The sequence below is a fragment of the Erigeron canadensis genome, chromosome 1 (assembly GCF_010389155.1).
Source record: "Erigeron canadensis isolate Cc75 chromosome 1, C_canadensis_v1, whole genome shotgun sequence".
Classification (NCBI taxonomy): domain Eukaryota; kingdom Viridiplantae; phylum Streptophyta; class Magnoliopsida; order Asterales; family Asteraceae; genus Erigeron; species Erigeron canadensis.
Window position 1 is genome coordinate 35743355 of NC_057761.1, and position 72089 is coordinate 35815443.

General features: G+C 33.3%; 5 protein-coding genes and 1 pseudogene across 5 annotated transcripts; 4 read left to right on the plus strand and 2 right to left on the minus strand.

The window, feature by feature from the left end:
- Window positions 1–6144: 6144 nt before the first annotated feature.
- LOC122591120 (receptor protein kinase CLAVATA1) lies at window positions 6145–12110 on the plus strand (the record flags this gene model as incomplete). Its single annotated transcript, XM_043763339.1, has 3 exons — window positions 6145–7309; window positions 10071–11486; window positions 11587–12110. Coding segments are annotated over 3 exons (2946 nt in total), but the record flags the coding sequence as incomplete, so codon positions are not given.
- A 743-nt stretch (window positions 12111–12853) lies between these two features.
- On the minus strand, window positions 12854–15637 carry LOC122591131 (annotated as a pseudogene).
- Window positions 15638–18763: 3126 nt separating this feature from the next.
- On the plus strand, window positions 18764–21520 carry LOC122584777. Its single transcript, XM_043756835.1, has 2 exons — window positions 18764–18935; window positions 19345–21520. Exon 2 carries the CDS (start codon window positions 19378–19380, stop codon window positions 21226–21228), a length of 1851 nt encoding a protein of 616 aa, XP_043612770.1. The 5' UTR covers window positions 18764–18935; window positions 19345–19377; the 3' UTR covers window positions 21229–21520.
- Window positions 21521–30903: 9383 nt separating this feature from the next.
- LOC122603006 (E3 ubiquitin-protein ligase CIP8) lies at window positions 30904–32361 on the plus strand. Its single transcript, XM_043775621.1, has one exon. It carries the CDS (start codon window positions 30999–31001, stop codon window positions 32208–32210), a length of 1212 nt encoding a protein of 403 aa, XP_043631556.1. The 5' UTR covers window positions 30904–30998; the 3' UTR covers window positions 32211–32361.
- A 10606-nt stretch (window positions 32362–42967) lies between these two features.
- On the plus strand, window positions 42968–43618 carry LOC122591140. Its single transcript, XM_043763358.1, has one exon. The coding sequence runs from the start codon at window positions 42968–42970 to the stop codon at window positions 43616–43618; it is 651 nt and encodes a 216-aa protein (XP_043619293.1).
- An 18541-nt stretch (window positions 43619–62159) lies between these two features.
- Window positions 62160–62770, minus strand: LOC122585382. The gene has a single exon (XM_043757518.1). The coding sequence runs from the start codon at window positions 62641–62643 to the stop codon at window positions 62299–62301; it is 345 nt and encodes a 114-aa protein (XP_043613453.1). The 5' UTR covers window positions 62644–62770; the 3' UTR covers window positions 62160–62298.
- Between the last annotated feature and the right edge of the window lie 9319 nt (window positions 62771–72089).

Sequence of the window (72089 nt, forward strand, 5' to 3'; positions counted from 1 at the left end):
TATAGAACTTACGTTTTTACCTTCATATTTTTTTTGTTTTCATAAGATACTATCTCCAATTGAACTCTTTGGCTAAAGGAATAATAGATTGGCAAAAATATACTAATGCTCATACATTCCGTGGTTAGTAATTAAAATTTAAAGAGGAAAAAATAATGACTTTATGCGATATCTATTTTTAAATCTTTGCAATTGATCAAACTACATAAATATAAGCACGTTTTTAGGCCATATCGTATGCTTCTCGTTTTGTAAGATTTTATGGAATTTTTTTTATAATTTTTTACAACTAAAGATATTTTTTAAAGAGCCTCATTGTGAATGAGCCAATGAGGCATGACCTGGGCTTTCATCAATGTCCAAATTAGAAGTGGCTAATTAGGTGATTTAGGGTGATTTCGGTTTTAGAAGCCATTAGGTATGGGTAAAAAAGTTTGTGTAAAATCATATCAAATTAATAAATAAAATAAAAACTATTAGAGGGCAAAAATGTAATATATATTAAATTGTTTGTAGTGGGTGAAGTAAAAACATTAGTAGAAAAATCACCTCCTATACCATTAAATCGTTGTCTATGTTCGTGTAGTTATTTGTGCGTCGAATTTCGATTTATATTTATATAAACAATCGACATTGACTTTGGATGGATCCACACGAATAAAAGTATAAGAAAAAGTCGGCACATATACCCTTTAAAGTTGGTAGAATAACTTTGGGTAAGCTTTTGTACTTATTTATGTTATTTAAACCCGTTGTTATCCATATATACGATGGTTAAAAAAAATTAACTATGTCAAACAAAGATTTGTATCCATCCATGTTTCTTTTTAGTAAAAAATTATAACCATACTTCACTATCTACCAATAAACTAAAACAAAATTAAAATATTCGTTAGTCGATTTTCTAACCAAATACACATATTTCACCATGAAAATCATGTACATCAATATATATATATATATATATTTGCTTTGTGAATTTTCATGCTTATTTATCATGATCTAAATGTCAAGATCATGTATTATTTGTTTTACTTTAATACTTATTTTACAATAATCAACCTCTAATTATCTATCCATTGATATGTTTAGCGAATTGGTTATTCATCTAAAATTTAATATACTTTCACTATATAGTCGACCTTATATATCCATCGAATGTTTATTTATCTATATTTACAATTGAAAAGTATTCACTATAGGTATACTATATGTATAATGCATTAAAAGGTTGTACAGTATATGTATAATTCATTAAAGGGTTGTACTTTTGTTAATGTTGAAACTCATGTACATATAAGTTGGTTCACAAAACGTTTTTGAAAAGAATTCTTGCAAAGAATTATAATTAAAGTAATAAAATTTGACGAAATGTTTTTTACTTTGTAACTTATAGAGATTCAATCAAATTATGAAGTGTTTGTTCCTTTATTTTTAAACAACTAAAAACACTAAAAAATGAAATTTAATTATAATTTTATTAGATTCTATCAAATTATGTGAATGAAACGTCACCCTAAGCTTTTGATTATGGTATATTTCTCTATGCTAAACAATTTGTTACATAATATTATTAGTATTAGTATTTTACATTATAAAACTGTATCCACTATTCTTATATTGTAAATTTGTAATTTGTAATTGTAATTGTATCTTGGTCTTGTTAATCTGATTAGGCCCGCATAGCCAATATGGTGGTTCCCATTGGTTAACATGATCAAGTGGACAGGAGAGTTGACTTTCTAAAAATAAAATCAAAGCAAGGGGTGAGGGTAAAATCCTGTGTTTGGAAATAGACACCACCTCACCCTTGTTTGACTCATCGCTTATCCTAATACTTAGACTTTACTTTATTTCTTTTCTTTTTTCCTCTATAAAAAAAATCGGTATGTATACTCTAAATCAATCATTTCCTAAATAGATCCGTATACATTCAGAACATAAAATACAACTAAAGACTTATAAGCCCTTTCCTTATAACACTTCTACTCAGTGTCCGACGCAACCGACACAAAAGACGTTATAAGCACCGACGCGTCTGAAGGTTGCGTCCGGTGCTTGCGTCTAACATTGAACGCAGTAGAAGTGGTGGTTGTGGGTCCATCATGCAAGTGAGCCGTTGCAAACAAAAAAAATGATTTTTTAAAATATTTTCAAAACTAACGGCTAGTTTAGTTTTTTTTTTTTTTTTAATTTTCTCCTCCTATATATACCACTATCATACTACCCTTTTATTTCACACTATCAAACATACACACTTCTATCTATCTTAAACCATCTCTAGCACTTATCACCTTAGAAAAATGTCTGATTCATCAGCATCCTCTTCCTCTAGCTCTGATTTTGAAGCAACGGAATATGAATCCATCAATCGGGCTGTTTCCCAGATGAATGCAGTTTTCAATCCCGAGGCCATAAGCACTTGTCTTAACGTTATCTTCGACGAAGAAGAAAACCATAGGCAAGCAGCTTCAAGTTCTTTAGCACCCAAGCTGACTAGAAGGGTGATCCATCGAGATCACCTTGGTGCTGCAAAACTTTTATTCGATCATTACTTTGCACCTAACAACACCTACCCACCCGACATGTTTCGTAGAAGGTTTAGAATGTGAAAGGAAATGTTTCTCCGCATAGTGCGGGATATACACTCCTTTAGCAGCGTTCAACTGCTACCGAAACACTTTCAGTTTTTCCATAAAGCACCCACGGATTGTGCTGGTCGACCCGATTTTAACATTTTCCCAGAAATGCACTTCTGCAATTCGCCAGTTAGCTTATAGCTATAAGGTTGATGCTTTGTACGAGTACTTGCAAATAGCGCAAGATACGGGGTACCAATGTTTAGACGTTTTCTGCAAATGTGTGATACAGCTGTATCAACACGAGTACTTGAGAAGGCCAACATAAGCAGATATCCAGCGTATAACTGCTAAACATGAGGAGGTCCATGGTTTTCCGGGTATGCTTGGTAGCATAGATTGCATGCATTGGGGGTGGAGGAACTGTCCGGTGGCATGGCAAGGGCAGTACATGCGAGGCGACAAGGGTCATCCCACAATCATACTTGAAGCGGTTATTTCCTATGATTTGTGGATCTGGCATGCTTACTTTGGCCCTGCTGGTTCGAACAACGACATCAATGTCCTCAACGAATCAGATTTGTTCGACGATTTGCTTCAGGACAGGGCTCCTAAAGTAGAGTTTGAAGTGAATGGGCAACGGTTTGTAAAGGGATATTACCTAGCAGATGGTATTTATCCTGAATGGGTCACTCTTGTCAAGTCTTTCAAGTGCCCGATGGAGCCGAAATCCACCAAGTTCAAGAGATACCAAGAAGCTGCAAGGAAGGATGTCGAGTGAGCATTCGGGGTTCTTCAAGGTCGTTGGCAGATTGTTGAGCAACAAATCTGGGCCTACAGTGTGAACAAGATAAAACGTATCATGTTATGTTGTGTGATTCTGCACAACATGATCGTTGAAGATAACGGGCGCGCAATTACAGAGTTTGAAGAAGAGTTGATAGCTAACACTGTCCTCCCAACTCGTACATGGTCTGAAAGGTGTTCAACGCAGCTTCGTATGTACGGGGAGTTGCGCGATAGAAAGACTCACCATGAACTCCGCAATGCTCTGATTGAACATGTTTGGAACCTCCCGGAACACGGCCGTCAACGTTGATGTCAAGGTTTTTTTTCCTTATAATAATGTGATTTTTTCACAATTTATGTTTAAGTTTTTAAATAAATGTAATGTTTTTATGTTTTTTATAAGTGTTGTAATTTGTTTTTCTAATAATAAAATGTGTTTTATTTATAATAGATTGTGTTTGTTTAATTTTGTGAAAAATAAAAAATGAAATAATATAATAATGTATGAATAGTGTTAGAAGTGGATTAAAAGTAGGGGTTATAAGGAAGGGGTGTTCTTGGTGTGTCTAGAAGTGATGAATAGTGTTAGAAGTGGGTTAGAAGCGGTACCTTATAAGTATAGGCCTAAGTCATCTGCCAACCTTGTAGCTCTTTTTTTCTTTTACTCAGAGCCGGCTTCACAATTTATATAGGTTAGGCATAAGCCTAAGGCCCCCAAAATACAAAGGTCTTCAGTTTTTTTATTTTGGGTATAATGTTTTCCGACTTTTTCGTTATATGTTAATAAGAGGTGGCTCAACAGTACTATGGAATTAGGCGGTCGCTTTAGGCCCCCAAATTTTCGAGGCCTCAATATTTTGTATATTCAACTTAATGTTTGGATTTTGGACTAACTACGATATATAATTTGCATTATAGTAACGCCTTTATTGGTTTTGGTATCAACATCCATATCTTTTTTAATACTAGTAGTTTATAATAAAAATCGAGTTACTTTTTTTTGGTTTTCTCTTTTACTCTAATTTATATGGTAATGAACTAGGCCTCAAAATTTGATACCGTTTGAGGCCTCAAAAAACCTTAAGCCGCCAATGTTATTACTATACAAGGGTAAGAAGAATGACTAAGAAAACAAATAGACAAGTAAAGTTCTTGGCTTCATGACTGACCTTTAGGAAAAAAGATACCACACAAATGAAGTTACAACCTACAAGGAAAAAAAATAGAAAAAAAGAACTAACTATTAAAAAATCAAAAAATCCCGATAATCGATTCTCACTCTGACTCCCAACCACGAGTTAGTGATTAAATCTTGACTATATGAAAGACTTTCCTAAAAATGGTACAAAATTTTGTTTCTTTGCGTTCTTTTCACATAGCAGCCTAGTATATATATAAGATGAACTACCTTTTAATATGTTTTTTGTGTTTACTTTAATTTGTATGTTAATCACTTAGGCCCCTAAAATTAATCTCGCTTAAGGCCCCAAAAAAGCTTAAGTCGGCACTGGACTTCCTCACTGCCACATCAGTTTTTCTCTCTCCTTAAATCACTTCTTTCTACTCACTACTAACCCCACATCTTCCTCACTTCTTTCTCATCTCAGTCTTAACTTTTATATAAAATAAAACATTACACATTTAATAAAAACTACATAAAATTTTAAACTAAAAAAACTACATAATATAAAAACTAACATTAAAACTGAAATTATAAAAAAAAAAAAAAAAAGTAAAACACAAGAGTCAAATACACGGCCCAAAAACAAATATTTTTTTACACACTTTATCTCCTTTTTCTCCACCACTTTTAGAACTAATTTATAGCTTGAGATTTTCTTGAATGATTGTAGCTATTGTTTATGGCAAATCTAAGATAGCTAGTCGTCTATGGTATCTCATTGAACTAGAAGGCAATTATTACCATGCCTTAAATGGCTAGAAGATCGATTCTCTTAATAAAACTCTAGGGATAGATACCTGTAACACCCCAACTAAAGCGGAACAATGAGATGTACAGAAAGTCGAGTATTCAAAACAAAGGATTATAAATAACATTCACCATAGCTTTATTTGATAAAAATGATTTACAAATGTTTAAGTATGCTGGACACACACATAAACATACTCTCTCTCTCTATATATATATATGTGTAAATATTTTTTTTTGTTTTGGACTCAAACCGGCGGAACCACAACCACCTCTTCCTCACCCGGTGATGGGGAAAAGGCAAACTAGGAAGAGTCAAGATGAGCATGGTGCTAACGCAAGAAGAGAAGAGGCGGTGGCACACCGAGCTCCAAGACGAGCGTTGGCACCGGCCGACCTAAGCATAAGGAGGCACTACCTACCAGCGGGAAATATATTGTCATTAAGTCTTCATAACCCTAATCTCATCTCCAGACGAAGTATCCGACGCGAATACTAATTGCGGTTAAATGTACAAACAAGTTTAAACAAAATAATTCGAATCAAGTAGAAGAGTAAAAGATAAGAAATAAGAAGATATAATGTTAGTCACAGTAGTAGGGTAACTTAAAATTTAAAAAGTGAGATTTATGTTTGTCACTCAACAAAATATAAAAAAGGGAAATGGCAGAAGCAAAAAATAGAATGTTACTTTCCATTACTATTGGCTCAAATATTATTCTCCCCACCTATCCCACAAAAATCGGCCATAAAGTGTATAACATATATTGCAAGACGTACAATTAACCTTTTTAGTAGGCTATATAAACCGTACCACCACCCCTCGTTCTTCTCTGGCATTCAATCTCCCACCAAATAAAAAGAAAACATATCGAAATGATAATATTCATTTTCCTACATATCTTCTTATCAACTTATTGCTTCAAATTCTCTAATGCATTTTCAGATTTAGACGTTTTAATGAAGATCAAATCGTCGTTAGTTGCCTCAAACACGTCTGAACTCTTAAACGACTGGAAAGTCACAAACTCACATTGCACCTTTTCGGGCATCTCATGTGACCAAAACTCTCGTGTGACATCTCTAACAATATCATACGTTCCATTATTTGGAACCATTCCACCCGAAATCGGTCTTTTAAACAAACTAGTCAATCTCACACTTGTATCCGATAACCTCACGGGTGAACTCCCAATCGAGATGTCAAGTTTAACATCTATTAAATTCATTAACATCTCCTCCAATTCTTTCTTTGGTGACTTTCCAGGAAATTTAGTCGTTACGATGAAAGATATCGAAGCGTTTGATGTGTACAACAATAACTTCACTGGCAAATTGCCTATAGAGTTTGTCACGTTACCGAAATTAAAAATTTTGTACCTAGGAGGTAATTATTTTAGTGGTGAAATACCCGAATCTTACTCCTTGTTTCAAAAGCTAGAAATTTTGGGAATTCAAGCGAACGATTTATCTGGAATGATTCCGGGTAGCTTATCAAAAATACCGACTCTTACACATCTTTACTTAGGATATTTCAATAGTTACCAAGGAGGAATTCCGTCACAATTTGGTCTTTTTAAGTCTCTAAAGTTGTTAGATATCGCGGGATGTAATCTAACGGGTGAAATTCCATCTAGTTTATCAAACTTAAAAATGTTACATACTTTGTTTCTTCAATGGAATAATCTAAGTGGTGAAATACCTCACGAGATGTCGAAAATGGTTAGCCTGATGTCGTTAGATTTGTCGAATAATAATTTAAGTGGTGGGATACCGGAGAGTTTTGGGGAGTTGAGGAATTTGACGTTGATAAGTTTGTTTCATAACCGGCTCGCGGGACCTCTTCCGAAGTTTATTGGGGATTTGCCGAATCTTGAAGTGTTGCAGATTTGGGAGAATAATTTCACGTTTGAGTTGCCGGAGAATCTTGGTCGTAATGGAAGGTTGAAAAACCTTGATGTTACCGGGAATCACCTTACTGGACCTATTCCAAAAGATTTGTGCAAAGGAGGTACGTATATATTCATGCCAAACCATATCTATATATTTATATCTCCCTTTATAAGGTTTTATGTAAAATAAAACAAGTATTAAAGTAAAACAAATATAACAATAGACTTCTATTCACTGAAAATCACTGTGCATCATGAAAATTATCGTGCATCGATCAATTGCTTCGTGAATCTTCGTGCATCAATTTAACAACGATCTAAAGGTCAAAATCTTGTCTTATTTGTTTTACTTTAATACTTGTTTTACAATACTCAACCCTTATTTTATAATATATTATTATATGATTATGATGATATACGGATATTTATGTTTTGTTAACTTTGTGTTTATATTACTTTTATATATGCAAATTATGGATAGCATGTAACAACGTACTTTTTACTCGTGTATCACACCTTTACAATTTAGAATGTTAATTAAAAAAGATATTAGAAAAGTTATATTATGGATTTATTACTAAATAAAATTAGAATTAGCGTTTTTTTCTTCATACATGGTTAATTAAGTACAAATCAGGGTGATTGTGCAAATGATTCAAGCGAGCATAGCCTCCATCATCATAGTAGTTGGCCTCTAAAATAAAACTACTTTTAAACCACTTACTTTTAGATCAAGTACCTATTTGGGACTCTTATTTTTGGGGTTATGAGGAGGAGATATTTTACACTTGGATATTATGGATTGAATCTCAATTTTTTATGGTTTCGTTCATTTATCTATTTAGATGTGTGTGGGGCATGTTATCGTGCCCTTAGTCTCCAGAAGTGTCTTTGCATTCCAACCTCTAGTATACAGCTCGCTTGGATATCACTGTTAGGGTTCGAACCACTAATCAACTTTAAAAAGAATATAGATAAAACTACTTTTTCATTGTTACCACAGTGGTCTCGTATTAAACACTTTTACAATTCAAAATTATGGAAATAAAACTAAATTTAAATGCGTATATCTTCTAGTCGTATTGTATGTATCGAATTTTCAGTTACTACTCCGTATTTTTTTCATATTACTAACTAGGAATTTCTAGTTCCGTGTTGCGGGGCATTAATTGTCCTGTTGAAATGATTGTGTTATTTAGTATTACTTGCATTTAACGAACAAACATTCTGTCATGGATAGGTTTGTTTAAAAGTTTATCATATCAAATATATATTTAATATATTTAAGGCAAAACCACAATAGTTTTCGTCTGCGTGTTGCGTGTTTTCAACTAGTTCGATTGGTTTTGTTATACATGATCTAAAAACTTTGACATATAAAATATATACTTATTCAAAAACAATACCACAAAAAAATTAATAAAAGTTTTTAATACATTGTTTGGAAACCTGAAAACGGTTATTTTTTGTTATTGATGATGTGTCGCTATATATGTTTGTTAAAATATTTGACATATAAAATGATATTTATTCAAAGGCAATAAGACAAAAAAGTAGTTTTGATATATTATTTGAAATCCAAAAGAAAAAAAAATGTAAGAAACTAAGAAGTAACCCGTAATTTTAAACCTCAAAGGGATCTAATGTGGTAAAATCTGAATATTGTTACAAAGAAAGAATAAACGTGTTCAATATAATTATAAAAAAGTAGTTTTGATATATTATTTGAAAATCCAAAAGAAAAAAAAATGCATGAAACCAAGAAGTAACCCGTAAATTTAAACCTGAAAGAGATCTAATGTTGTAAAATCTAAATATTGTTACAAAAAAAGAATAAACGTTTTCAATATAATTATTTGAAAACCTGAAAGGAAAAGCATATGGAAAAAACCAAGAAGTAACTCATTAGAAAACCCAAACCGGATGCTATTTGGCAAAATCCAAATAATGACAAGTTACTATTTACATGCTATTCAATTATTAGAGTATATAATTACTTGTACATCACCAATTCCATATATCGTTTTACTTTTTCGTGCCATCCGAGACTTTGCGTGATCAGATTGAGATTAATCGGCTCGCAAAGTGGGTTGGATATACAGGTTATAATAAACAATCAAAGTTTTGAAATAAACCATTGCTTTTGGTTTTCTAGGAAAAAAAATCAATAACAAAACTGAACAAAAATATGGGTGTAAGACACGAGTATTTTGCGAGATAATCGGAATTGACTCGCAAACACTATGTGCTATGTTACAATTTTACGCTCGAATATTATATATTATTACAAAAATATTATCCTACTGAGTCGGGCTTAATTGAGTCGCGTTCAAAGGTATCAAGTCAAGATTGAAATATATTATAAGACTAATTTAATTTAAAGTTTAGTATAATATTTAATCGAACTGAGCCGAGCTTAAAAGTATCAATTAGTAAAGAAAACTCGAGCTTGAAAACAAAGGCTCCGTCGAGCTCGAAATAAGTTTCGAGTTTTAAGGTTCCAATTTGAACTGATTTTCAAAATTTCCATTTGTCTTTTATAAATAAAAACGCTTTTTATTATTCAAGAAAGTTAAACATGAAAATATAGATTTCTCACAACCAAACACAACCTTAACTTTTTTATTATGTTTTTAAGTTTTAGTCAAAAGACAAATCAAATTCTGGGCTACACCCCTAGATTGTAATATGAGTTTAATCATTTGGTAATTATTTGCCCATCTTAAGATTACCATAAAGTATTTAATTATTTATTATCCGCAATTTTTCAGGAAACTAGACGTTAGTTCAAGAATTACACTATTAAACTTTAAATTCTTTAAAAATGTTACTCGAATAACGGAATCTTGAACTAATAACTACTGTTGGCGTTTATCTCAGGCAAGTTAGAACTTCTAATCTTAATGGAGAACTACTTCTTTGGGGCCCTGCCAGAAGAACTTGGCAGCTGCAAGTCCTTGACCAAAATTCGAATCACAAGCAACTTCATCAATGGCACCATCCCTGCTGGCATCTTCACCTTGCCCCAGCTCACCATGCTCGAGCTCGACGACAACTATCTAACGGGCCAACTTCCAACCAAAATGTACAGTGAGTCTCTTCAGAGCATTTCAATGTCTAACAACCGAATCACGGGTAACATACCTCGTGCATTTGGTGACTTAGTGAACTTATCCACTCTATCTTTAGAATCAAATAAGTTCGTTGGCGAAATCCCAGAAGAGATATTCAAGTTAAAAAAGCTGTACAAGATTAATATGAGTGACAATAATCTCACTGGTGAGATTCCGGGTTCTATTAGTACTTGTGTTCAGCTTACTGCGATTGATATAAGCCGTAACAATTTGTTTGGAGAGTTTCCAAAAGGGATTTTAAGTTTGTTTAATTTGAACATACTTAATGTGTCTAGGAATCAGTTTAGTGGTGAGATTCCAGATAAGTTGGGTCATATGATAAGCTTAACGGTTTTGGATCTATCGTATAATGAGTTCTCTGGGAGAGTCCCACTCGACGGGCAACTAAAAGATTTTGATGACACCATCTTTGCTGGTAACCCGGATCTTTGTTTACCCCAAGTGGTTCATTGTCCTATCATTTCTAGACCGCGAAACAAGCACCATTATTCGCTGACAACATCAAAGGTTATGATAATTGTCATTTCCATAATCACGACTATATTGTTGTTCATGCTGACATTCATCTTGGTGAACAAGAAACGTCTCGAGAGGTCTAAAGTGTGGAAGCTAACTACTTTCCAACGGTTGAACTTGAAAGTTGAAGATGTTTTAGAATGTTTGAAAGATGAAAACATAATAGGCAAAGGAGGTGCTGGGATTGTGTATCGTGGGTCGATGGCTAATGGTGTTGACATTGCAATCAAAAGGTTAATGGGAAGGAACCACGGGTTTGATGCTGAGATTCAAACATTGGGAAAGATTAGGCATAGGAACATAGTGAGATTGCTTGGATACGTATCAAATCGTGAAAACAAGTTGTTGATTTATGAGTATATGTCTCATGGGAGTTTAGGAGAGATTTTGCATGGGTTGAAAGGGGGGTATTTGCAATGGGAAACAAGGTACAAGATCGCGGTGGAGGCTGCTAAGGGATTGTGTTACCTTCATCATGATTGCTCGCCGATGATACTACATCGTGATGTGAAATCAAACAATATATTGTTGGATTCTGATTATGAAGCTCATGTTGCTGATTTCGGGCTTGCTAAGTTCTTGATAGATACTGGTGCTTCCGAATGTATGTCTGCAATTGCTGGATCTTATGGCTACATTGCACCAGGTACAAGCTTTAATCCATATAACTATACATGTTTTGTAGAATTGTAGAACTAATGCTTATGATATTTGTCTAATTTATGTATTATTGTGTTGTACAATAGAGTATGCATACACGTTAAAAGTGGATGAAAAGAGTGATGTGTATAGTTTTGGGGTTGTGCTTCTTGAATTGATAGCTGGTAAGAAGCCGGTTGGGGAATTTGGTGATGGAGTAGACATTGTGAGGTGGGTACGGGAGACCATATCAGAGCATTCTGACCCATCAGATGAGGCTGCAGTGCTAGCGGTGTTGGATTATAGGCTCAAAGACTATCCACTAGAAAGTGTGATAAACCTCTTCAAAATTGCGATGATTTGTGTTGAGGAGGAGAGCACGGCTCGACCTACAATGAGGGAAGTTGTTCACATGCTCACGAATCCTCCTCAGTCTCAACCACCTCAGCAGCAATGCCTGCTCACTCCTTAAATTATACGGTAGTTTGTTTAGTTGCTGATGTTTTGATATAAATTATACTTGTAATAATCTTGACGCTTTATGGGTCAAAAATACAAAATTCTTGTATGCAAATCCTTGTGCTGTGTAATATTATCAGTCTATAATGAAGGTTGATTGTTTTTGTGTGAAGACAATGTGGTAGTTGATTTCTTAACATTTTAATTGAAAGTGACTTAAAAATATAAAGTGAACTGATGTTACTATCTTAAAGGTCTATTGTTTACTTTGCATCCCAAAATAAAAGTTAACTTCTTGTGTTTCTTAAGGAAATTTGGCTGTTACAGAAACTAAAAGAAAAAGAGTAGAGGATATCTAGGCTTTGTATTTCTCGTGAACATGGGACCATAGTGTTACTCGATTTACCCATTTCATGTTGACCATGAGACCGGTTAGTCGGGGTAGAGGGTCAGTTACCTTTGATTTGTATTTCTCATGACCCATTGAGATCAAGACTATACTACACTACACTATACTATACTTAATTTATAGCTTACTATGTGTACGCCTTGTTCTTGACTTTGGACCTTTCAGCTCCTCTTAGATTTCTTGTGTTTCTTAGTACCCTTGACATTTTCGTTCTCATCCTCATTGTCATTCAGCAAATGCTCATAGGCTTCAAGACTTGCAAAAGGTAACGAACAAGCCTTCCCACGTACGGGCCTTCCTTTTTCTTGGATTAATCTCAAACATGTCCTCCTCCTCATCACTTCCATCTCCTGAGGCCCCAATGCTGGGCTCTTATGCTGTCACCCACCAAGTCATTATCGTCCTCATCAGCGACTTGGTCCAAGTCATCATAATTATAGTCACCCTTGGAATCTAGAGCAGGGGTGGTGGAATCTAATATGGCCTCAATCTCTTCGTTGTCACTTTCATCCTCTTCTTCCTCCTCTCCTATTAAATCCTCGGCCCATTTTGGTATCTCTATTATATAGTGAAATATACCAGTAAATAGGTTCTCTATGCTGGAGGTTGTAACCTCCAGGCAATGAGGATTCTGCATTTTGTACTCGTAGTTGACTTTCTGTTTGACCAGATGTTCTTTCAGATTCCTGCAGATTGGTCAAACCACCAACTCCAAGCAAGTCATCGTCGCTTTTTTCTGAATACTCATCATCAGAACTGGGAGCTGCCTCATCCTCTGAAGAATTACCATTATCATTTTCACTATCATCGCCTCCATCACTATCAGGTCTATCGAATGTGTTGCTTTCTTGTATATCTGGTTCGTCAACCGTGTCTTCAAAATGTTCAAGTTCTTCATCAGGAAGTTCATTTTGAAGAACCATGTTCCTGTGCAACAAGGGATAAGTCAGTACCAGTATAATTAACATTTGGGAAAATCGGCGTCCATATATTACCTTGAATAAAGCAAGGTATATATCTAGCAATCGTTTAGCCACTTTTGCTCCTTCTCCACAATGACTTAAATCAATCTGGTTTAAAAATATAACCTGTGTGTTGAAATATTGGATCATATGCTGATTTGATCAATATAGAACTAACTTGAGTGCTCGGAACATACACTGTAGTACTGGGCTCTCGACACTAAATGAGGTCGGAAAAGAAAACTATCCACGTTGTCTACCACAACCGCATGTAAGATTGTGCAAGTAAAATTAAACATCATGAACTTCATATGTAAGAAAGAATCTATATTGGAGTGCTTAAGGGATAGTAAACCTTCATTTTTGGATGGTCAGACAACAGCTTTAACAAAAGATAACAAGCATTAGATGCAGCCTTACTTCAGGATCTCCAAGCTTCAGGAAACAAACTTAGTATCAGTGATTACAATGAAAGCCTATAGAAGCCAGGTGTTCTAAAACTAAAATAAAAAACAAATGAGGTGTCAATAACTTAAACCTTATTTACAAGCATAGAGAGCAATTTACGCTCTTCTTCTGGCTTGCTCTTCAGCAATACATAAATGGTCTGCAACGATTATATGAAAAAACAACTGGTTAAGCAGTTATTTCAATAAATAACATAATGGTAAACAAAATGCAAATTAACCTTCATTGCTTTATCCTTAAGTGTGGCTAATGCATCTCTAGAAGCTTCGTCAAGTGCAGATATATAGCTTTCATACCTGTACTTATACATGTACAGGCTTATTAAAAACTACTCCTGATTTTGTTATATAAGGCTCTAGCAACCATTTAATTTGTCAAATGAAGCATGCACCTACTTTTGTTTTAAGCAATCTTCCCAAAGCCAGAGTAGTAGAAGAGAGTTTCCATCTTTTGAGTCGGGAAGCTGATCTAAAGGTTGTTGATTTAGTGTCTGCAGCTTACGATCAGGTAATAGACTGGCAAAAAAACAAGACCACATCAATTACTGATCCCTATTAATTAAATGAAGTTATAGCTATCAAAAAGGACTATCCTTCAAAGTTCATTTCTATTTTGTGACATTCCTTTGTGCGTATATAGATAATGTTTTAAAAGTATTCTCTCTACCCTTAGGTCGAAGTATGGCAGTATATATCTTACCTTCCTCATATCCCGCAGTACTCTTGTGAGATTGAGTATTGTTATTGACATATTTTGAGATATTAATTTATTAATATGTTCCTCTCAATCATGATAAATTTTTAAGATGGAATAAAACTTTAAAATTAAATAGCCAACAAACCTTGATATGAAGATTTGTTTCAGTGCTTCAAAACCTGTAAATGCATAACGTTTTCCCTTTTTCGCAGTCACCATACCTGAATTTAATTAATTTGCATGGCATTCACAACAATCTGATTATATTGATGATATATACTTGTATATAACTTAATCAGTACGTGTGTATATATATGTGTTTATACCTAAAAGTAAATCAATCGAGTTGATATATGCAATAGGATTGTCACCAAGCAAGACCGAGGCAGCAGACACCTTATCCGTCGTAGTCCCTGACCTTTGTGTAGCCAACACCATCTTAATATCGCCACGCAACTGCTGCTAATAATCATCTATGTATTGTGACATCAACCTTTCTGCAGCTTCTTTTTTCTTGTCTACCAAACACTTCCACTCTGCCCCATTATTCTCCTTATTTATTATAACCTTCTTTTTGTTTCTATCCACATTTGCAATTTCTTTTTTAGCTTCTCCATGCCCTCATACCAAACTCCCAATGAACCTGCCTTCATAAGCGGAAGACGCGAGTTATTATGCTTGTACGTTGTTGTTGGTGTTTTTTAACTTTTTATCGTTAGAAGAAGAGCGGCCGAGTGAAGAAGAAGAAGCAGCAGCCATATTGGCGATTTCTGATCGATCGAAGCTTATTGTTGTCTGGCCTTCGACGTTGTTTCTTTTTATATATAGTTTTCTAAATTTTTAAAAATTTTAAACACTTCGCTTAAGATTTTAAATAGGACTAAATTTTGTGTCTGATTTTCTTTTTCAGTTTAAGTTAATAATTTGATGCAAGTAAGTAACTAACTACTCAGTGCCGCCTTCTACGGGTTTTTGAGCCCCAATAACTCGACGGTGTATGGGGAGGTTAAGATGTAGGCAGACCTTACCTCTACCTAAGTAGAGAGGCTGCTTCCAGTTTCTACCTAAATGGTAGAAAAGGCCCTCCAACCTTTGCATGGGATGAGGATCGAATCCATGACCTCTGTCTCCAGAGGCAAGGGTATTTACCACTGGTCCAACCATACTGCTTTAATAATAATTTGATGGTGGTAACTTAACTTATTTTGGGCCATCAATTTGTAAGTTTGTAAGTGAGGGGGAGAGTTTTCTGTTTGAGTTTCGAAAAAGAAAAGACTTTATTACTCATACAGAAAAAATAACTTTTTTAATATGATATAACGGTAGTGATGATTGATATTCATATCTACCTGACATAAATTAGCCAAGATTCAGTCGAATGACTTATAGGAAACAAAATTTTTTTTTTCAAGCTAGGACACCATTAATTATGACCCCTCAATTAATTTCCTTGGGTCATATGAATTTATAATCTTTAACAGCTTATGTCATATGAATTAATTATCGTTAACACTTAACAGCAAATTAGAATTGTATTCACGCAATGCGTGGACGTACGTGAATAACTTTTTCGTGTTTTAAACTATAAAACAAAATCTAGAATTCCAGTAAAAAAAAATGAGCCTACAAGTGATTACGTCTGATTCCGTCGACCCATGGGCTTTGGCTCGTGGTTGTGGTGATAGAAGGATGTTTTCAATTATAAAATTGAGAATTGACTATTAAAAAACACCACCAACAAATAGGCTGTAAACGAACACAAATGGGAGCTTGTTCATATTCATTCTTTTAACTTAATGAACGGTTCACGAATGGATAAACGAACATAATGTTGTGTTCACCAATAGATAAACGAACATAATAGTTTTCGTTCATTTGTGTTCATGAACGAATGTTCACGAACACAAACGAACGGACACTAATGAACGAACACAAACGAACGAACACAAGCAAACACCAATGAACAAACATATAACTAATAATATTTATAAACATATAATTATAAATATTAGACTTCATATTCAAGGTTACAAATTATCGATCCGCCTATAAGTTTTACGAAACTTATCTACTTTAGAAAGTGAAAATATCTTACGGTTTGATATAAATTAAGTATTTATCTTTATAATTTGTATTTAATTTTCTTTTAACTATGTAGATAATTACACATGTACTTTTTTAATGCTTATACTATAATTATCTTTCCCACATATATATATATATATGGTGAAGTTATTTTGAGAACCCCTTTTTTTTGCGAGAACCTTTGAGAACTTTTCAAATCAAGCGTAACTGATGATTATTATTTACATGAAAATTATTTTTTGATTGTTCTTGAATAACTTATGTGTAATTTTGAAGTTTATAATTGTGTGGAGCATGGATTATCATCCGTTATACAATTATGTAGAGATTTGGATTATTGATCACATATGCACGAATATTGTTATGATCACATGTATTCAAGTCGATCACATGTATTATAAACTTTTCACATTTATTATAGAAAAAGGTTCTCAAAATAACTTTTCAATATATATATATAGGGGGCTGGGTATTGTAAAACAAGTATTAAAGTAAAACAAATAAGACAGAATCTTGACCCTTAGATCATGGTTAAATTGATGCACGGTGATTTTCAGTGAAGTGAAACCTATTGTTTTATTTGTTTTACTTTAATATTTGTTATATATATATATATATATATATAGCAAAATGAAATGTTCACGAACATAAACGGATGGACATTCATGAACATAAATGACCAAATGTTCATGAACGTCGTTCACGAACATAAGTGAACGAACGGGAGTTGTGTTCATATTCGTTCGTTTAACTAAAGGAACGAATTTTTGTGTTCATGTTCGTTCATTTAACTAAACGAACAAACACGAACGAACTTTCCGTCGAACGGTTCATAAACTGTTTGATTCATTTACAGCCCTACCAACACATAATAAGAATAATAAATCAGCTAAAAGCACGCTCATGCATCATGATCTTAGTAATCATTTGATGTTGAATTGGCTAAAAAATTGAAAACACGATCATGCATCATGATTTTAGTAATCAAAAAACTGCAAATGGGCCTTGTCTTTTTTCAACCTTGGGGTTTGCATTACTTGTGTGATATGTTGTACAAAATGTTTCTAAATTCTAAATAACAAGTGAAGTTCAAAAGATTTAAAATGTTTGATTTGTTATAATTACGAGAACGATATCTGTGCATTCCTACGGTAATGGAGGTGGCAACGGTGGTGTGATGTAATGGCGGTGACGGGTGGTGATGGCGGCGGTGATGGCGCCGGTGAGTATTGGAAGTTATTGATGTAATGTGGATATGATGTAGGTACATCATACATTAAAATGTTTACATTGTTGAAATTTAAAATCAATATTAAAAGTTTAAGTTCAATGTTACAAATCAAAAGTAAACTTGTTTTATAATATAGTATAGATAATTGCATGGTCTTAAAATAAACAATTATAAAAGATTGGGGCAGTTTAATGTTATATTAGAGTTAATTATAAGATTAAATTGCATTTTTGGTCCTATGTTATCATTCAATTTATAAGGAGAGTCCAAAACATCAAACCTATAATTTCATACATGATTTGGTTGATTAGGTACGAAATTATAGGTTTAATCTTTTAGGCTTTAAAATAACAAATTCGCCCACATTTGACATATTCGGTTTACTAAATTTGTCTTCTTCGGCAAAACATGTAAAAGGTTAAACGATTTTTTTAACGATTGGTATAATAAATAAACTGTGAATATAATCGTGATTACAAAACGTATTTTAAAACTTTAATACGTGTTATTCATAGCCTTATAGGCCATATCAGTCATGTTCATTATTTTCAATGCAGCCTTACACAAAGAAAATCGATTTGAATCTGACCAAGTAAATTTCCTAAACAATATTATTTTAGATCATCAAAATGTTGTAATTTCACTTTCGGGTTTACTATTGAAATCCATAAGTAAAAAATGACATTCATATCCACTTTATTTAACTATTATATCCGTTTCGTAATCCAATATTCTATGAATTTAACGTAATAAAATCCTTTATTTAAAGGCAAAAACGGAATTAAAAGCTTGCTAGCGGGTGGCCCCTGTCTATAAAGTTGAGAAAAAGGCACGTACACACCAATCACCAAACTCTGCGTCAAGGTTTCTCCGAAAAGTCAGAGAGTACATATTCTATATACTCCTCCGTATATCTTTCTTTCTTCTTTGTATCTATCTGTAGTATAATATAATACTCCGTAATAATGTATTATGCTACGTACGCACACATACATACATGTTAATATAATCTGTTCGTTTGAATCTGTATATATATAATCATTATTTGTATTCATAATATTAAATAAAAATATTTATGGTTTTATTTGTGTTTTCATTACAGGATTGTGTGATCAACTGATCATAGCTAATATTTCCCTTGACCTGGTTAGTTTTTGTTATCTGCTCGTATTAATTAATAAATTCAGTTTCACAAATTAATTTATTTGTTTAAGTTTGATCTTATCATTTTTTTATATAGATTAAATCGCTGGTTACATATGAGATTGCGTTTTGGATTTGCTTATTGCTTATTTTTACCGCAAATAAACGAAAAAAAAAAAAAAGAGGTTATCTGAATACATGTTCAGAATAAGCACTATTAAATAAGCTCTTATTTTCTAATTCTAAGCATTTTAAAATAGGTAAGCAATCGAAAACTAAAACTATTTGGAAAGACAAACTGTAGCTGCATGCTAGTGATCTTGTTATTTGCCTTTTTTTGTAAGTTTTTCATCCAGTATCTGTGTTTTGACATAATGCCGAAATTTACTTTAAAGTTACCGAATGTATGCAGTGTGTGTGTTAAATGATATAAAGGTGAAGCGTAATGACACTCAAAAACTTTTTTACTTCAACTGAATTAAAAGATGGGATTACGTCTCCTGAAAGAGTTAAGGATCTAGTTACTGTAATGCAAAAAGAGAAAGAGTGTGTTGAGAATGATGTTGGCCCTGCAGCCCGGGTTTGGTCTACTGTTGCAGATGTTATTGCAGTTTCCGAAAGCAAAGACTGTCTTGATCTGTTTGTTGAGTTAGATGGAGTTGGGGTTATTAATAAATGGCTTGATGGATTTAGAGAGTTTGGTAATGATTCCGGTAACGTGATTGTTGGAGAATCAGTTATTGCTTTGTTAAGGGTGCTTGAAAAGTTGCAGATAGATAAGCATAGGCTCGTGGCGTCTGGAGTAAGAGAAACTGTGATGAATTTTGTTGGTCATGGTAATTCTGCAGTTTATGTAAAAGCAAAAGATTTGTGTGATAAATGGGTTCAAATTCAGGACACTGAACTTGCACTTGGTCATGAAGAGACCAAAGATGGCATGAAACAAGTGGAGAATGAAGAGGTCATGGACCCTGCAACAACCAATAACCAAGAGCCTTCTGGTCCTGTTAGTTCACCTGGTGCTAATGATGTTGTCGAGTCTGCTATGAAGACTGATGTGAGAGAAAATGAATATATGATGAATGTTAGTGATGGAGCATTGCAGGACGCAACTCGTCCAAAAGTTGATTCGGGTACAGAAAGTGGTAGTGAGGGTAATGATGTGAATAAACATGTTGGTGGTCAAAGTGAAGATGGTCTTGGAACTGAGGATGGTGTGGTGAGCGAAGGGTCTGATGTTGATATGGAGGCTGAAAGAGAACTTGATTCTATTGAACAAAGTTGCGCTACTTCTGAGAAACTATCTGGTTGTGGTACCGAGAGGCCAAAGAGTCCCGACTCTAATAATGAAAAAGAAAGTGAAACAGTTGAGGGTTCGGATCATAAGCATGATATTTCCGTGTCACAAGTTTCTGAGGCACCTCAAAAATCTAAAAGAGACTTTCTGGGGGTTGATTTGAATGATGAAATTTGCTTTGAGAATTTCTCTGAATGTTCTGTATCTGGGGCCTGCAGCGTCTCAAAACATCAGTCAAGTTGTCTTAATATTGATCTGAATGCTGCTGATGGCAGCGAGGATAAAAACGTGATCATATCTGGTCTTCCATCTGGGGAAGAATCTAATGTAGATGCAGGCCCAAGGAGATCAATGAAGTTGGATCTAGATCTTAATAGTCTTGGTGATGGCAGCTTTGTTAATGTTATTCCAGATTGGAAACTGGATGGACGAGCAGCCCATTTAAACCAGAACAGGTGTCAAAGTCCATCTCAGTCATCTTCGTCGTCTTCAATGCAACCTTATACAAAGAAAATCGATTTGAATTTGATTGGCCAGGCAAATTTCCCAAATGTTACTTCTTTGGATCATCAAAATGGCTTTTTTTCACTTTTTGGCACGCAATTGGAAGTGAACCACCACGGGCTAGGGTCTTCCATGGGTGTGTATGGTCATACTCATTCTCAACCAGGCCCCTGTATGCGTTTTTCTCCTGACAAGCTACTAGGTGAACCCACTTCCTATGTTGTCGACCCAAAACTAGGTCTCCAAGTTTCACATCAATATATAGGCTCATCAGACCAAGTGCCGCCTCTCATCACGAACTTCGTTGCTGGTCCATCGTCTGATCCAACTGATACTGTACCCTTACAACTTAACTTGGGTTTGAGCTCCAGTTTCATGGTCCATGGTGGAAATAGTGGAGGCTCACCAGTTATTACAGGGAAACGAAAAGAACCAGATTGCGGATGGGATGGTCTGCAAGTCAACTACATACACAAACAAGCACCCTGGATTTAAAGTGTTTGTTTCCATAGCATTCAGCAGAAGAGAAGAATATTAGTTTACGTTGAACGATAAAGATGTAAAAGAATCACCTAGAGAGAGTTAATTGAGATAGAAGTTAAGTTTCGAACTAGTTTTCAATTGCTTGCTTCTCATAGAAAGCTACACTAACAAAAGAAGAAGTGGCCGGTCTTACATCAAAGTAGATTACTATAGACATTTTTATCAAGAATCATGCTTGTTCTGTACCTTGTTTTAAACTTTGCTAACTAGGAAATTCAACATAAGATTCCCTATAATTTGTTCATATTAGCTGTTTAATTTCCGTAGACTAATTATACCTGATGTTAATTAGATTAGTGACTACAATAGTAGATGAGATTTTTATCATCCTTTGAACAATATTATTCTTTTCTTATGCATATACATGTGGGTTAAATCGATCGTTGTAATCAATTTTTACCTTTGACCAAATTTGACTGATTGTTAATCCTTTTGGTAAAGATTGTCTAATTAATCTTTCTCAAGATTATCAAATGAATTGTACCTAATTTCTGGTATGCGTTATCTACAGTTTGTAGAAAGAGATCGAGTAAAATGGAATTATAGCTGCGCTTTCTTTTTCTTTCTTTTTTATACTAGCAAAGTTTTTGCCCCCAAATGACACATGCTTAGCAAATTGGCATGAATATCATCAATGGAAATCACTCTGCATTACTACAGTAGGAAGGAAACCTCGTGACACCACTTCGATACAAGGCTATACAAATTACATCTGACTTGATCATAGAGACATTTGACTTGTTCAACGTCAAATGTGAAAATGATTAAAAATTGGTATATTTGGTAAAAGAAGTTATATTTCACTCAAAATCTTATAGCTGTTAAAGGTGGACAAAGACTAACCAACTCCAACTATCATCCAAAACGAATAAAACTTAATTGATGATACTTTAATTTTTTAAAATTAACCAGTCACAAAGGTAGTTTACTTAAAAGTATTTTATTATCTTTAACTTTCTTCCAATAAAAAACGGCGAGATGATTGTTAGTGATCGAGTATTCATAGTAACATCCAAACGAGAAATATGTTAACCTCGATCAACGAATCACGTTCCTTCGTTAATGTTAAACTTTACTTTCTAAAAATTCTCTACAATTTATTAAATTTAAATATTTAATTTAACTAAACTTACTTAAAATTGAAATTTCTTTTCTAAAATCTCAACAAATTATTAAGATTAATTTATCAAAATTAGGCTCTGTTCTTATTTTACTTAATTGACTTAATAATTTATGAAATTATAATGGGTCTTGCAAAATATGTTCTTAATTCAATGTAATCATTAAGACATATAAAAATGTTATATTATTCATACATATATTCAGGGAATTTTTTAGGATGATTATGTTTAATTTATGATAAATTTAAATATGTCTGACTAAATAAAGCTACACGTTAACAGGTGTATAAATCCAATAACATTAATATATGTCAGGTAAAATAATCAGTCTATTTTTTTTTTTTAACAACACCAACATCATATCAAATTTTATTAGAAAGATAGATATAAAGTAGTTATAATATTTCTTTCGTTTTTATTTTTGATCACCATATTATAATATTACTAGATTATTGACACGCGTAATACGTGAGTAGACATATATAATTAATAATATGTTATCATTCCATGACAACATATTAATATTATTTGATATAAATAAAAAAATTAATGAATACTTAATTTTATATTTAAATATTTGATTTTTTTAAATAAGATGAGCTTGATTTTAAATAAAAAAAATCATAAAAGTATTTGTTTTTAACATATTATTTATTCCTCTATTTCATATGAATAGAAAATTTAACATTTAATTACTTTCAATAACATCTCCTTTTAGTGAAAATATGTCATTATGTTTAAATCTTGGATTAATATAAAATTAGTAAGTTAGTTGATTAAAAGATTTGTTTATTTTAGTTCATTATTTTTTATTTTTTTAAAACGATAAACTATCCTACTTATAATGGTAAACTATACAAATACTTGGAATAATACATATAACTCTCGGAGACCTCTCCTAACCCCCAACCCCCAATAATTCATTCATACAAATATAGGAAGTGAGACTTGAATGTTGATAAAACATCTCAATGTCAAAAACTTACCAATATTTCACCAACCTCATTTGAATCATCATTATTAATCAACGGCTCATATTCAATGATGAAATATCAATAAAATTAGAGATATATATCTAGATGTAGTAGAATTCAAGATGTTCTTATATTTTATTTTATTTTTGTCAATATTATTAACTTGATATTTATGATAATTGTTACCATATAGAATAACATGCAAGTGAAACCCATTATGTTTAAGAATATTGATAAAGTTTGAAATCTAAAATTAACATACAAAGGCAACATTTATAATTGCATGGTACCTATTTTTAACATCTACCAAAAAATATTAAAATTGTTTAATTCGGTATAATTTGAAATTACCTTGTTTAAAAATAACTCAACTTTAAATTATATGTTATAGAGATGTATATTACAGTTTTAGTTGATATACACATAGCATAAAGTCAATATTTACAAACCAAATTTTATAGATAAATTTTACTTTTATGAAACCTTTAGGTATATATTTTATATCATACAATAATAGTATTTAAATACATAAAAATTATATTTTGTTTAAAATATAAAGTAGAAACACTAATGTGGTGTTTGACCAATTTTGAAGTCAATGACGAATCATCATTTAGATCGAAATATTGTAACTAAAAATTGTAATTCATCTAATGATCATTGTAAGACTTTCTTATATATATATATGAGGTCATCTTTCACTTAAGTTTGTTAAGTCCATTTTAAACCCTTCATATTATAAATTATATGAATTATTTTATTCAAATTCTCTCCTCAATTATCATTCAAAACTTGTATGAAAAGTTATTATGATTTATTAAAAAAATTGACTTTAAGTTTTCACTGCGAATCCTAATAATAAATGCTTGATCCTTTTGATTTCTTACTAAGCCATAGGTTTGTTTGTTTCCTACAAATTTTTTGTTGATATATTTGGTGTTTTTTTACTTGTATGATTTTTGTATAAGTTGCAGCATATAATTTATGTGAATTTATATACAAATAAAGTCTTTTTTTATTAATATGTGAATTTATATACAAATAAAGTCTTTTTTATTAATTGTTGTTTTGAAGAGCTTTACCATTTGAACAATAAATGTATAGAGATCAAATAATATACAAATGATAGTAATAGATTGAAAATTAATTATGCATGATAATGATACTAATAGATTTAAAAATTAGCGTATGAATATACATTAAAAATAGCACGTATTATTATTTATATTTTGTCTAAACTTTAAAGTTGAAGAACTAATGTTGTGTTTAACCAATTATTAAGTCAATGATGATATCTCATTTTGATCTAAGCGTTACCTATAGTTCTATACTACTATATAAATGTTATACCTCTTTGCTAAAAAAGAGAGATGTGAAATGACCATTATACCCTTAATGAAATAACTTATACCATTAGTTTCTTATTTTTAAAAATATCTTCACTACCTTTACATCAATTATATTTATATCAACCAAGCTCACTTGTCACCGCCTCTCTTACCAATAGTTGCACCATCACCACTTATCACCGACACCACCAAACCGCCGTCACAATCACTACTGCCACATTTCACAGATACAATGCTTTAAAAATTGAAACTCAACTGATGGTCATTGTTTAAACAACATAAATCAGCTTTATTGGTTATTCAACATAAATCTATTTCATTTATATGTGTTTTAAGGCAAAAACAAATTGACATATGAAATGCATTTGAATGTATTTCTAGATGCTCATACTAATTTGCTAATATAGCTTGAAACTAATATTTTTTGCATATTAGACTTTTTTTTTTTACCGATTTAGGAGCTTTATTTGATTGTGGTAGCTCATTCGTATAGATGATGCCAACATTTAGTTGAAACTTCGGATGTAATGATCACTAATGGATTAAAATGAATAACAGTTGTGAAAAGAGATCAAATGAGAAAGTTGCTTAATGAAAGAAGCGAGAAGGTTGATATATATATATATATATTATTTAAAATTTTTTCAGTGAAAATCCATTGAAAAAAAAAATAAAAAAGATAGGTTAAAAATGAACTTACACATGGACTACACATACACACATGTAGATATCTATACATGTGTAAGTTGTATTTTTATTTTTTTTATAAATCATTTTTAATATTTTTAAATGGGTTTAGGTTAAAAATATATATATAATTAAAAAAAACTTTAAAAAAAATAATCAAAAATGAACTTTCTCTCAATTCTTTTTTTTTTTAAGTTATTTTCTCTCTGAATCTCTACCCTAATAATTGTTATAAAATTAAAATACAACTAAATTGGTAAATTGAGTATATATAATATTTATATGGCTAGCTTAAGGAGAAGAAATATGATATTATTTATCTAAGTTGGGTATATATGGTATTTGTATGGTTTAGGGAAGTAAAATTTGAAATTTACTCTATTGTTATTATAAAAGTTATATGTTTGAAGCTTAATATAGCTCGTAGATGTATAATATTAAGTTAATATTATGTGTTTTGATATCGACTTAGAAAAAGGGTTATCTAAGAACCTCTTAAAAGAATGTGAGAATCACTTTGGATCGCACATTCGCCCTATAGATGTGACTCGATATACTTCTAGGGATTTTTTTTATTTTTTTTTTGTACTTGTGCATTTACATATGTGTAAAGCATTTGATATCACATATAAATTACTAAATGATCATACATGCGCAACCATGATGGTTAAGGGCAATGTCAATCAGTTTATGATGGAGCTATGACGGCTAAAGATGAAGCACATAAAGTAGATCATCCTATCACCTATCACCCTATGACCTATTATAAAATATTAAAAGGAAAAAAAAAATGTGTGTTCCATGATAATTTTTGCATTTTTATTCGAAGAATTTTCAAATCAATCCAACCGTATGAAATTAATCATATGTATAATTTTTATATTTTCATAAGTTAATTTAATAATAGTGATGAGCATTATTTATTTATTGAAGATGTGATAACTTCACCGTTGACACTTATTTTTTCTTTTGTGAAATAAGTTTCGCTTGTAATATGTTCCATTATTGTAGCTTTTCGTGTGGTAACTCTACATAGCAAAGTAGTATAACGTTGATAAATGATTAATTATTGTCTTTGTAAGGAGTTCGAATAATATATAAATATTATTTTTTTATGATATATTATACTAATTGAGAAGAGTATATTTTGACAAATTATAATTTACATTTTTCATCACTAATATTTATCTAAAACGGGATAAATTTTGACTATTCATCTAATGTGTGAGGATTAATATTATATTTAACAAATTAAGAAACTAAAAAATGTGATCTAGTGGCCATAAATTAAAATTGGAAATCATCTAACGGTTTGGACATGGGTTGAATGGTTAGAGCACCTTTTCCGGTTATGAAATGATTTGAGCATTTTTGATTTGAATAACCATTTCCCACCTAGGTCATCTATATGTGTGAATGCATTATAATGCTTGAGTGAGGATAGGCTACACGTCTACATCACACTCACCTTAAATATTTAGATTTGATGGTAAAAATGTTTTCATGACATGTCCACTTGTGATTGGTGAGATTTTAAAAAATGATGAATCTAATACTACACCACTCCTTCTATATTTGTATATGCCAAAATTAGTACAATGCTCAATGAATACCTATTAACGTAATGATATGTATGAGATTTTTTGTATATGGTACCACTATGCTTCTTAACGTTTCATAAAATTATAATTATAAAATTTTTTTTGTCTCCGCTCACTAACTTTATTATTAACTTTTTTTAAATACGAAGTAAGTTAGAATATATACTGTTACTTTGATTAACTCACATTCTTTAGATCCAAATTTATCAGTTTGTTTTTCTTTGTATCTTTTAAAATTTGACGATGTTAAGTGTATATATATTAAAATTTTATTCTATTTTAAAATTTTCATAACAAAATATGACATAACTATGTCTAATTTGAAGGATTGAAGAGTTATAATATGTTAATTAATATTTATATAAGTTATCTTTTAATATTGAAAAAAGTGAAGGTAAAAAGAATTCGATTAGATAACTAAAATAAACGTGTATAAATTTCTTCTAATATAAATAATTATATAACTACTTATTTCAATGAGTGAATAGATATTAAAAAAAAAATACGTTTAAGGTAATTTATATACATAAAAATTTCGATATGCATATGGAATCTTTAGTTTACGTATACTATACCCTTAAATATTAATATTTATAGTATTAATAATTATTTATGGTATATAATTCAAGGGGGTCTTATGTCCAAACATATAAAGTATAAGTATTAATATTGTCATTTAACAAAGATGAAATAATTAAATTTGATCTAACGATTATAAATCAAAGATGTAATTCATCTAACGGTTTCTATTTGTTTAGGAATGAATTAAGGACCTTGTTATATATATATTGGTAGATAGATTTTTACGACAACGATCATAAAGCTGTTTTAAGTTATTATTAAATTAAATATTTTATTAAATGTCTTTTTATATCAACCTTAAATTATCAAATACTTGGAATTCTTTTAATCAAAATGTACAACATGTTAAACGTATAATGACATGTTATTGATATTATATAATTGTCATCAATAAGCTGTATTGTTCCAATTTATTAGTATGATTTAAATCTATTATATATACAATATATTAAAATCTACCCAATCGTTCCAGGTAAGACTACAGTGCTTTTCTCTGTTTTTGAACCAGAGGAACCCGAGAGCTTTAATGCTTTGAGTAATCTTCATTGGACAAACCTCGACGTTATTGAACCACTTGTCGTTCCTAGCATTCCATATGCACCAACACGTGATCCACACCACTCCTTTAAAGACGTTCCTGGTCGCTCATTTTTGCGGGGACTGTGAAATATGAATACATACTTACCTTTCAAAAAATAAAATCTATATATATATATATCTATATAAATATTAAAACAGTAGGAATCCTAGCTTTTTAAGTCATCCTCTCTAAATCAAAGTTATGCTTAAATGTTGCCACATAAGATTTATCTCATGTGGCATCTCCATGTTTTTTTTAAATTATCAATTTTTTTTATAAAAAATATAGTATAAATTAGAATATAAAAACTATAAAATTGGATATATCGTATATGAAAAACAATATATTTATGGGATTGATCAACATTAATTTGGCAAAAATATTATAAATCCACAAATTCTTACATACCCTTTATTATTATTATTATTATTATTATTATTATTATTATTATTATTATTATTATTATTATTATTATTTATTTATTTATAATTTTAATAAAATCATCACTTAGTACGTATGATTACAAATTCTATATTACTAAATCCTTATATTTGTTAGAAATGTACGTACGATTACAAATTCATTTGTTATTAATTCCATTTATATGTATTTAGGATGAATGGTAATATAATCTAATCACATTAGTAATTCTATAAAAAGGGTCTTTTTATGCTTTATTTTGTGTATGTATATAATTGCTATTTAACAAATAGTTAAACATTCATCAAGCTCTATGTAGTCAAAAGATTCAATCATCATGATGTGAAAATAACATACTCTATATGAACTAATAGACGATAATAGATGTATCAAAATAGGTTGGTTCAGAGTCTAGACATCTTCACCTAATTCTTGATCATATATATTATGGGCACTCCAATAAATCGAATTCGCGTGTTTCAACTTTACATGTAGGTCTACACTACACTTCATTGTTTTGTTTTGTTGACCTAATTGTATGTTGCGGGTATTCAACCAACTATAACAATTCTTTAAAGTATAGCCAAAGTCCTCAATGCCAAATTTCAATCTGAATTTAGGTCTTGTATGTTAAAACATTATGCATGGAGTTCACATTACATAATCTATCATCCAAGGATTAGAGGTCACTATATTTTTCATGTTTCATAATATAGTTTATTATTATACTGCTTTAAAAAAAATCCGCACATCGTGCGGGTAAAAGACCTAGTGTGTATATATATATATATATATATATAAGAGAGATCAAATAAGAAGGTGTGTTAAGTTTAAAAAAGAGAGAAGGTGTTATTGGCCAATCAGAGTGTTACACGTCGCCACTAAAAAAAAATGCACGGTGGCATTTTTGTAAATAACTTGACTTCAAACCTAAGCTGACCAAACCCAAGATGAGTTAGCCCAAGTTGACCCACCTTAACCTGACCCAGCCCAAGCTGACCCAAACCCAAGCTGACCCAACCGAAGCCCAAGCTAACCCAAACCCGTAATCTACATTTATTTAGATTGTGTGTAAATTGTGTCAAGCTAGCCCAACCCCAAGCTGACCCAACCTGACTAGACCCCAAGCTGACCCAAACCTGAACCAAGCTGACCCAAAACCCATAATCTACATTTGTGTAGATTATGTGTAAATTGTGTCAAGCTAACCCAACCTGACCAGAACCCAAGCTGATCCAACCTGACCAGACCCCAAGCTGACCCAAACCTGACCCAAGTTGACCCAAAACCCATAATCTACATTTGTGTAGATTATGTGTAAATTGTGTCAAGCTAACCTAACCCCAAGCTGACTCAACCTGACCAGACCCCAAGCTGACCCAAACCTGATCGAACCCAGAACCCAAGCTAACCCAAAACCCATAATCTACATTTGTGTGTGTAGATTATGTGTAAATTGTGTCAAGCTGACCCAACCCCAAGCTGACCGAACCTAACCAGACCCCAAACTGACCCGACCCAGGCCCCAAGCTGACCCAACCCGAAGCTGACCCAAGCTGGCCTAAACTTGACAAGACCCTAAGCTGACCCAGACAAACTGACCCATACCCAAACTAACTAATCAAACTGACCCAAACCAAGCTGATCCAACTCAAGCTGACCCAACCCACTGAGATCCCAAGCTGACCAAGCTTCACAAAACTTTCATTTATTTACAAAATTGTCACCGCATTTTTTTTTTAAATTTTGCCACATATCACGTTCTGATTAGCTAATACGACCTTCTCTCCCTTCTCTCCTTAAGACACCTTCTTTCAGGATTCTCACCCTATATATATATAAATAATAATATAATAATAATAATAATAATAATAATAATAATAATAATAATAATAATAATAATAAAATAATAATAATAATAGATGTTAAAACGTGTTTCAAGTTGTGTAATACAATTATATGACTAAAAATTCGAATATTAATTTATTTTTTTTTTTCATCTAATTAATCCATTAACTTCAAGTTATTAAAAAACTATTACTTAAATAAATAAAACTTTTAAAAGCCTTTTATATAACTAAAGTTTTGAAAAAACTTTTTGCTCGAAAGGTGTCAAATAAATCTTTTTATCCAATAACATCAACTATTTACAAAGATATTTTTTCTCCCATATAAGTTTTTCACCAACCATTATTAAAAACGTCTTTAGTTTGAAATTTTTTTATTAATGATTTTGAATTCTATAAATAAAAAAAAAAAAATACCAATTATTAAATTCGATATGAATGATAATCGAATGATGACAAGCCATATAAACTGGAAAAAAAAATCTACAGCATTCCTCTAATAATCACTCTCTCTAAAATCTCCGCACTCCTATCATCAGCTCACAACAACAAAAAAAAAATATGGCCGAAACTCCATCATCCGCCGCCACACCACCGCCGCCCCCACCACCAACACCACCGTCACTTTCCGATCAAACTCCACAACAATACTGGTGCTACCAGTGCGATAAGCGCGTGCCTATAGAAACACTTCCCGATCAACCTGACGTCATCTGTTTCGAATGCAAAAACGGTTTCGTTGAGTTAATCTCCGTCAATCCCCACCACACGCTTCCGCTAATCACGGATGACGACGACGATGATAATCAGCCTGCGTTTGGGCACGAGTTTCTTCAGGTACTTCGGTTGATTGCACAGGCGGCGCGAGACGACGCGCGTGGTGAACAAACGCCTGAGGATGATGACCAGGAGGTTAGAAATGTGGAGCGTGATGACGACGCGCCTGAAAACGAGGCGCGTGGAGACGACGCGCCACCACCTCCACCTGATCGCGACGGCGACGTTGACGGTAATGATTATTTACGTATTGAACTTGATGGATGGAATGATAATGATGATAATAATGATGACGACGATGATGACGATGAGGAGGATGATAATGATGGTGATGGATCTGAGGAAGATGAAGATATTGTGGCTATAGATACAGAAAATGAAGATGTGATGAGGAGAAGGCAAAGGCGAGAAGTGATCCGTTTACAGCTCCGAGATTTCGCAACGAGAGCGTTAACTAGACGAAACCGGGTTTTGGATTGGGCAGAGATACTAATGGGACTGGAGGATCATTCTATCGAGTTTCGGTTTCAAGTACCCGGAGATAGTGATGGATATATAGGTAATCCAGGTGATTATGTTGATGCAGCTGGATATGAAGCATTGTTACAGAACTTAGCTGAAAGTGATAACGGTTCGAGAAGAGGCGCCCCACCCGCTGCTAAATCCGCCGTTGAAGGGTTGAAAAGTGTGGATGTCAAAGAATTGGGAATGGGGATGGTGAATGAGAGTGAGGTTTGTGCTATTTGTAAAGATAAAGTGTTTAATAATGAGAAAGAGATAGTCAAGGAATTGCCATGTGGACATATGTATCATCAAGAGTGTATTGTGCCTTGGTTGGGTTCTAGGAACACTTGTCCTATATGTAGGTATGAATTGCCAACTGATGATCCTGAGTATGAGGAAGAAAGGAAGAAGAGGGCGAATACTAGGGATGTATTGGCTACGGAAACAGCAGCTACAACATCGGAATCGTCGAACTCTAGTGACGGGGTTTGAGATATATGATATGTAAGTGTTTCTTTCTTTTTCTTGTAACGCAAAGATTGAATCTTGTTTTTTTTCCTATTTTTTTTATTTATGATGCTGCTTATAAGGATTGATGGTAATGTTTCCATTATTGTAAATAAAAAGTTGTTCCATTTGATTATGTGTGTGGCTTTTGTTGTTTGTATGTTTGCTATATGATATAACATGTGAAATGCATACATGAGAATTCTGGAAGAAATGGGGGTATTTCACTTGATTCACAATGGTTGAAATTAGAATTAAATGTGAAGTAGTACATAGGAGAGTTCGATGCTACGTGATTTCTTTTCTGTTGATAGTTTGGATTTGTTTTGTCCAATAAGGTCCAAGCTTGATTATGTGATTGTTGTGTATGTTTTTTTCAGTTTATATACCTGGTCATCTGGATGGTATGCGATAAAAATACATGAACATTACCAAATCAGTGGTCTTAGTATCTATGATTTTTAGCTCTTGCTGTCCGTGTATCATGCCAGCATTTCCTTGCAACCTAACTTACAATAAAATCTTTACTTTTTATTTCAATCTAGTGTTACTTCATGCTATAAGAATCTACGGCCATGAAGTTCGATATACATTTCTATGGGTGTTTAGAAACCAGTGCAGAATGCTATGTAGTCGTTGCCGGGTGAGCTAATGGGTTACACATTGTCCCCCGCAAGGTAGAAAAATTTATCCAAGGAACTGAAAACTGAAACCATCGCCATTCCTACCATCTGATAGTTGCTCACAACATTGAATGGTTCTCAATACCATATCCGGTCAAGTATACTCAATCTCGATCCTCCAACTGTTTCTAAATAGACGCTACCTTATCAGCTCCAAAAAATTATGAAATCTCCTAACTTTTGAAAAAGCTTATGAAAAAACTCTAAACCCCTACTTACTATTTGGAGTCAGTATTGAGAACGACAAGCTTTTTAGTGGTTATTGTTAGGAAGTGGGGAAAACAATGAATCTGCATGAAAGGCGGCGGATGAGTTGACAGGCCATGATCTTCTTAACACTGGATGGAAGAAACTGATCAAGCTGATTCTCTGTTAAGATTTTGATCATGGGAAAATGTTGAAGGGCTGAATGAATCATTGGGAGAATAAAGTCAAAGGATCAGGTTTTGTATGCATGTCTTGATGCTTAGTATTCGTTTGCAATTGGGAAGAATTGCAGTTAACTAGTTGTTCTTTGAATTTGGGTACATATTGATAATGCTAACAGGGTAGATCATTGGCATTTTGGATTATCCCCTATACAAAGGTCTTCCGGACTAGGCTAGTGGTTTTTCACCAGAAATTTTGATGCAGTTTTTCTTAGCAAACAAATGGCTTGAGAACTAAAGATGAATCAAACATAGATTGAACCCAAAGGCTCTAAGAACACACGTTCTTTATTTTTTAAAATCTCAAAAAAACTGTCTTTACAATGAATAAACTTAAGTATATGAAGGAAAAGTACTCCTAGATAAACTAGGAAACATAAATCAGAAAATAAAAATAGAAATAGATAAACATAAATAATTGTTCCGGCAACTTGCTGAATATAAAACCGAACTGTCATCTTTAGGGCTATTCTGATCTTGGGCTGAGTCAGACGGGCCAAGACTAATATTGCATCAAATTTCAGCCTTTCTCGTTGCTAGAAGGCTGATGCCTGGCATAATCAAAGCGATTCCTTCGGGATTGGAAGTTTGTAGGTGCATATATTATAGGGGCCAGGGGTGTTATTTAAGTTGTAACCCTGAATGATTACCAGGTTTTCTTTCGAACTTTACTTGTTATTAGTTTGAACATGTAGTTAACAGGTAAATAGTTCTTTTAAAACCTAATGCAGAGTTGGTTGCATATCTGTAAGTTTTGGCTAATAATTATGCAGAATTGGTTGTGAATTTTAAAAAGGATTAAACAGGGCATAGTATGGTTTTGATGCTAATTTCTCATTCAAACTATTAGCCCGGTATATTTTTTATTATGTGATGTGTAGCTGACCAAATCCATAGGGTCATTGCCTCATGGGTCTAAGGTCACTGTTATATATGACGCTCATAATGGACAAAGATCTTGCTTATTGAAGAACGATGGACCCAACACAACACATAATTGCACTAAGTTTGCATATCTTCTTATCCTGTTGTTTGCTTATATGTTATACTCATTTGAGTTATTTGTTTCCTTATATCATTTGCTTATTAATAATTTGGAGCCTACAAGTCTTTTGGCATCTCTTGTCCATTTAAGTGTCTAAAATTAATGCCATAATTACTTAATGTTGTCTTGACTAAAACATGATTAATTTGACGGATCTTTGCAATTTTTTAGGTCTTCCATGGTCCTATATGATTTCCAAGATTGAAAACTTAGGTGGTGGTTGGTATTTTCCAAAATATCTTATTGAGACCTTATTGAGACCTTATCATTTGCTTATTAATAATTTGGAGCCTACAAGACTTGTGGCATCTCTTGTCCATCTAAGTGTCTAAAATTAATGCCATAATTACTTAATGTTGTCCTGACTAAAACATAATTAGTTTTGTCGGATCTTTGCAAATTTTTAGGTCTTCCATGGTCCTATATGAAATCCAAGATTGAAAACTTAGGTGGTGGTTGGTTTTTTCCAAAATATCTTATTGAGACCTTATCGAAAAGCATTGTAGCATTAACATTTCCAACATTTACCCAAGGCTTACTCAAAAGACTCTTTGTTTGAAAAAAAAAAAGTCAAAGAGCTGGTTTTTTACACTATGGCTATTTTAAAAACACTTGGAGAAGCAAACTCAACACTAAGTCCCCAACTCACCCCTTCTCTAACATAGTACCATCTGCAAACACTTCCCGCCCCAACCCCTTCTCATCGGCAAAACACTTCTTACCCCATTTGCACCGGCAAGACAACGTTGCCAGTCGGAAAACCTTATGAGATGGTCGCTGTCGCAACCCGTTCTCATCTTCTGCCTTGGCAACCGCCCTTTTTTTTCTTAGTTTGTTTTCAAATCACTTTTTTTTTACTTTACCCTTTTCTGATTTCAGATGTTGGTATAATTTGGTTGTTTTTGATATGAATTTGGAAAAGAAGTAGGCATTTTATGTCCTTGAAAACAAAAACAGCCTAACTCAATTTGATGTTTCGGTGTAGCTTTTCCTACTGTAGGTTTGGTCATGTGAAATACTTACATGAGAATCCAGGAACTATTGGAGAATTTAGCCCATCCCAACTGAAAAATAGGACAAATATCAGCCAAAATCTGAATTTAAACTTTGGAGAGGGGGGCTATATGATTTTCTTTTTGTTGACTTTGGATAAGTAAGGGTACTTTAAAAGTGCAGACGTGCAGTTTGTGCAGGGTTGAACATGTATCGACTTATGCTCTACATATGAATTGTAAGGTAATATTTGTCCGTTCATGCATACCTAGTGCAACTAAATAACACACACACACACATACACCAAACCAGTAATCCCTTATTTTAGTATCTGTTCTTGACGTATCATGCCAGCATATTCGTGCAACTTAAAAACTTAACCTATATACTCAGATTTTAGTTACAATCTAGTGTGACATCTTTATATAAAGATGTTATATGTTTGCTTTGTGCTTCATTACATACATATTGACCTTAAATTGATCTGGTTTAGCATGAAATGGCATGTATGATGAAAGTCATGAAACTCATCTCATGGTCTTAATCGTTGGCTTTCCTGGAACAATACAGTCTCTAACAAGGTAGGGTCTTGGTATTCAGATGAGATTTTTGGTTGAGACTGTGGGTTTTTTACTAGAAGCCCAAACTTTTCTAGGTGTTAGAAGGCTGATATAGCTTACTTGACTCCTTTCCAACTATAGAATGTAATTGGTATCTTGTAGAGTGTTCTTACTTAAGCTTTACCCCTAAATGAGTCTGAGTCTGGAGCTTCCTTTAGCCTCACTAAGGAGTTTTTAAAGCATCTGATATACAAGGTAAATATTTATGTTAAACCTTATTCATGGTTGGTTGTCAGTTCAGTAAGCTTAGGTTTAGTAAATACCATTGCTTAAACCTTATGCAGATTGTAGAGCTTTGCAAGTTTTGGCAAAGTATACCATGATTTTGATGATCATAACTTATTTGAACCATTAGCACCGGTTTGTATTTTTTTTTTTTATGTTATGTTTAACTGACCTAGTCCCTCGGGTGCTATGTTTTAACTTTCATGTCCACTGGTATATACGTAGTACCCACAAACTGGGCAAAGATCTTGTCTGTGGGCTAATGGTTTATGTGTGTAACGATAACAAAACATAAATGATTCAGTAAGCTTGCATATGTTCTTGGATCATTTGCTACTTCAGTGATTCCTGGTAGACAATCCACTTTTAGATTTATATAGCTTTAAATGTTTATATAGTTAAACGAGTTTACTTCATTTTTCTGTGCTCGACCCTTTTATATGACAAGCAGAGATTCAGTGACGTACAATTCTATGCTTCAATAAATCCTTGTGTTGGATGTTTCTTCTCTGGTGTCCATTTCAATCTTGTGTTGCCGTTTTGACTGAGAATTTAGGATCATATTTTGATTATAGGTTTTTACTAGCCTGTCTTTTCTCAGATCAACACAATACTAGTTTTTTTGCCTCACAGTTATAGAAGTCGTTTTTTTCTTTCTATTTGACGATGAGTGTTTCTAAGAAACAACTTCTTGTCATCCCTATGTGGTTGGAGATTATAAGTGGTGTTGTGTGCTTTTCTGTGGTGTAATTTACTGCAAATGTGTTGGTAGTTAGTGAAGACCATCAGTGTTAATGAATTAAAAAGAGAACATCCAGTATGTTTACTATGTGTTTTGTTTTAAAGCCTGCTAGGTGTCTTTTTATTTTTTAAATCTTCATTAAATTACATATCTGAATTTCAATTCGAACATGCACTTGCCTCATGTACCTAAAAACATCCATGGCTTCTTGAAAGCAAGTTTTAAGAAGTTTAGGTATAGGTTTGGATGGATCATGGATGGCTGTTGTAGTATCATGATACGATCTGGATTATTATTAGATACTATTAGTTATATTATTATTATTATTATTATTATTATTATTATTATTATGAAAATATTATTATTGGAATAGATATTCTATGATATTTTTAATAATATTATTTAGTTAGCTTGCTAATCAAGCTATAGGTTTAGTATTTATATAGATCATTAGGGTTGTAATATTATTGTGGATGAATTAAATTGAGGTCTTATGACTTTTAGGAGATCCTTGCTTCTCGAATTGCAAGAACCCTTTTATCGTTTTCTTTGTTTATCGATACGAATCTGATTCGTATCAATTGGTATCAGAGCACTTTTCTGGGCCTATTTTTCCATTTAAAAAAATAATATAAAATCACTGTTCATCGACACTGTTCACGAGGTACTGTTCATCGGGAAAAAACACAAGTTGAATAATGACAAAGAAGGAAGAGACACGAGCAGCAGCTGATCGGAGACTCACTGCTTTGGAGTCCGAAGTTAGAACCTTGCGTTTGGAAGTGAATCAGAGACATGCGGAGATTCCGAAACTTCTCACTGCTATATCAGCTAATCCGGTTGCTTTAACAACAAAATTATAAGGAACCACAACCTAGAACTGGTTTTTATGGTTTAGATTTTGAAATACCCTCTCAAATCGAATCAAGTGTCCAGCCTTTAGAAATGGTTCTTAAACCAGTACATGAAGAGATAGAGGCAAAATAGAAAGATGTCGGACCAATAGACAGTGTGAATGAGAATGAATATAATGACATCAATGTTGGTGGTCCCAATCATTAAAGTTGATCAGAGTACTTGCGATGGAGGCGGTGATGAGGCTACTTGCAGTGGAGGTGGTGATGAGGCTGCATTGAAGGTTGGACAGATGCAAAATCTGTTACCAGAGATTCAACATGGGTTGGGCAATAATAATTCAAATGGGCCTCTTGTTCATACAAGTAAGAAGATGGCAGATGAGGCTTTCAGGAGGATTTTCAATCTGAGTATGATGTGGCTCTTGTTGGGTTTGTTTCACGTCAAAACAATGCAGCAATGTACGGGTTAAACTTTGACACAAGAGGTGATGCTATTTTTGAACAATCTTGGCAGCATATTCCGGGTTCTGTTTTGCTGCATTACTATGTTTCAGTTCCAGAAAAGGCATCACCACATATCAAAACATGGGACCCTGGAATTACTTGAGGAAACTTTTCAAAGCAACACCTTTAAGACAAGGTGTTTTGGGAACACCTTGAGGACAAGGTGTTTTAGGGGAGGGGGTAATGATACGATCTAGATTATTATTAGATACTATTAGTTATATTATTATTATTATTATTATTATTATTATTATTATTATTATTATTATTATTATTATTATTATTAGTAAAGTATTATTATTGGAATAGATATTCTATGATATCTTTAATAATATTATGTTTAGTTAGCTTGCTAATCAAGCTATAGGTTTAGTATTTATATAGATCATAAGGGTTGTAATATTATTATGGATGAATTAAATTGAGGTCTTATGACTTTTAGGAGATCCTTGCTTCTCGAATTGCAAGAACCCTTTTATCGTTTTCTTTGTTTATTGATACGAATCTGATTTGTATCATATCAATCGGTCATGGCCTAATAGAATGTCCAATTTGTACTTGGTATCTGGCGTAGGCGTGTAGCTTATTTTGGCTTATTTACATTTGGTCCGTCTTTGATAAGCCCCTTTTTTGTGCCTTATATTTTGGACTTGCAAGCTTATCATGACTCGTAATTACATAATAAACTCGCATGTCCAAAAATAAGCAACAAAATGGGGTTTTTCAAAGATAAACTAAACTCAAATTAGCAAATAAGATAAGCCAAACACCATCTTTTTAATCTAATTAGCATTGTTATCATGCAAACAACTGTGTTGCGAATTCTTTCCGGCTGTTTCACGATCTTTTACTTGGATAATAATATACGTTTTAATTGGAAAAACGAACATTTCATCGTCATCCACAAATAATTGTTATTTCTTGTGGAATAAAGAATTGCTAGTGCAAAAAAGTAAAAAGTCATCCGGGCCAAGTATATCCATAAAAATATCTACAAATTTATGGGAATAGCTATTAAGAGTTTAAGACCATTGACCATAGAACGTTCGCTTATAATATTCAATATGAATGCCTGAATGGGCCATACTGGTCAGTTTAAAACATACGTTTCGAGATTGGTATCATGTCAATACAATGAAACTATTCCTTTCTATTCTAAATTTTGAATTTATCAATCAGTAAAGTATGTACTTTACTGATTGATAAATTCAAAATTTAGAATAGTGTAAGTTAATAGTGTAAGTTCAAATTTATATAAATATATATAAAAAAAATGTGAATTTTTATAGCGTTTAGATCATAGTCATGATTCAAAATCAAATTAGAAATATCACATTTGAGAAGGAAAAAAGGGGAAAAACTTAGATGAATAAAAATTAACAATATGGTTATAAAGTCCTTACCACTTAATATATTTGGAAAGAAATGAAATCAAACAATCGAATAATACGTGTTACCATTTCTACTATACGTTTTTTTTTTCTAAATATATGTACAAGCATGTATTCATTAATATAACAAGTTCTAGAGAAACATATAGAGGTTCGCCCTCTCCTAAGCAGTAAATCAACAAGATATGATAATATTTGACGTCCAGCAACATTCATTTGGTTTGTAAGATGAGATAATGAGACAGCCATCCACAAGGGAACCTGGGAAGCACATTAAAAGGTTGATTATATCTCTTCATATATATATTTAGCAATCTCAGGTTGAAGTAACTGAAATCTTGAACTACATGAATATCAAGTATAGTCTTCCTAAACACATGTTAAAAGTTTATCAAGTATCGTGATGACAGTACCACTAAGTTTTCACCCCATTGGTATACAGATTCTAAACAATATATATTGATTATTGTCATTGGCTACTAACAACATCAAGACAAAAAATTTGCCATTTTGCCAAAGAATGTGTATATATAGGTTTATTACGGAAACACATATTCCAGTAAGGAAATGTCATGTCATGTGCTAACATATGAGAGAAGCATTGTATAATAAATGGGTGGGTGGATCTAATAAGGAACCAACTTGATATGATGCTTGTTATATTACTTGAGAAAACCGAACACAGAAAAGAAAACACAAGTTGGAGAACACAAGTTAGAATATAGAGCATGGAATTTGATGGAGCCTTCATCGACACTTGGCCATTTTTGTTTGGTTGATTTTATTCTTACCATAGCTGTTTGGTGGTCAAGATGTTATGACCATCCAAATAACTTTTTATATAGGTATCCAAATTAAGATATAAACATGGAATTTGACTATTTAGATAAATTTTCCTGGAAAAAAAAAACAGTCATGTTGCTAAAACTATTTTTAACCCTTCACTCTTTTACCTTCATCAATACTTTTTCCCCCTCTTAACCCTTCACTTCTTTTACCTTCACCATTGCTAAAATTATTTTACTTTCAGCTTATTAGGAAATTTAGATAAACATATTACCCTTTTTGCTCCATTTTTACTAATTTAAATGGATGTTGATGGCGGTTCATGATATGATACAAATATGTTTGATAGAAAAGGTTAAAATGAGAAGTCGGGTTAAAGTTAAAGTTGAAAATGTAATGGACATTAACATTAGTACTAACATTGTGGCTGAGTCTGAAGTCTTGAGCAAGACATTGTAGATATCTTCTACATTTCTTTTAGTTGCGCTTGACTTGAGCTAGACAATGCAATTATCTTCTACATTTCTTTTAGTAACACTTTTATAAGTGACTATGAAAATTTTTCTCCAAAAGTCCAAATTTGTAACTTCTTTTTTGAATATATGGGCTTTAGCTTAATGGTAGACATATAGCCCATTATGGCTTTCTGCCCTTGTCTGTCGTCACCGGTTTGATACCCTAGACCATTTATAAAGGTAGGTGATAGAGGTAGGTGAAGGATAAAAGTAAAAAAGGTGAATGGTTAAGGGGTGTATGTGATGAGTGTAGGTGAAGGGAAGAAAGTGATTGTGATCACCTAGGTAAAAAGACAAAATGTGGAGTATTTTTTTATTTATATATATTTTTTCTTGTTTTCTTTTATTTTGATTGGATATAGAGTGAAAGATTGTAGGGTATTGTGTTTTTAATTAAATAATAGTGGGACCAAATGATAAATGAATGGTTAAGGGGAAAAATAGAAGGTGAAAGAAATGAGAAGGTGATGTTGATGTGGCAGAAAAAAGTGTAGGTGAAAGGGTGAATGGTTACGAATGGTCTTAGGAGTGAGGCATATTTGGGAATTGGGAAGTCCTCACTCCGCCGATATTGTCATAGCAATGGAGCACGTGGGTTTCTTGATGAATAGTCGGTTTCTTCCAGAACAGTAATGGGATCTCTCCCTTTCGGTCACGCCATCTTTAAGGTTGACCGTGCTTGGTGACGAATCAATTATTGTTGGACAATGTAAAGACATGCCGTTAAATCTAATACATTGTTCAAAAAAAGTGTCCAAATGGTTATCTATACTATATTATAAAGCAGATCTCCCTTGTTTACATTTTAAGTTTCAACATTTACTTTCCCAAAATGCCCATATATCAATTCTATATTTACCTAACACCCTTTCTCTCTCCTCAAATCTCAACCAATCATTTTTATTTTCTCTCCTACATAAATCATTTCTTTCTCCAATTCATTCAAAATCTTTTATCTCAAAAACCGTACATCGATAAATTATAAAAATTATATGGGTGTTCTTAAAGTTTAATGCTCTTTCATTAGAGATGTCATTCGATATACTTTCGACGAATTTTTAAATCCGAGGGCGGAGCCCGTACGTTAAGGCATTTGGCTATCACACTCTATGACCTATCACCCCCACCATCTCACCGACGCAACGCGCAGGTACTTACTCTCGATATTTCTAAAAGAGGGCTTATTGGTTAAAAGTCATTATAACAAAAGTCTTACAAAAATTAATATATATGTGACCAATAAAACTTTAAAAGTATATGATCCATAAACAAGCTTTCCAAGTCTTCTCCCGTCTTAGACGGTATGTTGAGGCCGAAGTTCTTTCCAAGTCAAAAAAGAATGAGTGGACTCCTTCCCGACCAATAACAAGTTTCAGCTGTCTGTTTCTATTATCATGTGGTACACCACAAACCCAAGTACCCAATATTCATTTTATCAAGTTTTTTTTTCTTGAGTTTTGATATAGTGATTTATTTGGACTTATTGATCTTCTAGGATGTGTACTTGATACTATTGCTTATGACCGAGTAAATATATTTTTGGCTTATTGACTTTTGACCAAAAAGTATCAAAGAAAAGAAACCCAAAGTAAGCCAACGTTGAAACAATATTTTAGAAACACATAGCCGATTAGATATATGTAATCATCAAATTGTTGAAGTAAATCCAATGGGAAGTGATATTTCTACAACAGAATTTTGTCATCTACAAAGAATTTATAGCTATTTATGCACAGAATACAACTACATGATGCAGATATTGTTGTAAATGACAAAAATGTGTTGTAGAAATATTATTTCCCAAATCGAATATTCCAATTCCATATAAGTATAGTACAAATATGAGTGCACTATTTAAAACACCTTTAGAAATTTACAAATCAAAATTGGCTGATTTACTCCTATAAATATTAAAATCCCCATTTGTCCATCCTTCATTCTCACATTCAAACCATGATTGAGTTCGGACAAAAATATGGCACCAATACTGTGTCTTCCCTTGATTCTTTATCTCAATCAAAACTTCGTTGCAATTCAGTAACGGAGTTTACATTTTGTAACGTCTCAATTACAAATGATGACGAACTATCCAATAAAGATGAAAACCCTTTCGTCTTCTCACCATCCTTTAAGCCAAAAAACGGCTATTCTGGATATAATTGTTCATCACCCGCAACAAAGGCACAAAACAAGATATTAGAAATGATGAAAAATCTACCCGAGTCTTGTCATGAGTTATCACTTAATGATATCATTGTGGATGATCTACAAGATGCACGAGGCAAAGTTGAGCAAAAAAGTGATTCGAAGATGGGTTTCAAGAGCAAGAAGACGCCTAAGAGAAAACTTCCGATATCTAGAAGTGTTAGCTTAGATACCGGAGTATTTATGCTCAAGATGTTCATTCCAAGCTCTTTGAGTACTAGGAAATCTAAGAGCTCTTCTAAAATGTGTTCAAATAAGAATAGTTTTAGCAATAACAATAATAGCATCGAATCAAGCATCAAGATCAAGAATACATGTACCCAAACAAATACCAAATCTAGTTGTTGGATGATCAATAAACCGTGGAAGCTAACGAGCAAAAGGGGATGCGTCTTCTGAGAATGAAACATTGAAATTTTAACCTCATCTGTTTTTCTTAATAAAGTTCATGCTATATTTAATTTCAACAGATGGTTGGGTTAATTTTTTGTGTCAAATTATAAGCAAAATTAATGTATCGTCTATGAAACGTTACTTATTGGTTTGTTATAATCTAACTAGCATCTAATTAATTTACTCTAGAAGAGTTGTAAATTAATTAAATACACAATGTGTATAAGTAGATATTCCGGAGTTTTACACTAATGAATCTTTGCGTATCACATATCTTTGTTTCACAAAAAATCAAAAAATAGCAAAATCAATTCGGGATGACTTATTGATTGCCAATTTTAGAAAGGAAAATGATAATGACAGCCCTAAGAATTGTCATTAAAAGCTTATTACATGCATAAAAAATAGTACTTTATATATCAATAACCGCCACCTGAATTATCGCAAGACAAGGTACAAATTTTAATGTATCAAATTAATAAATACTGACATCCCTTAACTCTTTTAGAAAATCTATCTTTATAGTAAAATCCTCTTTACTGAAATCCATCTTCAATGCTAATTTAATGACTAGAATATTAAAATACGGTACCTAAAAATATTATTTGAATATAATTTACTATATGAGTGTTTGCGCATTGTATTAGGAAAAAAAACAACGTTCGAGGTGAAGCAAAAAGGGTTTGTGTGTGAGGGAGAAATAAAGTCTGAAATTTTTGTAAGAGTATTTTAGTCACAGTGTATAAAATAAAAATAAAGATGTATTAAGATAAAATGTAAATTAGACATATCATGTTTTTAAAAGTTTAAATGAGTGGTGTCAGTTTTTTTTATAAGGCAGTATAAATAATGCAATATTGAAAAAAATAAAATAAAATTAAAATGAAACAGATCCAATATATTCAGTACCTAATTTCCTTAAAGGCTTAAACTATTGTCGCATGCCAAGAAGCAACCTCATAATTTATCAAGCGAAGAAAGATTTTATATAATCATGATTAAAGGAAGTTGAACAAAAGTTTAGAGGTAATTTGGTAACACTAAGCTCATAAAAAAAGATTTTTTTTTTTCATTATTTCTTTTTTTAGTTAATATCTTTTTTTCGTGTAATAAATGTTATGACATTCATTTCACAAGAAAATCGAGAACGCCTTAATTTGAAATGATTTTTACTTTGTCAGAAATTTTTTAATAAAAAGCATTAACAGTGTATATACAATTTTACTAAGTTTAATGGACTTATGCATGTTATCTTGGTATACATTAAGCTTTTTCATTTGTAATGCATAACTTTAAAAAGATTTAAATGAGTAGTTTATGCTTACTTCGTATAATCAATGATCTCTAAATAGGTTTTTTTTTTGTTAAGTGAATTTCGATTCAGACGTGTTGGAGTCAATTTTAACCAGAGATTTTCTGGACTTCCAACCCCCTCCTCATAGTTGATACGATATAATGTGTCACTGTTATTAACTAAGTATAATGTATGATTCTTTCTAAAGATAGTGACAAATCTACAATAAAACTTAACCATCTACAATAAATGTATTTATTTTTTACTGCACAGAATACAACGATATATTGCATGCATTGTTGTAGATGGATATATATCGTTATAGATTTCAATAAATTTTTCTTTCATATACAACTCTTATATAACAACCACTATCATTGAAATAACAATTTGGATTTTGTTTTGCTAGGTTTTGAAACTTGACCTCCTTCAGGTCAAAACTTATATCAATGAATATTTTCTTAAGTGGTTTCTAAAACTTTAAAGTTTCAAATTAAACGTTTTTCTTAAAATAGTATCTACTAAGTTATCTTGAACTTGAACATGTTTAAATGGATAAACCAAAAAGGTTTTCCTTGTTCGTAATCGTATTACCCAAAAATGACCGAATTTTATTTAAATGTAATGTTCTGACCGAGAAGTTCCAGTCATTTAACTTACCACCTACAGATTTATTTTTTTAAATCGTGAGGCGTAGGCGCGTAGCTACACCTACATTTAAGTGTGATGCTGTCATGCTGATGCCACACCCAAAATCTTTCTACGGAGTATTTACTAGCCTACTAGCTACTCAGGTAAGTGGGTAACTTGAGTTGGGCCACCAGAACAAATTTTGGGCCACACATTTGAGATATGTGACATTGTGACTATGTAATTAATAATGAGAAAATTTTTTTTAAAGCTATCTCAATTTGAGTCAAGTCAAGTTGGAATAATTTTAAGTAACCCTCTCCCGTAATTAATTATAAAATTTATGATTTATCCCAGTCCAAATAGTATACTCTCTGTGTTTTATATTAAGCGTTTTAGTTTGACTTTTTTAAATCTTTTTTTTTCAGTTTTGACTGTAAATATTTTTGTTTGTGTTATGTAACACTTAATATAACATATTACATATATGAATTGATTGAGTTGTAACATACTTTTCATTGATATAACTTCCATTAACTAATATATAACACACAAAAAATTTTTATGGTAAATGTGGGGGAAAAAAAACTTGGCAAGTCAAAATATGTCAATTAATTAATCAACGAAAAATATTCACACATATATTACGCATTTGTTTTTGGTAAGATTAAATCCTCAATATAAATGGTTTTTCTAGTACATATATATTTTTGCAACGAGTAAATGTAATGGTAACATCCAAAGTTATTTCATATGGATCATGCTGTAGGATAGTGTAGATAAATAGAGCAAATGAGTTTTTCTGCTTCATTTATATACGGCCTAAACAGGTATTCGAAAACTGTTTCTGAATAACCTCCGGCAACCTCTATGATTATGTGGTTTGTACATCTGGATTCGAACTTAATACTTCTTATAAATAGTTTCAAAATATTAACCATTAGTTCATCTTAGTAGTGATAGTGGTTTATATAAAATACAAGGAAGAATCAAAGTGAAAGTAAATAAGTTTTTCTATTAATTGTTTTCTCTAAAGTACAGAGAAAGATGAAACTCATATAAATACTCAAACTAAATAACTAAGAAAGCGAAAAAGCTGAACCATGTATACCCACGTGCAACGTCTAATAGACTTATTCAAAAACTGAAATCGAAGCTAAAGACTCGGTTCCACAACTCTGACTTATTGACTTCTTCGTCTTATCACTTTAGCCACTTTGAATGAGAAGTGTAGAAGCATTTTCTCATCTCCCCTTGCTTCTAACTTCCTAACTCCTAACTGTAGTCGAAAATGTTGAAATTTTTCTCGATGCAAAGCTTTAGTTAGCACATCTGCCACTTGCATATTTGTTCCACAAAACTCCAAAGCAATTTGTTGTTGAGCCACCATGTCACGAACATAATGATGCTTGATTTCAATATGCTTTGAACGACCATGCATAACTGGATTTTTGGATAGGCTGATAGTAAAGTGATTATCACAGTAAATAACCGTAGGAGTCTTCTGAATTATATCTAGATCACCAAGAATTCTTCGCAACCATACTGCTTGACTTGTAGCTACAACTGATGCGACGTATTCTGCCTCGGTGCTTGAAAGAGCAACGGTATTTTGTTTTTTTTTTAGCTCCACGTTACCATTCCACTTCCAAGAGTAAACGCGTTTGCAGAAATACTCTTCCGATCATCTGGTGAACTAGCCCAATCGCTATCAGTGTATCCCACCAACTGAATCGGGACACCATTGGCATACCAAATCCCATAATTAATAGTTCCAGCCACATATTTCACAATTCTTTTTGCAGCTCCAAAATGTAGTTTAGATGGGTTTTGCATGAACCTCGATATTAGACTGACTGAATATGCGAGATCGGGTCTTGTATGTGTTAAATAAATCAAACCTCCCACAAGACTTCGAAATAAAGGTCCATCAACCTTTTCAGCACTATCTTCTTTTTGCAATTTCTCATTAAAGTTCATTGGTGTGGCTTCAGCTTTGCACCCATCCATGCCAAATTTGGTAACCAATGATTTGGCATACTTTCCTTGAGACAAGAAAACCCCTTTTGAGGTCTGATAAACTTCCAAACCCAAAAAGAGTTTTAATAGTCCCATGTCTGTCATCTCAAATTCTTGTTCCATCACTTCTTTAAATTCTTTCAATAGTTTAGCAGAAGAACTAGTATAAATGATGTCGTCCACATACAAGCACACATAAATAATCTCACCATCCACCTTTTTGGTATACAACTTGGGTTCATTAGGACTCCTCGTGTAACCATTAAGAGTAAAGTACCCGTCAATTCTCGAGTACCAAGCACGTGGTGCTTGTTTAAGCCCATATAGAGCCTTCTTCAACCGATAGACTTTGTCTTCACAACCTTCTTTCTCAAACCCTTCGGGTTGGTTGACATAGATCTCTTCTGATAAATCACCATTGAGAAAGGTCGTTTTTACATCTAATTGATGCAATTTCCAGCCTCGTTGAGCAGCAACCGAAATGACTATGCGAATCGTTTCGAACCTTGCAACCGGGGCAAATGTCTCTTGATAATCAATTCCAGGTTGCTGTGAGTATCCCTTGACGACCAACCTTGCTTTATGCCTTATAACTTTTCCATCGGCTCCTAGTTTAGTTTTGAAAATCCATTTCAGACCAACCACATTTTTTCCATGTGGTAAATCAACTAGTTCCCATGTGTTATGCTTGTCAATAGCTTCTAATTCTTTGACCATGGCATCATGCCATTCAGGCTTCCCAAAAGCCTCATTGAACGAGGAAGGGTCAGATATAGAGAGGGCAAAGAATTGAACATCTTCATCTGAAAGTCCTTCACCACTCTCAAAATCTTGAAGCCATAAAGGAGGCTTTGTTTGTCTTCGAGCTGGTAAAGATGCTTCAGGAGCTAATGGTTGAAGTGTGGTTTGGTTATTTGGAGTTTGAAATGAAGAGTCACCAAATGATTCATTAAAGTTAGATTGTGTAATAGGAGTAAAGGATGGATGTGAAACATTATTTGAGTGGTTAGGAGTTTTGTTACTTATATGAGAAGCATTATTTGAGGCAGAACTTTGACTTGAAGGTGTGGCACTAGAGTGGCTAGATTGAATATTTTCTTGTGAATAGTCAGCATCACCCACATGGGTATCTTCATCCAGATTTGATGGAAATGGGTTTTCCCAAGTGAGTTCATAAGTAGGCCCATCAGATAGCTCACTATTCTTCCACTGCCACCTATAATTTTCAAGAAAAACCACATTTCTTTTAACACATATTTTTTTAGTAATAGGGTTATAGAGTCTATACCCTTTACTTTCTTGAGCATAGCCTATAAAGATACATTTTTCTGCCCTATCATCCAATTTTCTTCTTTGATGGATAGGTACATGACCAAAGGCAATGCATCCAAAAATTTTGAAATGATGTACAGCAGGTATACGACCGTACCAGGCTTGATAAGGGGTTTGATCTTCTAAGACTTTTGTGGTGGCACGATTAAGTAAGTATACAGCAGTGGCTACCCCTTCAGCCCAGAAACATTTCGGAAGACCCTTTTCTTTTAACATATTTCGAGTCATACCCATAACTATTCTATTTCTTCTTTCCACTACCCCATTATGTTGAGGTGTGTATGAAACGGTAAGCTCTCTTTTAATGCCATTTATTTCACAAAACTGATTAAAGGTTATAGAACAAAACTCTCCACCACGGTCTGTTCTTAACACTTTTATTTTATGTTCACTCTCTTTTTCAACTTGGGCTTTAAAAAGCTTAAATTTTCAAAAGCTTGTGACTTGTTTTTCAAAAAATAAACCCAACTCATCCTTGTAAAATCATCAATAAGGAAGAAGTAGTAACGACTGCCACCTAGACTTTCAACTTGGATTTCCCCACACAAGTCTGCATGGACTAGCTCAAGGGGTTTAGAAGCTCTCCATGAGTGAGATGAGTATGGGAGCTGATTTAATTTTCCAAGTATGCAGCCTTCATTAGGAATAGCGAGGTTGATACTTGGAAGCCCTCTCACCATACTTTTCTCAGAGAGCGTTTTTAAGCCTTGTAAGTGGAAGTGACCATACCTTAGGTGCCATAGTTGGGAGTCCTAATCTTTGCACTTGTGAGGAGCATGTTGTTGGTAGGCCACATTTCTTGGATCAAAGACAAACATGTTATTCTTTGCTACTTTGATTGACATGAGAGTAGCTCCAGTACGTTTGTTGGTGATTGCACATTCATCATCGTCGAATAAAAGAGCATAACATTTCTTCATCAGTTGTCCTACACTCAAGAGATTATACTCCAGTCTCGGAGCATAATACACATCTTCAAGCAGACGAAAACTTCCATCTGTAAGTTTGATTCGAACGGTTCCTTTCCCTTTCACTTGCAACTTTTTCTTGTCGCCTAAATTTACTTCTAGACTGAATGATTCATCAAGATATGAGAAGCTTTCTTTTACCCCGGTCATGTGGTGTGAACAACCAGAGTCCAAGAACTACAGATGAACAGCCTCGTCTTGATTACTATCAGTAAACATCATAAAAAGGTGTTCTTCTTCTACGGGATCAGTTGCAACAATAGGTGATGTGTATTTTCTAGTCTTAAATTTATAAACACGAAATACCTAGCTACTGACTACTACACACTTGCGGGCAGTGGACCCGTTCGTATGCAATATAGTTGACTTGGTAAACCGGGGTCGAACACAAGGACTTATTGAGTAATTGTTACAATAAAGTGATTCAGATTAAAAGGGGGGTTTTGTGGCCGAATTGCCACTTTGCAAGAGTTAGTTTGAAAAGTCAGTAATCCTGTAGGATTAATCGCAAGAGGATATTTTGTTGTAGAGTTTCAAACAATAATTAAAAAGGACACCCACTTAGATCAGCTCACATGCCAATCATCGGGTCTAAACATTACTTGCATTTGTTGAACAACTCAAAAGATAGACAAGACGAACTTCCGTTATACTTGACACTTTAATTGCTCAAAATATAGTTATCGCTTCCGCATTTAATTTCTATCCAAAACAATGAAGCATTAAGTTCCTGAGTTTATTTTCACGATTTAACCTATAAAAGCTTTCTTCCGAACTGCTTATTCACCTAATCAGATTCCTTTATCATAAGTGTTTACACATTCAAAATGAATTTAATTGTTTAAAATCTTTACCGTTGGTTTCTTCCGAACTCCAACAATTTTAGGTTAATTACAGACCGATTAACCTTTTCATAAACTAATTGACAATGACATAGATTTCTTCCAAACTTCTAATTACGATTATCAATCAGTAAATATAAAAGATAAAAACAATATTTAAACTCAAATAAATATGGATCTTCGATTAAACATGAAAATCTTGTCCTACGATTGCAAGTAACATTCAAAACGACCCTGTGACATGTTTACTACCCAAGCGGGTGAAAAGAGATTTAGCCTCTCATAATGAAAAGATGAAAACAAACAATAGTATATGAAAACATAATTTACCGAATGTAGAAATCCTTCCAAGAATGACTAAAAATCTAATACGGAATGATGAGAATAATCCAATCGTAATCTTGATCTTCAAAGATGAATAAACTGATGAAAAACCTCCTTGAATGATGCAAAAATCGGCTGGAGTAACTAAGTTCGGGTTCTGGAATGAATAAACAAGCTATTTATATGTTTCCTAAATATTTGCACAGATTCGTCCTTAAGCTGCGTGGCAGCTTAGTAGCTGCGGCGCAGCTACCTTTGACTGCTGTTGACTTTTTGACTTTCCTTGACTTTGCATGGAACAAGACTGGAGGAGCTACTGCGCAGCTTAGGCTTTCTGTTTCATAGCTGCGGCGCAGCTTATAAGCTGCTGCTCAGCTATTCTTGATTCCAGGTTTGACTTTTGTTGACTTTCACCAAACTTCATCCAAACGACCCGGTAATCATCCGTAAGCACTTATTTCACTTCAAGAATGCCATTTTCTTCATAAATACGCTCAAGTACCTGTTATTAACCTAAAACACTAACAAATACCATAAACGCACCAATTGTATACAAAAACGACTCATTAAACATGCTAAAACAACTATATTCGTTGTGGGAAATGGGTATAAAATACGACATATCAAATCCCCCCACACTTAAGCTTTGCTTGTCCTCAAGCAAATCCAAGCTGAAAACAAATCAAACCTTGGTACATTAAGGAACCACATTTCAGTAATCAAAAAGAAGCTCAACCATAATCAATAATGAGAATAGATGGTTAGGCAGTTTTAATCTTAAATGAAAACCGGAATGTTTTACAATATTTGACTGATACACAAGCCTTTATAACACGACTAAGCAAAAAATGAAACGAATAAGTGATATCTCGCCTATCCTACTCCAACTAACTTACTTTTGAGGTTGAATATTTGAATAATCACTCAATGCCAAGTCGTGATGCATAATCTTTTAACCATAGGCTTGTACTAGGTTCATTCCTTCATCGCCAAGGCGCTAGCGCCCTATAACGTCTATCGAAAGAGGACTTTAAAGGTTGTAACGTAAGGCTAAACAAGGTATTTAAACAGGGTATGGAAATTTGGGTAAACAAATAGTGTTAACAAAGAACTAACACAACATTTAACAAAGTTTTCACATATAGTCTAGCCCAAACAAACCCATGTCATTAGTTGCCAACGGTCCAAAACCCCGAGAAGTTCTCCCGGCAATACCCCCAACAGAACGATAAAAACCGACACCATTGTGGTGTATGACAATCAAACAACTCCTTCCTCCTAACTACCCATGTTGGCTTAAACGAACGTGCCAACCAAAGGAGAATAACTTATAGGATATAGTATTGCAAAATCCTATTTTGTTGGTTATAAAGATGTACCAACTCAACAAATCTAAGTAACAATGAAGCTTATGTTGGTGTAAATGATGAACCAACTAATAAAAATGATTTGACAAAAAGGAGAAATACCAACTGACAGCCCAAGCTCTTTTTTCATTTTTTTTCTCTTTTTTTTCTTTTCTATTTTTCAATTCTTTTATTCTTTTTATTCATTTTTTTGTGAGCTACTTTTACTCTGACTAATTGGTATTCTGTTACATAACGAAGAAACAGTGACAAATCATTTAATAATATGCTAAGATGAACAATCCTGACTTAATCCAAAATCATGACGTAATCAAACTACCCCCATAAAATGAGAATATCCTAACCCGACATAACAAGATATAACCCAAACCATCCACTAGCATAGGCAACCAATGACCCACCAGGACTTCGACTATTGGTATGGCGAGGAAAGGTTTATGTTTAGGTGGATTCAACAAAGAACAGGCTAATGGTAACATGTTTTCTATTGTTCCTCGCACTAAAAGTAAGTGCAACATAAGGGTTTTAAACGGGTGGTTCACTAACCAGTGTAGTTAGCTACTAAGCACATTACAAAACATGCACATAACAAATTTTATGGAACAAATGGTGAAACATACAAAGAACAAAGGTTTTATACTAAAATTGCCTCTTCTTCATCTAGAAAACCACGGAACGATTAACTATGACAAGTTCTAGAATCAACGCTATCACCGGCATACTCATAACAAATGAAATAACTCGGAAATGGAAAATCAACCTCAAACTTGCACATCATAGTTCAGAGCTCTAAAAGAGACCCTTACTTCCGGACAAATCCAAAAGCCTAAGAGAGGGACAAATTTACAAGGCTAATAATTCCAAAACCGTAACACCTAGCATAACTAGCAATGAATCAATAATCTCACAATATTTGGGTGTTTTGGTGCTATAAGCATGCTAGCAATGTTGTTAATCCAAAAGGGATTGCCACGTTAATCAGTCAAAACACATTCCACATATTAAAATTTTGTACCAAGGGTGTAGTTAAATTGCTCAATTATATGTATAATTAGGTGACAAAAGCAATTAACTATAAGGACGAGCAAGCACAAGTTTCAAAATCCTCCAAAAATACCCGACTTTTTCCTATTTACCACCCCCCACACTTAAGTTGGACAATGCCCTCAATGTCCAAAAAACTAAGGCAAACTATGGGAAATAGGGAAAGTAAACAAAAAGCAAAATAAAGAACAAGACAAACTTGTCGGGTATGACAGGTGTCCCATGCTTGAATGAAGCCAAAAGAAAAAAAAGTGTTGCAGCATATGCATATGACTATCACTTGCTATCAAGCATGAACAAACACATTAAAGCCAACATATGAAATAATAAAGCATGTAAACATCCAAATCCTACTTATTAAAACTAAAATGGAAATAAAATACGACACACGGGTTGCCTCCCGAGAAACACTCAATTTATTAACGAGTCTTTAGCTAGACTCGATCCCCAAAGAATTACCATGGTGGGGTCTCTGACGCCCCCACGCTTAAAGTGTTGGGCGATCTACCCTTAAACGGTGAAAAACATGTACCTTTCACCTTGTCAACAATCCAATCATTTGCTCGACCAGAAGTATCAACAACCATCATCAACTCATCTTTCTTCTTTGTTGATAAATTCGAGCACAACTCTTCAGACAATTTAACATTACCATGAGAAACAGCAGATTTCAAACGACTGTAAAGTTTACGAATCTTAGCACACGGGCCATCCGCTGGGTTGGAAACTGGCACTGCTGTTGTCTTCAACTCAACCTTCTTTTTCTTAAGCTCCTTATCTAGCCATTCATCAATTTGCAAATCTATAGAGCTAACACATGCAGTTTCAACAGAGTTAACAACATTAGGTAAAGAAACAAAATATGTGTTCGAGAATGTCATTGACTCATTCCTTGCTCTCAATGTAAGCTTACCACGACCAACCTCAATGTTAGCATCAGTTGTAGCAAGAAATGGTCTTCCTAGGATAAGGGGCACATCTAATGCTTCATCTACATCAATAATGACAAAATCTACAGGAAAAACCAAACCACCCACCTTGACTAACACATCTTCTAAAATCCCCATAGGTTTAATTTCAGATTTATCGACCAAATGGATTTTCATTTTTATTGGTTTTGGTTCTCCTAAATTCAACTTAGAATAAATCGATGAAGGCATGAGATTAATACTAGCTCCCGAATCATTTAACGCGCGTTTAACTGATAAATTACCAATCGTACAAGGGATAGTAAAAATACCTAGGTCCCCCCGTTTCTCAGGTAACTTACCTGTCACTGCTGCTGAACAAACATCCTCAAGCACTGTAGTTGTCACCCCCACCAGATTTTTCTTATTCATCAAGATTTGCCTCAAACACTTTGCATAACGTGGCATCTGCACAATTGCATCTAAAAATGGTATATTAATGTGCAACTTACTTAGATGACTTACAAACTTCTCCATCTGCTTCTTTAGCTTCTCTTTCACCAATCTCTGAGGGAATGGAATTTTTGGCTTGTAAGGCTTTACTTCTGGTTTTTCAGCCTGTTTAGACGGAACGGCCGGATTCTGCACGGCTGGGTTCGGCTCCATCTCTACTTCTTCATCAACCTGCTCCTCTTCTTCACGCACCTGCACAATTGGGGTAACATTATTAAGGAAAAGATTAACTGAGTTATAAGTGTTACCTGATCGAGTTGTGATTGCATTAACATATTCGTTTCGAGCATTCAGAGGAGTGTACTTCGGTCCCGATCCTTGGTTGTTCAGTTGTGGCTTAGGGTTTGGTTGAGTATTGCTCGGTAAAGTACCGGGCTGCCTATTTGGATTCCCTAGCATTTCAATCTTAGCTTCCAAATCCTGGAACGTAGCTTGAGTGCTCTTTGTACTTTGATCCAGCTTATGAGCCAAACCGTCCAGACGCGTAGTCATAGAATCCCATGCAGAATGCATCTTCTTGGATTGTTCTTCCACTTTCTCGTTAGTTGCTTTCTGCGCACTGATCAAGTCCTTCATAATGTCTCTCAATTCAGTGGTTGCGTTTTGCTGATTGTTGAACCTGCTAAACCTGTTCCCACCAAATCCAGAATCGTTAGTGTTAAAAGAAGATGAGGGATAAGAAGTACCCGATTGCCGGTTTTGATAACCGGTGTTCTGGTTAAAGTTTCCCTGCTGCTGATTCTGCACATAACTAACTTCCTGAGCTGGCTTGTCCGGGCAATCCTCTGAATAGTGCATGTCTCCACAGTAGTCACACCCATCAGCAATCTCTTTCAATGCTTTTGAACCTCATGTCTTGGTTGTCAAATCTCTCATTCATCTGCTTCGAGAGTGCTTTGACTTCAGCAACCAAACTGGACTCTTCACCACTTTCCAACTTTGCAACCGTCTTGCCTCCGGTTCTCTTACCTACAAGTTCTCCACGATCCGAAAACTCCTTAGCCATATCATCTAGGATTTTGTACCCTTCAGCTGGGGTCACATTGTTCAAACTACCCCCAAATGCTCCGGCTAATTCCCTTCGAGTTCTCTTGAGAAAACCATCATAGAAAATTTCAACCACTACTTCCGTGTTCAGATTGTTTCCTGGACAGTTCCTAATCATCTCCTTATACCGTTTCCAAGCGTCTACTACATCTTCCCCTGGATCTTGAGTGAATGACCTGATCTTGTTTTCCAATTGTCTTTGAGTCCTTATAGAATAGAACTCATCAATAAAACCAACACGAAGCTCATCCCAAGTAGTATACAAATCGTCTGGCTGTTCCTTGAGCCATGCTTTAGCTTCTCCACATAAAGTGAGTGGAAAGAGCTCAAGCTTCACATTATCATCCTGATTCGCGCCATAGTGGTAAAACCTGCAAATTTTCTCAAACCTTTCCAAGTGGCCATACGGATCATTGTTTGTCACCCCATCAAACTTCTCTTCCTCCACACTTTTCAAATGACTTCCTTTGAGAGAAAAGTTTCCGGTGGTTGGAAGGCGAATAGGAGTGCCCCTATTAGTGGGTACATTTCTCCTACGGTCACCATAAAGACGATTATTGGGGTTTACCGGTTCTTGATCACCCATTCTCCTATTTCTAACTGGTTGAGTTACTTGAAGATTTACTCGAGGAATTTCTGTTGAATTCGGTTGATGAGTTTTATCCCTATTATCCTCTTCCTCTGAGCTATCACCAGTTTTGAACAAACCACTACCTTCAGAGAATTTAGCACTTAAGTGACCCTCAGACGTTGAACCTTTCTTTGAGTAATGTTGATCCAAATCTACGTCCGGGTGGTCACGGTTTTCGGTACCTGAATCTATGTTGTCGGTGTTTGAGGGCTCCGTGTTGTTTGATCTAAGTAAGCGTCGTCTGGCTTTCCCTGGATTAGATTGAGGACTAAGCAAAGGTCTACCAGAGGCTCTTGTGTTCATCAACTACAAAGCACCTGCACACGCACCACAAGAAATACCGTTAACCGCACCAGAAAATAACACAATAAAACTAAAATAAAAATGAAATCTATCTATTAAAAACAAATAACTTCCTCACAAATGAATGCAAGGAAGGATCGAATCACAAAACTAACAACTACTTAATTTAAATCCCCGGCAGTGGCGCCAAAAACTTGATGTGTATTTTCTAGTCTTAAATTTATAAACACGAAATACCTAGCTACTGACTACTACACACTTGCGGGCAGTGGACCCGTTCGTATGCAATATAGTTGACTTGGTAAACCGGGGTCGAACACAAGGACTTATTGAGTAATTGTTACAATAAAGTGATTCAGATTAAAAGGGGGGGTTTTGTGGCCGAATTGCCACTTTGCAAGAGTTAGTTGAAAAGTCAGTAATCCCGTAGGATTAATCGCAAGAGAATATTTTGTTGTAGAGTTTCAAACAATAATTAAAAAGGACACCCACTTGGATCAGCTCACATGCCAATCATCGGGTCTAAACATTACTTGCATTTGTTGAACAACTCAAAAGATAGACAAGACGAACTTCCGTTATACTTGAAACTTTAATTGCTCAAAATATAGTTATCGCTTCCGCGTTTAATTTCTATCCAAAACAATGAAGCATTAAGTTCCTGAGTTTATTTTCACGATTTAACCTATAAAAGCTTTCTTCCGAACTGCTTATTCACCTAATCAGATTCCTCTATCATAAGTGTTTACACATTCAAAATGAATTTAATTGTTTAAAATCTTTACCGTTGGTTTCTTCCGAACTCCAACAATTTTAGGTTAATTACAGACCGATTAACCTTTTCATAAACTAATTGACAATGACATAGATTTCTTCCAAACTTCTAATTACGATTATCAATCAGTAAATATAAAAGATAAAAACAATATTTAAACTCAAATAAATATGGATCTTCAATTAAACATGAAAATCTTGTCCTACGATTGCAAGTAACATTCAAAACGACCCTGTGACATGTTTACTACCCAAGCGGGTGAAAAGAGATTTAGCCTCTCATAATGAAAAGATGAAAACAAACAATAGTATATGAAAACATAATTTACCGAATGTAGAAATCCTTCCAAGAATGACTAAAAATCTAATACGGAATGATGAGAATAATCCAATCGTAATCTTGATCTTCAAAGATGAATAAACTGATGAAAAACCTCCTTGAATGATGCAAAAATCGGCTGGAGTAACTAAGTTCGGGTTCTGGAATGAATAAACAAGCTATTTATATGTTTCCTAAATATTTGCACAGATTCGTCCTTAAGCTGCGTGGCAGCTTAGTAGCTGCGGCGCAGCTACCTTTGACTGCTGTTGACTTTTTGACTTTCCTTGACTTTGCATGGAACAAGACTGGAGGAGCTGCTGCGCAGCTTAGGCTTTCTGTTTCATAGCTGCGGCGCAGCTTATAAGCTGCTGCTCAGCTATTCTTGATTCCAGGTTTGACTTTTGTTGACTTTCACCAAACTTCATCCAAACGACCCGGTAATCATCCGTACGCACTTATTTCACTTCAAGAATGCCATTTTCTTCATAAATACGCTCAAGTACCTGTTATTAACCTGAAACACTAACAAATACCATAAACGCACCAATTGTATACAAAAACGACTCATTAAACATGTTAAAACAACTATATTCGTTGTAGGAAATGGGTATAAAATACGACATATCAATAGGTTCTTGCACAGCAGCAGGTTCCGTGGTGGCAACTTGAGTTTCGTCATTGTACCAACAATCTTTCTTCAAATGCCCATATTTTTGACACACTTGGCACTAGGGAACCTTGCTTCTATCGAAGGATAATCGACCTTGTCCTCTTTGACGGAACGAACCCCGTCCTCTGCCACGAAATGAGTTTGATTGAAAGGTTCGGTTAGGGGGTTGCATTACTTGCAAAGCCTGTTCTTCCATCTTTTCACCTTTGTCTCGAGAGCGGCTGTTCAAACGAGCCTCCTGTGTTTGCAAGATACCCATGAGTTTCGTAGGAGTGAGTTTGGAGAGATTCGGAGACATCTCAATCGATGGTACAATAAAGTCGAATCGAGGTGCGAGGCTCCTCAAGACCTTCTCAACTACACTCTCATCAGTGATAACTTCTCCATATGCACGCTTTTGGCTAACAATTTCTGAAACCCGGGAGAAATAATCACCGATAGATTCACCTTCTTTCATACACATATTTTCAAAATCTCTTCTCAAGCCCTGTAGCTTTATGGCTTTAACTTGTTCATCACCTTGAAATTCAAATTTTAATATCTCCCATGTTTCTTTAGCAGTAGAGGCAACAACAATTCTCGAAAATAGTTGGTCATGGACGGCCTGTTGAATGATGGCCATCGCGTGCACATCCTTTTTTTGTGCTGTTTTGAGACGACTTTGATCAGATTCTTTCGTGTCTACACCAGACTCAACAAGGTCCCATAAGTCACGAGAACGGAGGATTGTTTTCATCCTTATACTCCAGTACTCGTAACCATCTCCTTTGAAAATAGGGATCGTTGTTGGTTGTGTTTGTATAGCGCTGCTTGGTTCAGCCATGGGAGGTGTTTTTGTTTTTTGTTGTTTTTTTTTTTTTTTGGTTATGAAGGGTTTAGAAGGATCGAGTGCCTATGCTCTGATGCCACTGATAGATAGTGGTTTATATAAAATACAAGGAAGAATCAAAGTGAAAGTGAAGAAGTTTTTCTATTAATTGTTTTCTATGAAGTACAGAGAAGGATGGAACTCATATAAATACTCAAACTAAATAACTAAGAAAGCGAAAAATCTGAACCACGTATACCCACGTGCAACGTCTAATAGACTTATTCAAAAACTGAAATAGAAGCTAAAGACTCGGTTCCACAACTCTGACTTATTGACTTCTTCATCTTATCACTTTAGCCACTTTGAATGAGAAGTGTAGAAGCATTTTCTTCAGTTATCATATTGCTAGATATTTTCATTCCAATAGTTTTATTTTATTTATATATGTCTTTGTAGCGTCATCTTTGCTTTAAAAGCTTTAAGATACTAGTTGCTTGACTGAGCAGTGAGTATGATCGAAAAAGATATATTTTTTTATTTAAAAGGATATGGGTTTGAACCTCAATAATGTGATACTCTAGATAGAACTTATTGGCTGGACCTTGGAGGGGGTTAATAGTTGGTGTAAATAAATTAGAGCGAGACTGTGCATAACTTAGAATTATAAGAAAAATGTTAAATATATATTCTTAACGGCGGTAGACATGTATAACTAGATAATAATAGGGATTAATATGTTAAATTTTAAATAGACAAATTAAATTGTTAATTTAAATAGTCAAAACAATTGGTTGATTGGGATAATCTTAAAAAGTACTCGCTCGATACGCCGATATAATAGTAACGATGATGGAGGCGGTAAGGGTTGGTGGTGACGTGCAGTAGTAGCGGCAGTGGTGACGGTAGCAACATAATGATGACAGCAGTGGCGGTGACAACGTAATGGTGGTGGCGACGACATCGATTGACAGTTTCAGCAAATTGGTACAATTAATTTTCACGCTTTCACATAAATTTTTGGAACGTAGTTTTGGTAATAAAAGAAAAGGAGTTATGAAAAATTACAAAGAGTATTACTTTAAGGATAAAAGAAATGCGTAAAGTCTTTTAAATGGGAACAACAACCTAATACAAACATCAATCAAAATTCAGTTTATAAACCCTTATACAAGAATAACTAACATATATATATATACCCTATATAGGGTGACAATCAAATGAGAATGAAATTAAAATGAGAACAAATGAGAACACTTAAAAATTACATTTTGATGCATTAAAGGTCCATAAACTAACATAGTACTTAACTAATTATCAGTATTTAAGTGTTTAACAACACATTGATCCGTCAAAATCGAAAAAATCTCGTTTTTTGTTGGATGCATCAGATGGATGCACACAAAAAAACGTGATTTTTTCGATTTTGACGGATCAATGTGTTGTTAAACACTTAAATAATGATAATTAGTTAAGCACTTTGTTAGTTTTATGGACTTTTAATGCATCAAAATGATGTTTTTAAGTGTTCTCACCGTTCTTATTTTAAAAGTATTCTCACCGGAGTGTTACCCTATATATATATATATATATATATATATATATATATATATATATATATATATATATTAAATAGAACAAAAATATACTTGTGTCCTAAAACCCCTGTAACCAAAAATTAAAGATTTCACATCACAAATTTTTAAAAATTACAAGAATTCAAAAACATAAATATTTGCAATTTCAATAAACAAATTAATTTGACTTCTAAATATTAAAAGAAAATAAAACTTACCTCGTTGTGAGTAGTTTGTAGAAGGAGGGAGATGTGTGTGAGAAATATGGTTGAATTTGTGTATTGGGTATTGAAAAGGGGATAAATAATAATGGGTAATAGAAGAAACGTGAATATAGCGGGAGTTGGGTAATGGAAGAGGCTAATAGAAAGACATAATAATATAGATGTAGAGAGGATAAATTAGTACGAATAATTTTCTTGTGGGCTATAAAATTTTCCTACACAATCAGGTCATAATTGACAGGAAAATTTTAGATGAAAAATGTCTTGACTTTTCCTTTCTTCTGTTTTTCTTTATTTTAGAAAAAAAAAATTGAAAATGAAAAAAATTTAAATTTTCTTATTTTTTTTTCCTTATACTTCAAATAAAAAATTTAAAAATGTAGTGTTAAAGGATTTCAGTGGTAACACAAAACACAATCCATATAATTGAACTATTGAACTAACTAAGATGTTGTATAACGTTGGGAATTGTTTAATCTCAAGTAGAATTTTGAACATAATAGAAGTATTTTTAACTGATGCAACATAAACTTACTATTCTAGTTTTATAATCACTTGCGAAATTCCTGAATTAAAGGTCTTTGTGCTCGATCCCGAATTTACAACATCTATACTATACACGACAAAGTTCACTTTTCAATTGCGATATTATTTTTGTTCTACTTTATAACTCGATTTTACAACCAAATCAGAAACGACCAATATCTTGTACCAAATATACAAATCAAAAGGCAGCAGTAAAAAAGATTATTTTACAGTATCAAAAGTAAGATATTCCATTCATTTACAGTATTAATTACAAAAATCAAAATACAATATAGTACAGAAATTCCAAAATTTCTCCATTTATGTTTCTACACTCTATAATGTAATTTTACACTAAAATACCAAAAATCACCACATATTTTTTACACAACTATATACAGTAAAATCATAATTTGTACATAAAATTCCAACCTTCGAATCTCCTTTTTCATATCCTCATAAAGTTAAAAAATTCATATATCACATACAAATTTTATCCTTTATCCTTTACTAGTATTATTTAATAATTTTTTATATATGTATATATATATATATATAATCTTCTCATCGGCCATTGAGATGTTGAGCACGTTGTGGAAGCCTAAACCGGAGCTCCGACGCCGGCGACTTGACGGCGACACCATGCCAACAAATCCCACCACGGCACATCTCATGATGTTCCACCTCACCACCGCCGACACGTGTCACGACCGCATACGTTGCTGCTTTACGAGAAACATCCCAAGTCAACGCACCCAACAATAAAACACCGACAGCCGTTGTCGATAGAATCAAAACACACGCGCCGCCGTAGGTTTTGCCAACAACCTGACCGTATACTTTTATACATGCTATCACCGCTATATATAACATCATTAAATTGCCAACCACAATATCTGAAACAGCCATGAAAATTGATAAAGGAAAAGAAAGGGATGGAAAATTGGGGAAATTAAAGGTGGAGTTTGAGATTTGTGTGTAGAAATTTTTATGGGGTTTGAAAAGATATGGAAAGAGGTATTAATGAATGAATGAATAAATGTTTTTTTATTTTTTTTTAATGTGTGTACCTTACTCTTATCTACCACAATTTTGGTATACGTCGATATGCATTTTCCTCGTGGAAGCTACGATTATTATTAACTAACTATAACTCAACCCGCACGATACAACGATGTAATGACGGTGACGATGATAACAATGATGGGTGGTGGTAACGATAGTGGCAACGTAATGGTGGCGGGTAGCGGTTGCGACAATAATTGGTGCTAGTGACGATAGCAATCGTGGTGTCGGCGATGATTGGTGGTGACGACAATAGCGGTGAATAGTGTAAGTCATTGATATAATGTGATTTTGATGGATTATTTAATATAACTACAACAAATATGTCATTTGTCCACACTTATTTTAAAAGAGCGTGAACAAATTTATAAATTTTTTCACATTTCAAAATGTATATAAATAACCCACATTTAAAAGTGTGTAAAAATTTTAAATTTTTTAGATTTTTCATACTTATATATGTGGAAAAAATAAGTCCACACTTGAAAGTGTATAAAAATATATTAATTGATCACATTTTTTTATGTAAAAAGTCAAATTGTAACACTAAATTTATTCACGCTGGAGCTTGAAGAAATTTGGTGTTACAATTTAACTTTCACACTTTTAAGTGTAAAAATGTTCGACACTTCTTTACAATTTTAAATGTGAACATTTTGTTTATACATTTATAAGTGTGTAAAAATTATGATTTTTGAAAATTCTTCGCAATTTTAAATATGAACTTTTTCTATACAACTTAAAATGTTAATAAATTAACAAATTTTAACACACTTCATTAAAAATGTGAAGAAATATGTGTGAACAAGCGATACTTTTGTTGTAGTGTATTAAATGTTGAAGTTCAACATTAGTTAGTTTATTATAGATTTATATATAGATAAAGTTAGTACTAATACCCGTACGATGTACGGTGGTTATATAGATATTTTCATAAAGAAATTTCAAATATTCTTTTACATGATTCGTGAGTATGAAATAAATTATGGTTAAAGTAAATTGATGATCGAAGCTAAATTATAATAAACAATAATGATAAATATAATATATGTTTAGTTAGAGTTTTTGGATTTACCTTAAATTTTTAGAACCACATCAAAATCGGAATTTGTAAGGATAGTGGATGATGGCAAATAACCTTGTAATTTCGGATCGTAAACTCAATTTTTGTAAGTCTTCGTGTTAATAACGATCAATCAAATAAGGTTATAATGTCTTTTATATCAATAAGCCAATAGTTAGAGTTTAATTATAAGTTTAATAAAGAAATTTGAATTTATATACCGCTAAAAAGGATAATTTAATAAAATAAATAAATTAAAAGGACACGTATCGATCAAGGATTACGCCACGTGTCGATCAAAAATATGTCAATCTTGTTTTAGTTTATGGTAGATATTGTAAACTTAAAACTTGTTTCATAAATATAATTTTCAAGTGATATATATGTTATTGTATTTATCTTTAACATAACGTTATTTTAGACCCACAACATACCTGTTTTCAAGAGATGCAGAATAAACTTTTAACAAAAATAGACCACTCCGAATAAATTTTAATGGCAAGATACTAAACTTAATAATTAAAAACTTTATCATTCAGTAACAAAAAATAATTTAATAAATAAAATAATCGTCAATTACACAAACATTATTTATACATTCAGTCATTTAATACAATCACTATTTATAAACTAAAAAAATAAATACTAGTGTCATGAGGGGGGAAATTGTTGTTTATACTAGGGGTGGGTACGGTTCGGTTTGGGTTAGTTTTTGGCTAAAACCGAAACCGAACCGTTATAATTCGGTTTTTAAAAACTAAAACCATTCGTTTTCGGTTTTTTCGGTTTCGGTTTTTTCGGTTTGAGTTTATTTCGGTTCAGTGTTTCAGTTTTAGTCGGTTTTTAACCACTTGTGGTTTGGGTTAATTTGAGCTTGAAAAGTTTATAAGTTTATACCCTATAATTACACCATAATTAATTTCAACAATTTTTCAAAACAATATTAGCAACAATAACACTACAACAATGACAACACATTTGTAAAAGTAAGTTGTACAAACTTCAAATGAATTTTATATATAACTAATAATATCTTTTACACGTTGTTTAATTATACAATTATTAAAGTAAATCAATCTTGTTGTGTATTTTCACTTAAATATATAAATGATATTATTATATACACCTAAAAATGCAAATATAGTAACATATTTGCCAAAAATTAATAATAAAACGATATAAATATAAAATAAAGTAAAGAATTTATATTTTTGGTTCGGTTCGGTTTTTATAGTTCGGTTTTTCATTAGAAACCAAAACCGAACCGTAACTTTCGGTTTTTAGAAAACCAAAACCAATGGTTTCTGGTTTTCGGTTCGGTTTTTTCGGTTTTTATGGTTCTTTCGGTTTTTGTTCACCCCTCGTTTATACCTTCAAAGGTAATAAAAAAATATGATTTTATCTTTTATTCAAAATCGACTGTTCGTATATATATAAAATGGAAAATGATATATCTTTCTAATAAGTAATCTAATAATTTTTTAAATCAACTTAACACATAGAAAATGTAAATTACTCATTATTTTTCTTAATTTCATTCATTGGTTTTAACTTAGACTAATATTTTAAAATGATATACTATCATTTCTCATGTAAAAAAGTTAAAAGAGGGTTATAATTGCTCCACCTTGTCACTAACCAATGAACATTGGACTGTTAATGTAAGCGTTTATGAACATTAACGTCGAAAGGCCAACGTTAATGCTTGCGTTGCATGCGCATAAGGACTAAAAATAACGTATAATTATTGGGTTTTATTAGTTATTTTCTTAAGGTGGTGTATAAGTTTTTGGTTACACTACCACGGTACCCGCGTAATACGGTGGTGGTTGTGACGGCAACGGTGTGACTGTGGGGACGACCGTTGGTATTAAAGGCGGCGTCGAGTGATTTTGATAATTGATGTAAAAGGTTAATGAAGATATTTTAGATAAATGATTGATATTGTAATTTAATCATTAATGGTATTTTAGATAATGTCTCCATAAATTTTAAAGAGAGTTGTTTTATTTATTAAATAGTATAAAACTATAGTTTAGGTGTATAGAGGAATTAGAATTAAGAAATAATGATATTTTATGTATAAAAAGTGCTGAATTTCCTAAAGTATAAGAGTTCAATATGGGTTATAGATATGGTTGTTAATGAAGATATTGGCGAACTGTAAGTATGTTAAAGTATCAAAGGGGTATTAAGAAATGATTGTGTAAATTATATTTTGTGTTTGAAACTAAGTTTTGAAAAAAACATGTTTGGGACCCAGTTTTTTAGAGTTTTTAAGAACTTCAAGATTCAAGTTTTTATGAAAAAACCTGTATCTAACGAAAAACTTTGTTTGGTAAAAGGAGCTTTAAGCTTTTAAATTTTTCCAAAAGCCCTTTCACAAAACGCTATCATTACTAGCGTTAGCAACAAGCTGCAAGCTTTTCGTATTTTTAGTGTAGGAAATTACTAAAGTAGATTTCAATCTTCAAGAAAACTTTCTGGATACTTTCTAATCTCAAAAAGTACAGAACCAATAAAATATGTCATTTTTCTTATTGGCTTATTCTATCATTCACTTGTAAATAACAAAATGTAAATGTTAGTAGGTTAGATTATTCATACCTTTTAACCCTAATTTAATTTAATTTATATATACATGTTCTTCAAGAGTTTATAATAACTATATCTTCTTTAACTAACATAGAAAATTTTATATTATATTATATATGTATTATATGTATATTGTATTAAGGGGAGTGATATATTTAAACATTGTTTTGTCATCCACAACAAATGTACACGTTAGGGATGAGCTCGGTATAGGAACCGTACTGAACTGGTACCGTCCCGATTAATCCCGATACCGAAAAAGACTCTAAGCGAGAACCGAATACCGTATCGATTATATGGATACGGTACCGGGACCGGGATCGGTATTTCGGGAAGGGACCGATTAAGTACCGAAGTTTCACTAGAAGTAATGGGTCCTTTTACCTTCAACACTTTAAGAATGCATAAATAGTTTAACAGCAAAAAATAATCTGTACTACAAAGCTTGTACATATATATTTTATAATATATTAAAAGATTATACAAAATAAAAGGAGGTTTTATGCAACAAATGAAACATGATAAATCATGAGATGGTGAACAAAAGAACAAACGATGTCGCAGAAAATGGTTGCAGCAAACTACGTAGCAAAAAAATGACATTTTTTTATTGATATGATGAGATACAGATCTCTTTGGTCGATCCATATTCCCCTTTTATTATAAAACTCTTATTCGGTACAGGAATTCGGTTTCTCGGTTTCGTACCGGTACTGTACCGATTAATCCCGAACCCGATTAAGCTAAATACTCAATACCGAGTACCGTACCGAATACCTATCGGTACGGTTATTCGGTACCGATTCCGGTACGGTATCGGTTCGGTTTCGGGATTTCGGTATACATGCTCATCCTCATTACACGTTATACTGTACAGTGTACAACTGTATAAAACATGGATTGTTGTGAATGGCAAAAAGTTGTTGTAGATATATTACTTCCCTTGTATTAAATGTTTTCTACATATGTCCTTTTTTGTCATTTTATAGATTTTATAAAAAACTCCAGCTACTTGCCAAACACCTAAAGATATCCAAAAAAGATATCCAAAAAATTACAGCTACCACCCACCAGCTACAGCTACCAGCTACCAACTAACAGCTAACAGTCACCAGCTACCAGCTAGTTTTGCCAAACATACCAATAATCTAAAACTACGTTTTGTTTATATGGAAATGCAGATAATCCCATTTTTTGCCAAATATTTTTTTCATTAAACTGCATTATGCAAACGCAATAATTAAATAATCTCTTTAAATCTCAACCCCAAACGCGCTATAGGTGTGATTAATTAACGTAGTTTGCATTAATTTAGGTTTGTCCGGTCAAACAACCTAACAAATAAACTGTCCATTAAAAATCGACATATCTATATATTTTCTTTTGTTACATCTTGGACCCGTATTTTACTTTTACGTATTAGCGGAGTCAGGGTTTTGAGACTGTGGTTGCCAAACCATTTTCATAATACTAACAAGCTTATCTGAAGATATGATATTTTAAGTGGATATTTTGTGGGGTTGTCAATTACCTTTAAACTCAACAAATACATAGAATTAGTACTAGAAATCTCAAGTTTTATAGATATCGTGGGGTTATCATGACCACCATTGACCACCACATAGCTCCGCCACTGCTTTTACTATCATTGATCTTTACTTAGATGGCCAGATTTCTCTTTAATAATTAATATTATTAATTTTATTTTTGATGTGTATGTACGTAGAAAGAAAGATGAAAAATTCTCCACGTAGAATAGGGTGGGATCGCAAAATGACCCCGAAATTTTTTATGATTATCATTTATCAATCTACGTTATAAATGAAAAATAATGGAAACAAATTGGTATGCATATTATTGTGAGTTTGATGAGATGCAGGATTTAGTTACATCAAAGCTGAAACAATATATTTTGATGTAACAACTAAAAGTTGCACGTTTTCTGTTCTCCATAAGCATATTTGTTATTTGCCATTATCATTGGCAATTTGGCATTGGTAATTGTTGGAAGAGTTTTCAGATTTGGGGATGTTATAACTGTTATGGGTTTAAGTCTACAACATTCGGTTAGAAGTCAAGATAATAATTAATTACTGTGATGGTAACTCTTTTTAATAAAAAATATCGAGAACCTTCATATTTCATGTATTATTTTTTAACTCAAAGAATACATCACTTAGAATTTATGTTTGATAACGTTGGAATAAACATGGTTTGATTCGAGGGAAAATACTCATCAAATGATCCTGTGGAACCTGTAAAGACATTAAACATGTTTGCCATTGATTTCGGGTTCCCAAAACAAGGTGATTGAGTTAGGATGAGATGAGTAATTCGGCTGTGATGTTATGCACGAATTTGAGAGAAATAAACACACAAATTTGTGTGGGATTATGTGTGTGTGATTAACTTTAACTTAGTGTTAATTACCCTCTATTTATAATGAGAGTAGTTACACTTACCACCCTTTAGTAATTACACATTCAACCACTGTGTTGTTTAATGTGTATACCATTAGTCCTCTTATTTACAATTATCTAATGGGAAACCCTATTATACGTCTCTAAGAGTAAATACGCTTATCATATATTTACCTAGACATAGGGATTTCATTATCGTCAATTATCATATCAGGAATGATACATGATCAGTGACGGTCACACTAACGTGGTTCCAACATTCTCCCACTTGACCGAGCGATCATTTATCTATGAGTATTTAAATAAGTTCCGGAATAATACTCATTTTGTTTTAAACCGAAATCATAGCTAATAAGTACAGTCGTAGAGAAGAACATCAACTCAGGACCCCCACTAGTCAAACTATTACTCAAATTTAAAACTAATAAGCAATGATCAATTGACTAAGACAAATTTTGTTATATAATGTCTTTATACTGTTATGAGCTCGAAGTGTAACTAATAGACAAACAAAATCTGAATAAGGAGGAAAATTTTTTCATTAACATAATAATAATGACCAATAAGTACAACATGCTATCATAATATGTCTTTAAGTAAGCCTCATCTTCAATACGTATCCTACGAAGATTTTTAGCATATTATGTGTACTTATGTACTCAATACAAAGAACATTTTCCTCAATCCATTTACAAACAGATATTTTGTATCAAGATACATCTCAGCACCAGTTGAACTGTTACTGTTCAAGCAAGTTATGGTAGCTGAGTTATCATAGTAAAACTTCAATGGTCTAATAATAAAGTTGACGACTTTCGAGTCCAATGACCAGGTTCTTTAACAACATCTCATGACATGAAATTATGAACGTTCAGACATCATAGTAGACGTTGCAGTCAGTTTCTACTTATGACTCCGTCAAAAGATAGGTTTGCCAGCTAACCATAAATTTACATCCAGAAGTAGATTTCTTATTGGAATTAAAACATTTCACTACTTCTAAGTTGTCACTTCTTCTATAAACTAATATGTAGTCTTTGGTCCTATGAAGATATCGTAGAACCTTTAGCCGCTTTTCAGTGTGCTATTATGGGATTAAATAGTTAACTCCCAAGCATACCGGTAATGTAAGCGATATCTGAACGAGTACAGACCTGAGCGTACATAATGCTCTCAACTACTTATGAGTAAGGTATCATCCTCATATGCCCTTTCTTTAATCTCAATGTTCAGACTTTGGAAACAACCACATACGTTTCCTTTTACTAATAGATCTATAGTGGGTGTGTAGTGTTGCATGTTATGGTGCTCTAAGATGTGTTCAATATAAGTCTTTTGAGAAAGAACTGGAACATCATTACACCTATCCCGATGTATTTCGATACCTGTGACATTAAAGGCATCACTGAGATCTTTTATGTCGACATTCTACGAAAAGTAAACGCTTCGACTCATGCAACATATCCAAGTTATTACTTGCAAGTATATCATCCACGTGCAAAACAAGGATTGTAAATTTACTCCCGCTGATCTTGCAAAACAAGGATTGTAAATTTACTCCCATTGATCTTGAGATAGGTGCATTAATCCACTTGATTTTCTTAGGAAGTCTTGTCCTCTTATAACTTCATTAAACTTAACGTACCATTTTAGTGATGCTTGCTTCAACCTGTATATGGACTTATTCAACTTGCAGATCATGTGCTATTTACTTTATGGAACTTCAGGTTTACATGTATCCATCTTAATGCAAGTTTGCATTTAGAAAAGTGGTCTTGACATCCATCTAATGTAACTCTAAATCATAATAAGTTACGAATGCCATGACGATCCTTAAGGAATCTTTATGAGACAGGAGATAAGGTCTCTTGATAATCGATTCCTTCCTTTTGAGTAAAGCCCTTCACAACTAGTTATGGCCTTATAGCGTTTAATGTTCCCATTCGGGTCTAATTTGGTTATGAAGATCCATTTACAGCCTACAGGTTTGGATTCTTCATGAAATTCAACCAAGTCCCAAACGACATTATGCTATATGGAATTAAGTTCTCAAATTATGCCTTCATCCCACTAAGTGGCATGATCGCTATTAATGGCATCTTAATAAGAGGTAGGATTAGTAAGCTTTCCAATGTCCTCAACTTCAGTTAAATAATGAAATCATCAAAGTTATGGTCTTGCGTGACCTAGATGATCTCCTGAGTTGATTTTCAGGTTTAGTACAGAAGATGCTTTGCTTTAGCATTATTAATAAGATGCTTTAACATTAGTAATATCTCTATTAGAAGGATTAGGTATTTGATTTTAATTAGGAGAAAGTGGATCAGTGATATTAGGAGCAGCGTTGGGTACAAGAGGAGTTATCAGAGGATTAATAATAACCGACGAGTGATTCCCCCCGCTTCTTGCTCCTACTGATCTCTTAGTTCTCAAGAAATGTGACATGCTACGTGTTAATAATGCTAGTAGTGTAGGAAAGACAGTAAAACTAATAACCAATAGAGAAACAAGTAAAGGATTTAGGATCCAGTTTCTTTAAGTTAGGGTTATAGAGTTATGCTTTGGCAGTACAGTCTCATCAATCATATAATTCAGACTCAGTTTCCTTTCTGTTCAGGATTCTTAAGGACAGATTCTAATGGAACTCTCATTGAGTATATGAACAGCTGTGCGTAAGACTTTAGTCCAAAGAAAAATAGGTAAGTTAGTGTTGACAAACATACTTTTCGCCATGTCTATTAAGGTTCTATTTCTCCTTTTAGCAACATAAAATTTTGTTGAGGAGAACTAAACATGGTATATTGGTTACTTATGTCTTGTTCCTTTCAAAAGTTATGGAAAGGATTAGGAGTTTAACCAATATCAGTATGTCAACCATAATACTCACCTCCTCTATCTGATCTCACAACTTTTATTTTGTGATCAAGTTGGTTTAAAACCAAAATTTTAAGATTAATAAAAGTCTTTAAGGGTTCCGATCAGATATAGGTGCATATAACATGAATAATCATTAATGAATGTAATAAGTGATGTATGTTCTGAGATGGTTGCGGGATAGGGGCTACTAACATCAGAGTGAATTATTTCCAACAAGTTGGAACTTCTAGTGGCTCCTTTCTTAATCCCTTAAGCCATTGAATACATGTTTCAAAATCACAAAAGTCAAGAGAATGTAATATTCCATCCTTTATGAGTCGTATCATGCGAACTCG

Coding starts and splice junctions, on each gene's coding strand:
- LOC122585382 (XM_043757518.1), bottom strand. CDS start 62,643: ATGGCTGTTTCAGATATTGTGGTTGGCAATTTAATGATGTTATATATA.
- LOC122584777 (XM_043756835.1), top strand. CDS start 19,378: ATGACACTCAAAAACTTTTTTACTTCAACTGAATTAAAAGATGGGATT.
- LOC122603006 (XM_043775621.1), top strand. CDS start 30,999: ATGGCCGAAACTCCATCATCCGCCGCCACACCACCGCCGCCCCCACCA.
- LOC122591140 (XM_043763358.1), top strand. CDS start 42,968: ATGATTGAGTTCGGACAAAAATATGGCACCAATACTGTGTCTTCCCTT.